Source organism: Triticum urartu, chromosome 5A, assembly GCF_056163025.1.
Source record: "Triticum urartu cultivar PI428250 chromosome 5A, HENAU_Tu73, whole genome shotgun sequence".
NCBI lineage: Eukaryota > Viridiplantae > Streptophyta > Magnoliopsida > Poales > Poaceae > Triticum > Triticum urartu.
In genome coordinates this window covers 131,293,086-131,364,169 of record NC_141877.1, presented here as the reverse complement: position 1 = coordinate 131,364,169, position 71,084 = coordinate 131,293,086, and the positions used below count along the sequence as shown (strand labels likewise).

Genomic DNA, 71,084 nt, shown 5'->3' with positions numbered 1-71,084 from the left:
GTCATACCAGCCGATGGGTGGTGGTTTATAGCTCGTTCAGCTGACGGTGGTCATTTGATGCTCATTTGCATGTACCAAATTGACTAAACCATTTCATCAAACCACATGCAGTACAATGTCTGGGGTGTTCGTGACATTGATGGCTATGGCTGCTTCGTGTTCGAGAAAGATCCTAGCTCCATTGGGCCATGCGTATTCAACTGGAGGCGAGTTTACAGCCTCGGCAACCACTACATGTTCCTCGGGCTCAATTATCCGGTCATCCAACCAATCATCGATCATATCACCGACGATGATTACTGTGCTATGCAACTTCCATTCGCCAGGGGGCACTGTGTTTACACATCATACCATGGGTTTCATGAATCGCCATATCCAGAGATTCGTCGACACAGCTTGTTGCCAGATAATATTCAGTGTGTGAAAGGCATCAAGCTTCCATGCGATGGATGGCTTTTGCAAACCCGACATGCGGCGATGTGGTTCATGCCAACAGCAAATATGCACAACTTAATTCGTACTGATATGTAGATTGAGCCATGTATTCTGCTGCTGTAGTACGACCCTCTTTTGTTGGATATTATGTACTGTTGTTAGTTTGAAGCAGTCCTCTGGTTTGAAGGATAGATACCTTTATAGGATCAAGTGCATCCTAACTCATCTGCGCAGGATGTACTGATAATGATGATGGAGATGTTGTGGAGTATATATATATATATATATATATATATATATCACTTAGGCTTCAAGTGCGTACTTGTTAGTTAAACCTATGGTTAAAATGTGACACTAAATATGACTAGTAAGTTGTACAGTAGCAGTACTAGTATACGTCGGTCAAATTAGTCATCATGTCCACACATTGAATTGACGTGACAACAGGCTACGGGTGAGGTGACACAAGAATCCCGGCGGCGTGTTCGGGTATTCTGGACTTCAGATTTGGAGTACCACTTATCTATCGAAATCTTTCATCGTTCACTTAAAACATTCGATTGATCATACATTGAGTACCATATAACTGGAATTAACCCATGCAAGTTGAAGAAGGATTGGCCGGTGCTGCCGGCTGGCGTCAAGTTCGATCCCACGGATCAGGAGCTGATCGAGCACCTTGAGGCCTAAGAAAGCATTTCTTCCAGCGCAATTCCAGGGTGTTCAAAAGGGGCACGTGGACGCGTCGCAAGATATAGTCGGAGTGCGGCATGCACGTGATCTGGCACAACACCGGCAATACCTTGCCGGTGATGGTCAACGGTCGGCAGACGGGCAGCAAAAAGGTTATAGTGATGCACACCAACAAGAATTTCGACCAGCAAAGGACCAACTAGGTGATGCACCAGTACCACCTCGGGGACCTAGAGCAAGAGAAGGAGTGGGAGCTGGTCCTCTGCAAGATTTTCTACCAGACGAACACTAGGGCCAGGACTAAAAATATTATAAGTTAGTTTGGTATTGGTACTTGTACTACCTTGTCGTCCGCAAATTGGTATTGTTGTTAACGATCTTTTGGTATGAACTTGGCATTTGCTTCCAACCATCATGCCGAGGGTTGACGTGGATATAAAGCTGAATCATTTCTTTCGAAACGAATTTTCAGGCACCTGGTTTTTATTTGATGGGTAGCATAAGCACCTGCCATTCAAATTCCCAGTTCTCCAAATTTTTTGAAACAAGTGCATGCTCTTATTATCACAATGAAAAAACAATATCCCTGCTGCATCCCAGTTATCAATCTGTATTTGCAGAATTCTCTCGTTTATTGAGCACGTATATTGTTTTTTCAGGTCGAGCAAGTTTCAACTGGGTTGTAGACTGCCCAGGCTTGATTTTGTTTTTAACAGGCCCAGCCCATGACGACAACGGGGCACAAAGATCCAGCAGGTATCTACGGGCCTCTGGCCCGCCAGCGTTAGTTATATTTTGTCTTACAACATCTGCAGGCACTTTTTTTACTGAATCAAACACACAGCCCAGTTCTATTTTCCTCTTGAAACGCATGTCCAACATCCGTTTTCTAATCTCTACCTATAGTTTTACTAGTTCATATACACATATCATTATACTGAAAATACATAAAATTCACTTTTCATATTTACATCCTTATTTTTGTTGTTGTTTTCCCTCCCAGCGCTGATTTTTTTACCACTGGTTTTCCCTTAAACCAACTCAATTGTCCCACGTCTTATTTGCTTACAAAAAACAAAACGATTTTTTTGGCAAATCAATAAGTTCTTAAAAAAATTTATCATTTCGGGATTACAAAAGTTCGGACGCCGCCGAAATATGCAAAATAAGGTTGAACTTTTTGATCGTGGTCCTAGGCAGAAAATGGGCTGTAATAAATTACTTAAGAATTAGCAAATGGGCTGCAAATTATTAAAAAAATAGCAAATGGGCTCTATGTTGTCTGCCACAGATTTGGAGGCTGACTTGTGGGCCTACTAAGTTCATGTGTACACAAGGTTTATCAAAAAAGAAACTTAGTCAACAATTGACTCTACTAGCGTCAGACCGTTAGATGTCAATCTAACGGCAATCGTGCTTCTTCAGTCTCTGATCTTCCTGCCCCAGCCACCCAAACCAGGGCCGTTGGAACCGCCTGCTCCCGCCTCCCGTGGCTGTCTGTGGTGCCTGGCAGGCCTCACGGCTCATCATATACTCGCATCTCTGGCATGTCTATCCCTCTACTCACCCACACCTCCTATTATTTTCCAGCGACGGCAGCCGAACCAGTCAACCCTCGTACTCTCCTCCGCATGGGCAGCCACTGTCATGTCTTCCCCGGCTCCGTGTCGTTCCCTTCATAGGCCTCGCCGTCGTCCACTGCCCTGGTGCTCTCGGCGCGGCGTGTCAACGTGGTCAACGAACGACATCCATCGGAAATGGACTGTACGTGGAGAGGCTGACAGCTGGGTCCACGGCCGCACACAAGGAAATGCCTCCTTATTATGCGCAAAATAATGATTCCTCCACCTGACATCTGGGACCAGCCGGAAGGGCCTCTGTATTTCGCGAAAAAATGTCCCCTCCGCTGACAGGTTGGACCCACCAACTATATCTTCGCACGCAAGGAAGTACCTCCTTATTGCGCACAAAAAATGAATACCCCCCTGCCAGCTGGGACCCACCACAGTGGGAGGCTGACTTGTGGTCCTACTAAGTTAACGGGGACGGAGGGCTTTGTCAAGTTAGTCAATATGAACGATTCTAGCTCCAGTGACCTTACAATGTCCATCCAACGGCCTTAGTGCTTCTTCAACCTCTGGTCTTCTTGCTCCAGCCGCCCAAAGCAGCGTCGGTCGTGCCGCCTGCTCCTGCCTCCCGTGGCCATCTATGCTGCCGCAGAGGCCTCACCGCCCCCATACTACTCCCACCGCTGGCCAGACCATCCCTCCACTCACCCACACCCCCTGTTATTCTGCGGCGACGGCAGCCTCACACCGCAGCCGAACCAGTGAACCCTCATACTCCTCTCCGCGTGGGCATCCACTTCCGCGTCTTCCCCGGCTCCGCGTAGTCCCCTTTTTGGTCCTCGTCGTCGTCCACCGTCTTGGTGCTCTCGGCGTGGCGTGTTCAATGCGGTCAACGACCGACTTCCATCGGAAGAGTGCTGTATGTGGAGAGGCTGACAGCTGGGTCCATGGTCACAACCCAGTTTTTTTGTGATTTGCCAAGTAAGTCGCTTTGTCAGGCCTATTGGGCTGTAAATCTTTCAAGACGAGGAGAGCTTCATTTGGCTGGCCGAGAAAATGGCCTATCAGTAATGAGAAATGGGATGTACATTTTTAAAACACATCAAACCGGCAATTAGTTTCAAATTTCTTTTTTTTCATTTCGAGATTTTAAATTGCATTGATTTTTATGCGTGGACAATTTGTTGGATTTTAAATTGATATACATTCATTTTTAAAATCAATTTGAATGTGACTCAAAATTTCGGGATTAAAAACAGTTTGGACCGCACCGAAATATGCAAAATTTTGTATAATTTTTTAACTCTGGCCTCAATATGGGCTGTAATGCTAACAAAAAGAATATGGGCTCCAAAAAAAACCTTAAGAATTAGCAAATGGGTTGTAAATTATTAGAAATAATGGCAGACGGGTTGTATGATGTTTTCCATAGATTTGAGGCTTTCCTAAAAAAGTTGACGCACAAGTAGTGACTGTTAGATGTCCATCCAATGGCCGTCGTGCTTCTTCAATCTCTGCTTTTCCTGCTCCAGCCGCTCAAACAAGCGTCGGCGGGACTGCCTGCTCCCTCCTCCCCGCGGCCGGCTGTGCTACTGCGCAGGCCTCACTGCCCCACTGTACTCCCATCGCTGGCCTAGCCATCCCTCTACTCACCCACACATGTTGTTATTCTCCGGCGATGGCAGACGAACCAGTAAACCCTCGTACATCGTACTCCCCTCCGCGTGGGAAACAACTGCTGAGTCTTCCCTACCTCTGTGTCGTTCCCTTCCTAGGCCTCGCCGTCGTCCACCGCCTTGGTGCTCTCGGGCGGCCTGGTCAACGTGGTCAACAACCGACATGCATCTGAAGTGGACTATACGTGGAGAGGCTGACAGCTGGGTCCACGGCCGCATGCAAGGAAATACCTCCTTATTACGCGCAAAATAATGATTCCTCCACCTGACATCTGGGACCCACCGAAAGGGCCTCTGTATTTCGCGAAAAAAATGTTACCGCCGCTGACAGCTTGGACCCACCAGCTATATCTTCGCACGCAAGGAAGTGCCTCCTTATTACGCACAAAAAAATGAATACTCCCCCTGCTAGCTGGGACCCAGTATAGTGGCAGGCTGACTTGTGGGCCTACTAAGTTGACGGGGACGGAGGGCTTTGTCAACTTAGTCAATATGCACATTCTAGCTCCACTAACTGTACGATGTCCATCCAACGGCCGTAGTGCTTCTTCAACCTCTGGTCTTTTTGCTCCAGCCGCCCAAACCAGCGTCGGTCGTGCCTCGTGCTCCTGCCTCCCGTGGCCGGCTGCGATGCAGCAGAGGCCTCACCGCCCCCTACTACTCCCACCGCTGGCCAGGCCATCCCTCTACTCACCCACACCCCTTGTTATTCTGCGGCGACGGCAGCCTCACACCGCAGCGAACCAGTGAACCCTCATACTCCTCTACGCGTGGGCATCCACTGCCGCGTCTTTCCTGGCTCCGCGTCATCCCCTTCCTAGGCCTCACTGTCGTCCACCGCCCTGGTGCTCTCGGCGCGGCATGGTCAACGTGGTCAAGGAACGACTTCCATCGGACGTGGACTGTACGTGTAGAGGCTGACAGCTGGGTCCACGGCCGCAGCAAGGAAGTGCCTCCTTATTACGCGCAAAATAAATATTCCTCTACATGACAGCGGGGACCCACCGGACGAGCCACCGTATTTCGCGAAAAAAAACGTTTCCCCCTGACTGCTGGGAGCCACCAGCTACATCTTCGCACGCAAGGAAGTGCGTCCGAAAAAAAAATGATTCGCCCCCCTGACTGCTGGGACCCACCAGCTACATCTTTGCACGCAAGGAAGTGCATGACGGTCGGGACCCACCTGGTCGAAGTGTACGTAGCATTGTCATTCTGGTCGCAAACGTGTACGTACATACTGGTCGATGTAGAGGCATGCACGTGTCGTAGCAGAGGCGCGCATGTAGCATGTACACATACGTACAGCGGCCAGGGTGCAAGAAATTAAATACGTCCACATACGTACATACGGACGGGGTCTCGAACGCCTACTCGCGCGTACGTACGGCCAGGGCTCGTGTACATGGCTGGGTCGGAATGGAGAAACGGCGTCGTTGTCGTGTTCATGGGGAGCCAACCGGCTGGGTCGGAACGGCATGCGTCGTCGTGTTCATCGGGAGGGCTTGGACGGAACAGCCGATGGAAACAAGGCCTGGCGTACCGCAGAACGGAGGAAACGGCCTTGTGTTTGACCGGCCACGTTCGAAATGGGATCCTGTTCATCGAGAGGGGTCTGGCGTACCACAAAACGGAGGAAACGGACCTCCTATGGTCGAAACAGGGGTCATGTTGATCGGGAGGGGTGTGGCGTACCGCAAAACGGAGGAAACAGACTTGTGTTGGAGCGCTACGGTCGAAACGGGGGTCCTGTTCATCGGGAGGGGTGTGGCGTACCGCAAAATGGGACTCCACGGGATACTGTTCATCTCCACCATCGACCCCCTCCAGCCTCCACGGGCTACTGTTCATCCACCGTCGACCTCCTCCAGCCTCCACCTGCGACTATTCATCCACGGGCTCCAGTTCATCCAGCCTCCACCGCGCGCTACTCCACCGGCTACTGTTTAACCAGCCCTCTCCACGGGCTCCTGTTCAACCACCCCTCCACGGGCTACTGTTCATCCAGCCCTCCACCGTCTACTGTTCATCCTGCCCTCCATGGCGTGGTCCTATTCATCCTACCCTCCACGGGGTCCTATTCATCTAGCCCCAACTGGCTCGATCGATCGGGGTCCTGTTCATCCAGAGGCAACACCACGGGGTCCTGTTCATCCACCCCCATCGGGAACTGTTCATCCAACCCCCCCCCCCCCATCACGCTCACTGTTCATCCAGAGGTAGCATCGATCGGCTTCGGTTGGCAGCAGTACCGAAGGAATCGCTCGACCGGGTTCAGTTAACAGCCATCGATCAATCGCTCGGGTTCAGTAATGCGTAGCCTGCAGTGCAATCGCTCGGGTTCAGTTAGAGCCCAACGCCTCACTCGGGTTCAGTTAGAGCCCAACGCCTCGCACCCACGCGCATGCGTGTATGAGAGAAACGCGCATCGCTCGGCCTCAACCACCCACCGTAACCGGGAACACCCCGATATTTTCCTCGCCCTCGCTTCTACCACGGTTTTTTCCGTCATGGACGGCCCAAAGAATGTCATGCAGCTGCGTCTCCGGCCGTCCCAGGACGAAAAGCCCATTTTCTGTCATGATTTTTTGTCATAGAATTAGTACCCCACCACATCTATGATGATACCGGGTTTTGTCACAATTATCGTCATAGAAGTGTCATAAGTATGACAGAAAAAAATCGTTCGGCCCAAAATGTCATGGATGTGTCTTTTTTTTTGTAGTGTCAACAAACATCATCAGAGACACCTGTAGAGCATCTTTATAATCACCCAATTATGTTGTGACGTTTGATAGCACACAAGGTGTTCCTCCCGTATTAGGGAGTTGCATAATCTCATAGTCAGAGGAACATGTATAAGTCATGAAGAAAGCAATAGAAATAAAACTAAATGATCATTATGCTAAGCTAACGAATGGGTCTTGTCCATCATATCATTCTCTAATGATGTGATCCCATTTATCAAATGACAACACATGTCTATGGTCTGGAAACTTTAACCATCTTTGATTAACGAGCTAGTCTTAGTAGAGGCATACTAGGGACAATCTGTTTGTCTATGTATTCACACATGTACTAAGTTTCCGGTTAATACAATTCTAGCATGAATAATAAACATTTATCATGATATAAGGAAATATAAATAACAACTTTATTATTGCCTCTAGGGAATATTTCCTTCAATGCCCCCCTTGCCACGAATTTGTAGTCTCCCTCCGAGAAGAAAGTAATAGCATAGAAATTCTTCCTGATCGGCTGAAACTCTACCCCTGTCCTGAGTTGCCAAATTTTTTTTCAAAGTGTTTTGACAGGGTTTTCGCACTAGGTCGTCGCTGCGATCTGTACAAGCTCATCAGTTTCCAGGTCTCCCGCACGCTCTCTTCCTCATCTTCCTCCTCGAAATCTACGGAGACAAAGGCCACATCATCCATATCCACCTCGCCATCGATTTGGGTCTATGCGTCCTCCGGGAGCCCAGCCTCAGATGTCGGCCCATCCCAGTCACCATCCTCTGAGACTTCGTCGTGCGGCTCAACCTTCTCTGATAGCTGCCTGACCGCAATGAGCCTACCTTCACCAAAGGGCTTCGGGTGGGCAGGAGTCTCATCGACTCCCCCATGATCACCCCCACCCTCAATGGCAGGCGCAACTCGCTCCATCGGAGTTCGAGATCGAGGTCGTGGTAGGGTGGGATCGGGTCCTGCATCGATTGGGAGTGCTGGCGGCGGACTTGATGTAGATTGATCGGATCCCTTTATTTGAAGACAACCCCTTGGGGTTCAAGTTTCCTTGAGCCGCACATTGTACGTTCCCCGGATTGGGCAGAGACGCATAGACACATATGAAAATGGAGTCGTAGTCCGGGGGGAAACCTCCCGGCAGTCTGGATCGCTTCCGTCGTGGTAGAGTTCTGGCGGCGCCCTGCGGTCGCCCATCGCCATAGAAACCCTAACCCTAGACAGCTCGTGCTATATTGATGGCCATTGACTTTGAAGTTCACTGCCTCTCCAACAGAAACCTTGAAAACAAATGAGATCTTTGTAAAACATTCAGTCATTATGAGATCCTAGCAATCCAAAATATTAATGCCAACTCCAAAGATAATTGGTGCCACAAATTTTATAATTATCGTTGCATCTTTACCTTTTCCTTTGAATTGTCCATGCAATGTTGTAGGACAATTATTCTAGTTCCAATGCATGCAATTGATGCTTCCAAGCATACCGGGAAAGCCCTTTCATGCACCCATATCAAGAAGTCTTGAAGTGTTCTCTTCATTTGGAGCTTTGAGATATTCTTCTCCAAATATCTGAATGATAGACTTCACAAATTTCTTCAAACTCTGTATGCAAGTGCTCTCGGCCATTCCAATGCAATCATCAATAGAATCAGCTGGCTAACCATATGCAAACATGCATACTGCCGCCACAACCTTCTTCAAAGCACAATGACCTTGTTAGCCAGCTATATTTCTTCTTTGCACAAAGTACGACAATGATCTTCCATGGTACACGTAATATGCAAGAACAAATCCCTCAACATTCGGAATGTTCCTCTAAGGTTCACATGACCGACTTGCTTGTTCCAAGGGACTAAAATGTGCCGAGGGGCTAAACTGACCGCCTCGGCTTCTTTTTTCCATCGTATCCACATATAAAGCAACCATAATTTCAGGTTTATCATCCTCATCCAACGTTGAGTCGTTGAAAAACAAATCAACGAGAGAGTTCATCTATAATGCAAGCACACACAATCTCAATGGGGATTATTTGAAACATTTAAAAGAATGGATGAGCAAATTCCTCCAATACCTTGGGGACGAAAGACGTGATGGTTGGTCTAGGAAGGTCCGGCGAGGCAGCACAGAGAAGGTTCGGCAACGAAGGTGTGCCAGTGTGAAGATGCAGGGGGGAACAAAGAGGGGGGAGTGTGGCGGTCGACGGTGCGAGGCGGAAAGCGAAAATGCATACGCCTTGGAATTTCAGTGGTTGCCACCCGCCATGTTTAGGGGAAGGGTTACAGGAAGGGCCATCATCCCTTGGATGGACGGGAAGTTGGGATGATCATACGGGATCCCCTATAAAAATTGGCGTTTACAGTACCTGTTGGAGCTTTTTTTCCCTCACCCTCAACCAGTTTTTTTACGGGAATGTGGATTTACTGGAGATGATCTTAGTAATAGTTAAAAAAGTGAGAAGATGGCTCCTCAACGATCCTCCCTCTACGCCCCCTCCAGATCCCATTCATGGGCTGCTCACCCAGAAGGCCTGCTACCACCAACCAGCCAGCCCCACCCATTGGATGCCCATTTCGGAACTGGACATCTAGATTGTTGGGAAATGTAGTAGAAAACAAAAAAATCACCCTACGATCAACCAGGAACACTATGAAGATGCAATAACAATTCTGATTAGATCGTTACCAACTTTGATTTGCAGCGGAAGAACACGAGTTTTGTAGATCGTACCTCGAGTCCCTCGAACCTTCGATGAATGATCCCTCAAACGAAAGACCGAAAGCACGACCTCTCTACAAATTGCAAGCGTACAATCTTCACGATCCGGTAGCGCTTCTCCGTCTAGAGCTAATTATCGCCGGAGAATTAGAGGGAGGAGATTAGAACCACACTGGGCTTCTAATTATGAGGATAAGAGGATCTAAGTCTAGCTCTAATTAGATCAACTAGGATCGACTAGAACTAAAACTAGAACTAGAGAACTAGATGACGCTCCAAAACTTGTGTGTTCAAAAGGTGCCAATACCTCTAGTATATATAGGTTGGAAGGGGGAAGGGGCTCCACACAAGGGGAGGACTCCTCCCTCCTTGTGCCGGCCCTAGGGGAACAAGGAGTCCTCCCCTTTGTCTAATTCGGCCTCCAAGAAGGCAAAAGGGGGCGCCTCCCCTATTAGGCCCTTGTGGCCCAATTCCCCTTCCACCACTTGACCTTTTAAGGACCGTTGGTATTTAATTAAATATAAAATCCTCCTAATTATTACTAAAGACTTTTATTATTAATTTAACATCTCTGGAAATATTTCTCACCTATATATTATTTATCGGTAATACCTGGTATTGCCCGATAAACTCTGAAACCCTTCCGGTGACCCCGAAACGCTTTCGGTTCCTCTCGAAACTATTTCAAATATTAGCGAAGCTATTTCACAAATATTTTCTCATTACTTCCATCCTAATAACACAGCAGATCATGATTACCTTAAGCTTGTGACCCTGTAGGTTCGGTAAAAGATAGACATGAACAAAACCCTTTCGTTCAATGACCGATAGCGGAACCGTGGACATCCATATCGATCCCAATGGGTACACAAATATCATTCGAGTGAACCTGTGATTATCATGTGCTATTCCCTTTGCTTCACGATACTTTACAAAACCCAAGATGAGATATATTGGTATCCTCTTGAGTCAAACACATGCTCACTATACCAGTCTCCTTGTTACCGGTTTTGTTCTTCTTTCTCATTGACATGTTCTGGCATCCCCGTGACATACTCACATGTATCTGGCTAGACGATGACGGATGTCGTCACACCTAGAGGGCCCTAATAATATCTCTCCATTGTCGGAGGAGCAAATTCCACTCTTGAGCTATCTAGTCCCTTGTCAAACTTTTCGATGAACCTGTAAGTTTTCCTTATGATGAATGTGTTACAGATGACGTTTGAGCAACCCCAATGTTCATCGTACGGTAAGAAGTCATTATGATACTCTCATGGTCTAAGGAACTATATCACACGTTAACACTCTATGTTATAACAATTGACTTCAGACGTTATTGTCTCAAAGTATAACAAACAAGTTTGGGTCGATTCAGTATGATCATTCTTCTAACGTCATACTCTCAACAAGTTTGGTTATTCTATGCTATAATTGCTATGATCATAGAATACACTATTCAGCCGCGCCATGGGGACCTGCCGGCGAGCACACCGTGGAGTGGCCGAGGGAGGAAGAAACCACGATGCCCGACCATGCAGATGAGAGGAGGCCTCGCAACCCGACCCTCACGCCTGGAGAGGAGATCCCCGCCGCTGCCAGCACCATAAGGGCTTTGCCTAGGGGCTCTTGGCGGTGGCGACGAGGAAAGTGGCGGCGGGGGGAGGGGACCCTAACCGTCAGTAGCGGCGTGCTCCCGGGTCGCCCACAGGGAGGGCGACGTGGGAGGGGTTTTTTTCTATATATTAGAGGTATTGGCACCTTTTTGACACACAATTTTTGGAGCTTCCTCTAGTCCTCTCGTTCTAGTTCTAGCCGATCCTAGTTAATCTAATTAGAGTTAGACCTAGATCCTCTAATCCTTATAATTAGAAGCCCGGTGTGGTTCTCCTCCCTCTAATCTCTGGCGATGATTAGTTCTGGATGGCAAAGCGCTGCCGGATCGTGAAGACCGTACGCTTGCAATCCATAGAGAGGACGTGCTCTCGGTCTTCCGTTCGAGGGATCGTCCATCAACGGTTCGAGGGACTCCAAGTATGATCTACACCGATTCGTCTTCTTCCGCCACAACCCGGAGTTGGTAACGATCCGATCCAAACCATTATTGCATCTTTATAGTGTTCTTGGTTGATGTAGAGCGGATTTTTTTGTTTTCTACTACGTTTCCCAACATATAGCACGCGCCGAACTCACCATCGGGATCCTGTACTGAGAGAGGCTTACAACCAGCCGGGGGTCTCAACTACCCATCGGAGAGGTAACGTCCGATGGCTCACAACCGGCTGGGGGAAACTATATACCTATCATGCACGACCGCGCCTACATACGCAACATTGGGCTCGTGTGTATTGGCAGGCTACAGGCGTGCAACCGGTGGAAGCATAACTGTGCCTTTTCATTTTTTGAGATGTGCTTCTGGTGAATGCACATGTTGTACTTATGACGAAAGCAATCTGTGCTTCTAGGAGAAGCAAATATGTGCTTGTGCTTTCCGTGGAAACACGGGTTGTGCATCTCATAAGAAACACATGATGTGCTTCTCACGGAACCAAATATGTGACTTAACGGGAAGCAATGTGCTTTTCCTGGAAGCACACACAATGATTTTCCTTTTTTCAGGAAGCACAACTTTGCTTCTCACAGAAGCATATGACGTGCCTCTTTGTGAAAAAACACTGTTTACCTTTAGATTTTAGATGGTTTTCTTTATTACTCCCCCTGTTAAAACCATCTAAAACCAAGCAGAAATTGGAAGTGAGAAAAAACCATCTAAAATCTAAAAACACATACAGAAAAAAAACTGAAATCCAGAAGAAGTTTCTAGCACACGACACGTGGCGACCATTTGAGGCGCTCCACACGAAGTGATCCTTACGGAAGACCCGCAAAAGGTAATCTTTTGTTAGTTGCTCCTAGCGTGCGCCGGTTGGTCTGGTAAGCTATGCAATGTTCGGCCTAATACTGGCCCAGCCCAGCCCCAGTTTACATCAACAACAAGAATAGTATGCTGGAGAATAGTCAGCAGCACAGGAACACATGGGAAGAAGATTGAACAGCTGTGGAAAGATAGCAGCCTGAGTGCTCCAAGAGTCCAACCATGTGATCTCCGGTCCAAGTTCATCAATTGCTATTTTATGAATCCCTTTGCTTGCTGTGAATTTTTCCTTTGCACCTACTCTATATAAATGAGCCCCTTGCTTGCTCTCACTCATCACCAGTCTTCACTCTTCAATAGTTTGAAACAACTTGCCAGCAGCGCCAGTGTGCAGCGATCCAGTGACCGACACGGACAAGAACAAGATGGTCGCCGGCTGTTTCATCACCGACGAGTGCGCCCTGGCGGTGTCGACGGAGCGGATGTGGAAGGCGGTCTTCTCCGGCGAGGACACGGCCGTCCTGCCCAAGGCCTGCGCGGGCTTCATCGACGCCGTGGACGTCGAGGGCGACGGCGGACCCGGCAGCGTCTCCACCATGACGCTCAGCCCGGCGGCAGCGGAGCTCGCCGGCTCGGGCGTGATGAGGAGCCGCCTGGTGGCGCGCGACAACGCGGCCCGGGTGATCAAGACGGAGCTGCTGGAGGGCAGCAAGGTGAGCGCCCAGCTCAAGTCGCAGGTGGCCGAGGTGAAGCTCGAGGCGGCCGGGGAGGGTGCTTGCGTGGCGAAGCTCAGGGTGGAGTACGAGAGGCTCGACGGCGGCGGCGCGCTGTCGGCGGAGGACCAGGCGACGCTCGCCGCGGGGTACCTCGACCTGCTCAAGATGGTCGAGGCTTACCTCGTCGCGCACCCCGCCGAGTACGCCTAATTAAACCAGCACGAGAAACATCAGAAATAAATCAATCTGCCTTTACAAGACAGAAAAATAAATCTACTATTGTGGCAAGTACATGCCTCTATTATGGTGAGTATATACCGGTGTTATTTGCTTCATGATCGACTTCGTGAGAATAATCGAGGGAGGATCTTTAGTACATACAAAAAATTGTTTGAGGTGTATATGAGTGTTTAATCCCTGTTTTAAGCTCGTATTTTGTGTGTAAGTTGCTTCAAGCATTAATAAAGATAAATATTTTAGCAGTTTGGTTTTATTTCTTGACAAAGGGTGTTCTTTATTACTCCCCTTGTTCATTTATATAAGACATTGGGACGGGTCTAGCTGGCGGCCGGGTACTACCTAGCGTTCACTAGCGGCCGGCCAAATAAATTAAGTGCCTGTCCCTTGGTCCTATGGACTAGACAATCGCGTATTAAAAAGGCAAAATTACTATAATCCAAAAGTGTTAAAAAGGACATTGTTAATTAATTATCCTGTGTGGTCTCTTCTCACGTGATGGATGCTTGCATGCCACTGCATTAATTTTTCTCATGTTCATTCCTTGTGCATCAATTTTTGGTTTTCAAAATTATAAAAGACATATCTTTTAAACCGCGCGTCGAAATTCAGATCCGTTTTCACTGTTGAAACCCTCGCGACGTGTTCTTCAAAAGTAGATCCCGCATGGGGATGTTTCAACGAAGTAGTCTTCCTGCCAACTAAACATCAATGTATGTGTAACTTGACTATATTGTCGCCCCAACTGAGCATATGTGTGTGCCAAATAGTCCTGCTAACTAAATATCAATGTGTGTGCAACTAGACTACATTACCGTGCCAACTGAGCATATGTGTGTGTCAATAGTCCTGCCAACTAAACACAATATGTGTGCAACTAAACTACATTGTCGCGCCAACTGAGCATGTGTGTGTGTAATTAGTCCTACCAACTAAATATCAATGTGTGTGCCACTAGACTACATTATCGCGCCAACTCTGAGCATATGTGTGTGCCAATAGTCCTGCCAACTAAATATCAAAGTTGTCATGATTGCTAGACTGCAATCTCATAGGAAGTTGAATCATGCAGGTCCGAAAATTCGTTTTGCAAAAACTTGCACGAAGTACTACTAAAGTTGCACACTACAGTATTAAAGTTGCACCATATAGCACCAAAGTTGGCATCAAAAAAATTTCATCGAAACATACTCATGTGGGATTTAGTTTCAAAGATCTCGTCGCAAGAGTTCGAGCAGTGAAAACGGATTTGAATTCCGACGCGCGGTTTGAAAGATATGACTTTTTAAAATTTAAAACTCTGAAATGAATATGCATGGATCTGTTCTGTTCGGAATGGAGTAATCAGTGTGAACGCATTTAATGCTAACAGCCACATGCACTAGAAGACAAAAAAATTAACAGCCACATGCATGCGAGACGCGGCCGCTCCATTCAACCAAATAGTGCGTATGCACTTTTTATATTTAGGAAAACATTGAAGACATTTTAGACAATATGCAAAGCAGTCCATTTTCAGTTAACTGAAACAACTTATAAAAGTGAACGGAGGGAGTAACTCTTTTTTTTTGAAAGATCTGGGGTGCACCGGCTTCATTGATTTAGAAGAGAGCAGGCGGAAAACATTGTGATCAAGTAATCGGTGTAGCGAGTTAGAGAAAAACATAAAGAGAAAGTGGAAAAACCCTCTCCTAGGCAGCTATCTCATGATTGAATCCCCGAACAGGGCCTCTAGACAAACGGCTCCTGCCAGCCTCCATTATTCTCGGCCGCTATGAATGGTGTGAATAACATCATTGCTTGATGGCAACTTGGCACGGAAGAAAGACGGTGCGAGTGAGCCGGGTAATTACAAACCGATCAGCCTAATTCACTCTGTGGCAAAATCATCTCCAAGGTCCACACAGAACAAACTTTGGGCGATCTATCACGACTAGATGTTGAAAAGATTCCTTCGTTGGATTTAATCCTTGTCCCCAAATAGTGCAAATATTATTGTCTGCGTAGCACTGCTAATTGTTGTGTGTGCAGTTCTACGCATGAGTTACACCTGGAGCAACGAGAGAGAGGACCCAACTCTTTGTAACATCGACAAATTCTTCTGCAATGCTCAGTGAGAGGATAGCCACCCAGATTTCATTCTTGCAGCCGCCTCCACCTCCTTCTCTGATCACTGTCCTCTGCTACTTACCAAGGCAATAGTTCCTTTCAGACCGACTCTTTTCAGATTCGAAAACTCCTAGCCTAAATTTCCTCACTTCTTTGAAACTATTCAGCACGTGTGGCAATGGCCAGTGAATCATGATTGCCCGTTCGTCAGAATCAAGAGGAGATTGGCTCGGGTGGCGGATGATCTAAAGATATGGAGCAGATCCACATTTGGCAAGATAAAGCTTCAGTTCCACGTCGCCAACGAAGTGATCCTCAAGCTCGACTCAGCGCAAGAATTCAGGCAAATCTCCGCCGCTGAATTTCACCTCAGAAAATAGCTCAAGCTCAAGGTGCTGGTTGTCTCTGCAATTGAAAGAACCAAGAAGAAACAGGATTCATGGATTGGCTGGTTGTGTGCTGGTGACGCCAACACAAAATTGTTTCATGCAAAGGTGAGAGCTGATACGTCCATTTTGCATCATGCTTTTATATCGATATTTATTGCATTATGGGCTGTTATTACACATTATGTCACAATACTTATGCCTATTCTCTCTTATTTTACAAGGTTTACATGAAGAGGAAGAATGCCGGCAGCTGGGATTCTGGGCTAGAAAAGAAGCAAATATTAGAGACCTATTCTGCACAGCTCCAAAAGTCCTAAAACTTCACGGAAGACGTTTTCAGAATATATAAAAAATACTCAACGGAAGAGATTCACCAAGGGGGCCACACCCTGCCCACGAGGGTGGGGGGCGCGCCCTACCCCCCTGGGCGCGCCCCCCTACCTCGTGGGCCCCCTGGAGGCCCTCCGGTGGCCATCTTATGCTATATGAAGTCTTTCGATGGGAAAAAAATCATAAGCCATCTTCTTGGATGAAACTCCGCCGCCACGAGGCGGAACCTTGGCGGAACCAATCTAGGGCTCTGACGGAGCTGTTCTGCCGGGGAAACTTCCCTCCCGGAGGGGGAAATCATCGCCATTGTCATCACCAATGCTCCTCTCATCGGGAGAGGGCAATCTCCATCAACATCTTCATCAGCACCATCTCCTCTCAAAACCTAGTTCATCTCTTGTATCCAATTCTTGTCTCCAAGTCCGGGATTGGTGCTAGTAGGTTGCTAGTAGTGTTAATTACTCCTTGTAGTTGATGCTAGTTGGTTTAATTGGTGGAAGATCATATGTTCAGATCCTATATGTATATTAATACCCCTTTGGTTATGAACATGTTTATGCTTTGTGAGTAGTTACTTTTGTTCCTGAGGACATGGGAGAAGTCTTGCTATTAGTAGTCATGTGAATTTGGTATTCGTTCGATATTTTGATGAGATGTATGTTGTCTCATATATTTTAAAGTGTTACCAACCGGTACTAAAGGTCCCCCATACCAGGGCGCGAGCTCACGCCACGTGGTGGCACTTTAGCGCCGGTTCGTGCCGAACCGGTACTAAAGGGGGGGCCTTTAGTGCCCACCAATTAGTGCCGGTTATGGAACCGGCACTAAAGGCCCTTACGAACCGGTTTTAAAGCTCCGTTTTCTACTAGTGAGAACTGCACATAAGGTATTGCAATCTGGTTTTTATTGGCCTACTCTCTTCAAGGATGCCCGTAAGTTTGTCTTATCTTGTGATGAATGTCAAATAATTGGTAATATTAGTAGACGTCAAGAAATGCCTATGAACTATTCACTCGTTATTGAACCATTTGATGTTTGGGGCTTTGACTATATGGGACCCTTTCCTTCCTCTAATGGATATACACATATTTTAGTTGATGTTGATTACGTTACTAAGTGGGTAGAAGTTATTCCAACTAGTAGTGCTGATCATAACACTTCTATTAAAATGCTTAAAGAAGTTATTTTTCCAAGATTTGGAGTCCCTAGATATTTAATGACTGATGGTGGTTCACATTTTATTCATGGTGCTTTCTGTAAAATGCTTGCTAAATATGATGTTAATCATAGAATTGCATCTCCTTATCATCCTCAGTCTAGTGGTCAAGTAGAATTGAGTAATAGAGAGCTCAAATTAATTTTGCAAAAGACTGTTAATAGATCTAGAAAAAATTAGTCCAAGAAACTTGATGATGCATTATGGGCCTATAGAACTGCATATAAAAATCCTATGGGTATGTCTCTGTATAAAATGGTTTATGGAAAAGCATGTCACTTACCTCTCGAACTAGAACACAAGGCATATTGGGCTATTAAAGAACTCAATTATGATTTCAAACTTGCCGGTGAGAAGAGGTTATTTGATATTAGCTCACTTGATGAATGGAGAACCCAAGCCTATGAAAATGCCAAGTTGTTTAAAGAAAAAGTTAAAAGATGGCATGACAAAAGGATACAAAAGCGTGAGTTTAATGTAGGTGATTATGTATTGCTATACAACTCTCGTTTAAGATTTTTTGCAGGAAAACTTCTCTCTAAATGGGAAGGTCCTTACGTTATCAAGGATGTCTATCGTTCCGGTGCCATAAAAATTAACAACTTCAAAGGCACAAATCCGAAGGTGGTGAACGGTCAAAGAATCAAACATTATATCTCAGGTAATCCCATAAATGTTGAAACCAATGTTATTGAAACCGTAACCCCGAAGGAATACATAAGGGACACTTTCCGGAACATTTCAGACTCCGAAAAGGAATAGGTATGTGGTATGGTAAGTAAACCGACTCCAAAACAGTTTTTAAGGCAATATTTCTCCGTTTTCAAATATTTAGAAAAATAGAAAAATAAGTAGCAGTCCGCGAAGGACACGAGGGCTCCACGAGGGTGGAGGGCGCGCCCTACCCTACTGGGCACGCCCCCCTACCTCGTGGGCACCTCGTGTGCTCTCCGGACTCCGTTTTCGTACACGACACGTATTTTGGTCGGTAAAAATTCATTATATAATCTCCCGGAGGTTTTGACTCCCGTATCACGCAAAAATCTCCTGTTTTTGTTTCGAGTTGTTTTTCTGACAGATCCATGTCGTCATGTCGTCTTCAAGCGCCCCAAGGACCAGTTCTTCGAGAAGGTCATCAACCCCTACCTCGCAGAAGTGTTGCAACACACTCAAACCATTGAGATGCGTGAGGGGTTGTTGCATATCCGCGATGCTGAGGGACCGAGGAAGACCGGAAGCACGGAGGCAAGGCTCGAGGCATTGGAGGAAGAAGTTTTCAAGTGTCCGGAGATGGTGGAGCGTGGACTCGATTCCAATCACATCATGATCACGGAGTTCACCAACAACCACAAGCTGGACGTCAAGGACATTGGGGAGGCAATCTTCAAGCTTCATGAGAAAAACGAGCACCTCCAAGCCCAGATCTATGACCTGCAAAATCAAAACTATGAGTATGAATATAGATTCAAGAGGATGAGTTTGGCTGCAGATTTGAGGTTCTAGGAGACTCGGTCATCCTTCTATGATGGTGAGCCTATGCCTTGGAAGAAGGATGACAAGCCTACGCCATCAACAAAATCACCACCGTCTCCACCAACAAAGAAGAATTGAGTATCTGGTATGGGCACTCCCCTTGGCAACTGCCAAGCTTGGGGGAGTGCCCCGGTATCGTATCACCATCACTTTTATCTTTACCATTTTTCTTAGTTCGATCCTTTTTGGTAATATCTTGATCTAGTAGAATAAAAGTTCTTAGTATGATCTAGTTCTGAGTTTTGCTTTATAATTCTTCTATGTGATCGAGTCCGTGAGCTATATAATAAAGATTAGTGTTGAGTCAAGGGCTTGATTATTTTTCCATGATCTTAAGTGAATAAAAGAAAAGAGAAAGAAATAAAAATAAACAAAGAGATCATGTGAGTCTTATGGAGAGTAATGAGCTCACATAGAAAAAGTATGATGAATAAAAGTTGTTGAGGGTTGACAAACATAGTTTTGGTCATCGTTGTAATTGATAGGAAGTAATAAAGAACGAGAGGTCTTCACATATAGATATACTATCTTGGACATCTTTTATGATTGTGAGCACTCATTAAAATATGACATGCTAAAAGAGTTGACGTTGGACAAGAAAGACAACGTAATGGGTTATGTTTTCTTACATCTGAGATAAATTATATTGTCATGGATCATCCAACATGATTGAGCTTGCCTTTCCCCCTCGTGCTAGCCAAATTCATCGCACCAAGTAGAGATACTACTTGTGCTTCTATATACCCTTAAACCAGTTTTGCCATCAGAGTCCACCATACCTACCTATGGATTGAGTAAGATCCTCTAAGTAAGTTGTCATCGGTGCAAGCAATAAAAATTGTTCTCTAAATATGTATGACTTATTAGTGTGGGAGAAAATAAACTTTATATGATCGTGTGATATGGAAGAAATAAAAGCGACAAACTGCATAATAAAGGTCCATATCACAAGTGGCAATATAAAGTGACGTTCTTTCGCATTAATATTTTGTGCATCCAACCATAAAAGCGCCTGGCAACCTCTGCTTCCCTCTGCAAAGGGCTTATCTTTTACTTTTATCTCCTACATTGCATAAGAGTCATGGTGATCTTCACCCTTCCTTTTTACATTTTATCCTTTGGCAAGCACAGTATGTTGGAAAGATCTTGATATATATGGCTAATTGGATGTGAGTTTTCATAAACTATTACTGTTGACATTACCCTTGAGGTAAAACGTTGGGAGGCAAAACTATAAGCCCCCATCTTTCTCTGTGTTCGATTAAAACTCCATACCCAGAAGTATTGCATGAGTGTCAGCAATTGTGAAAGACTATATGATAGTTGAGTATGTGGACTTGCTGAAAAGCTCTTATACATTGACTCTTTCCTATATTATGATAAATTGCAATTGCTCCAATGACTGAGATCATAGTTTGTTAGTTTTCATTAAAGTTTACTATTCATACTTGAAATTGTGATTGAATTATTACTCTAGCATAAGAAATCATATGACAAGAATTATATAAGTTGCTGTTCTAAGAATGATCATGATGCCCTCATGTCCGTATTTTATTTTTATCGACACCTCTATCTCTAAACATGTGGACATATTTTTTTGATTTTGGCTTTTCGCTTGAGGACAAGAGAGGTCTAAGCTTGGGGGAGTTGATACGTCCATTTTGCATCATGCTTTTATATCGATATTTATTGCATTATGGGATGTTATTACACACTATGTCACAATACTTATGCCTATTCTCTCTTATTTTACAAGGTTTACATGAAGAGGGAGAATGCCGGCAGCTGGAATTCTGGGCTGGAAAAGGAGCAAATATTAGAGACCTATTCTACATAGCTCCAAAAGTCCTGAAACTTCACGGAAGACGTTTTCAGAATATATAAAAAATACTCAGCGGAAGAGATTCACCAAGGGGGCCACACCCTGCCCACGAGGGTGGGGGCGCGCCCTACCCCCCTGGGCGCGCGCCCTACCTCGTGGGCCCCTTGGTGGCCCTCTGGTGGCCATCTTCTGCTATATGAAGTCTTTCGATGGGAAAAATCATAAGCCATCTTCTCGGACGAAACTCCGCCGCCACAAGGCGGAACCTTGGCGGAACCAATCTAGGGCTCTGGCGGAGCTGTTCTGCCGGGGAAACTTCCCTCCCGGAGGGGGAAATCATCGCCATCATCATCACCAACGCTCCTCTCATCGGGAGAGGGCAATCTCCATCAACATGTTCATCAGCACCATCTCCTCTCAAAACCCTAGTTCATCTCTTGTATCCAATTCTTGTCTCCAAGTCCGGGATTGGTGCTAGTAGGTTGCTAGTAGTGTTAATTACTCCTTGTAGTTGATGCTAGTTGGTTTAATTGGTGGAAGATCATATGTTCAGATCCTATATGCATATTAATACCCCTCTGATTATGAACATGTTTATGCTTTGTGAGTAGTTACTTTTGTTCCTGAGGACATGGGAGAAGTCTTGCTATTAGTAGTCATGTGAATTTGGTATTCGTTCGATATTTTGATGAGATGTATGTTGTCTCTCCTCTAGTGGTGTTATGTGAACGTCGACTACATGACACTTCACCATTGTTTGGGCCTAGAGGAAGGCATTGGGGAGTAATAAGTAGATGATGGGTTGCTAGAGTGATAGAAGCTTAAGCCCTAGTTTATGCGTTGCTTCGTAAGGGGCTGATTTGGATCCATATGTTTCATGCTATGTGTTGGGGATATAATTATTTATGTAAGCCGCCCAGGAGGGGCTGGGTTATGCAAAGAGAAGCCCATCTGAAGCCCAAGACCAAGATGTGAGGATGGCGGTTTAGTAAAGGGTATAAAGGCCCACAGACGATTTAGGGCCCATGGTGATAAACCGCCATGAGGGCGCGACTTGTATTGTAAGGTAGAAATAACTAGTCACCGAGCCGGGCACTGTTTATGAGCCGGCCGGGACTCTGTAAGCCGTAGGGCGTCGACCCGTGTATATAAGGGGACGACCCGTTGGCGGCTTAGGGACAGAAGAAACAAGAGATCGAGAATCGGGCATAGCGTATCTCGCTCCCTGGTCATCGAAACCTCAAGCAATTCCAACCCAACTAGACGTAGGCCTTCCTTCACCGTAAGGGGCTGAACTAGTATAAACCTCGCGTGTCCTTTGTCCCGATTAACCCCTTTAAGCTTCCTAGTTGCGATGGCTCCACGATCAAGTCCTTGCAAGAGGACATCTGCCGTGACAATTCCACGACAGTTGGCGCCCACCGTGGGGCCAGCGCATGGTGGATTTGAGTTCTTGAAGGGAAGCTTCTAAGGGCTCAAGGGGTACGCAGTTGGCCGGATGACCAAGAGTCGTCGCGGCAAGATCTACATCGACGTCGAAGGCTGGGGCCCCGACGCCGGCTCAATTGAGTACGGCTACCGGGTCCCCTTTGGCGGAATTCACGTCTTCATCGGCCGGATTGGTGAGCCGGGCCCTGAGCCGGACAGCTGCACCAACCTCGTCGAGACGGCTCAACGTGCGAAACCCGCCCGAGCTCAACCCGTCGTGAAGCATGCCTTTGTGGGTTGCATCCATGGAGGTGAACTTCCTGAAGGATCTGAAGGTGATGGTGAGCCGGCCGTCCTCTCTGACGGTGATTCATCCGCTGGCTCAACAGATTCGTTGTATCAAGTTCAAGATGGTGTGCTTGGGGGCTGTTCCGATGGCAGCACTATTCCGGACCTCTCAGAGTCGCCAAACTGGGCAGGAGTCTTCATGGCTGGTACTCAACCCGGCCAAAATTCTACGGCCTCAGTAGTGATAACGTCCGGGTTAGGAGCAGCCGGGGCAAGAGGCCCCGTGCGCTCACCGGCTTAGGTGCTGATGGATCTCATGGATAAGCTTACGGCTTTGTTAACTGTTACAGTCATCCCTGCGAACCAATCTGAGCATGAGGCAGAGGTGGCACAGGTTCGCGACGAGATCGCCCGGGTCAAGGAAACCTTAGCAGCTGAGGACGCTAGATTAGCAATAGAGCGGGCGGCTTTGGACGTACGGGCGCAGCAACTTCAGGCAGAGGCCTTGCAACTCATGTTGAGCTTAAACGCATCTAATGAGGTAATGAGGAGGAGACATCAGAAAACTCAGTCCCGTTTACCTCAGAATTATGATCCTCGGAATCTCTTTGCTACACCCGGGGCCGGCCCAAGTAACCCGCCAGGTGCGAATCAGCTTATTACATCCGGAGCGGGAGGTCCAGTCCAGCCTCAGGGGATGGCACCTCCTCACGGCAATATGGCACCGTCCAATTACGTACCAATACCACAGGGTCACTTCTCCAACCTCATGGAGAACTTAATCGCAGCATCAGCACGTTTGGCAGCTCTCCCAGTAAATGGGGATGATCCGACAGCGGTGGAAACCCGGAAGATCAGAGAACTTGTCCAAACAGCCCTGGCTCAGCAAGAGACCTACTCCTACAGCCGGGATAGGATTCACTCGACTCCTCCGCCCTGGTTAGCCCCGCCTCGTCAAAATCGGAGCCTGAGTTACAGTAGACACATGGAGTCAGAGGCCTTGTCGAGTAACGCTCAGCGCCGGAACCAGCCCGGCGGGTATAACCCGGTTCAGGATCGGATACGTCAGGAGGACGAGCGGGCGGCTCAGCTAGTGGCTTAGCTAGCAGCCCAACAGAACTCACTAGCTTACCCGACGACTTCCGTTGAGGCGGGAGTTGCTACCAGAACCGGAGGAGTTCCTTGTCTGGTACCGGCTCTACGTAATGTACGTCTGCCCAAGGATTTCAAGGGACCTCGGAAGGTGCCAAATTATACGGCCGATTTACAGCCTGGGGCGTGGATTGAAAGTTACGAGATGGCTATGGAGCTGCTGGAGGTTAGTGATGAAGCGATGGCTAAATATTTCACCATGATGTTGGACGGAACGGCCTGTTCTTGGTTAAAGGGTTTGCCACCCAACTCCATTAATTCATGGGCGGAGCTAAAGGCCCGTTTCATCCAGAACTTCAAGGATACTTGCAAGCAGTCTATGTCAATTGTGGATCTGACAAATTGTAAGTAGGAAGAAGGTGAATCTACGACTCATTGGGTGCGCCGGGTCAAAGATATAATACATTCGTCTGATAAGATGGATGCCGGCTTAGCAGTTCTCATGCTGGAGAAGAATTGCCGCTTTGAGCCTCTGAGACAGAAGTTGGGGCGCCTTAAGCGTGATTGCAACGATATGGGGACGCTGATGGCGGCTTTAGTCAAGTATGCCGATTCTGATAGTACCAAGGATCCCGCGTCTGATGATGAAAAGACGGGGAAGGGAAAGAAGAACGGTAATAGAAAGGGTCAGCAGCATAACCCGGCAAGTCAAGGAGGCAATAAGCGTAAGGCGGACGGTAACCCGGAATTTTTGGCCAATGCACAAGGTAACAATCAGAAGCGCAAAGGGAGGCCACCCCGGTTTGGTGGGTCAGGACCGTCTCTTGAGCAACTACTCAATGAGCCCTGCCCAAAACACAGCACCCGGGAACGACCAACGACTCATTTATGGAAGGATTGCACAATCATGAAAGCTTTCAAGAATTCTAATACGTTTGATGGCAATAAAGGCCCAAGCGGCGGCTTAGGAGCCGGCGGCTTTCATGGCCCGGGCGGTGGTTCAGGATCCGGTTTTCAGGGAAACCAAGGTGGTTATAATCAACAGCAGTCTGGTCAAGGAGGTCAGCAGCAGCAGCAGTCGGGTTGTGAGAGCCATCCAAAACAGTTAAACAGTGGGCAATATCACGTATTCACCACAAGTTTGTGCAAACGTGATCAGAAAGTTCATAAGAGGGCTGTGAATTCTTTTGAACCGGCTGTCCCTCGTTACTTGAGGTGGTCGGAACAGCCTATTGTCTGGAGCAGGGAGGATCACCCTCCCCGGGTTGATAATCCGGGTCAACTGGCCCTAGTGGTGGCACCGCAGGTTGGTGGGTATAAATTTACTAAGGTGCTCATGGATGGAGGTAGCAGCATCAACATCCTCTATTACGAGACCTTTCGGCGCATGGGCTTAACTGACAAGAATTTAAAGACTTCCAACACCGTCTTCCATGGAGTGGTGCCCGATAAGTCAGCGTATCCTGTGGGCAAGATTGAGCTAGAGGTGTCCTTCGGAGACGAGCATGATTCTAGGGCGGAAAAGTTAACTTTTGAAGTGGTCAAAATCAAGAGTCCATATCACGCTTTGTTCGGGCGGCCGGCCTATGCCAAGTTCATGGCACGGCCGTGTTATGTTTATCTACAGCTCAAGATGCTGGGTTACAAGGGTACCATCACTGTGCATGGAAGCCGAAAGGTGGCCCTAGAGTGTGAAGAAGGCGATGCGGCTTACGCCGAGTCTGTCTGTGCAGCAGAGGAGCTCAAATTTTATCAAGATAACGTTGACCCGGCGGATATGACTTCTCTCAAGAAGCCGACTACCGAGCATGACCCATCCATGAAGTTTAAATCGGCTGCAGAGACTAAGCTTGTTGATTTTACTCCGGGCGATTCATCTAAGCAATTCAGCATCAGTGCCAACTTGGATCCTAAATAGGAAAGCGCGCTCATCGAGTTCATCCGTGAGAACCGGGACATCTTTGCATGGAAACCTTCTGACATGCCAGGTGTACCGAGAGGACTCGCTGAGCACACTCTTAATATTGATCCGAAGTATAAGCTGGTCAGGTAGTTTCTGCGGTGATTCAATGAAGAGCGACGAAAAGCTATAGGAGAAGAGGTCGCCCGGCTCTTGGCGGCTGGGTTTATTGTCGAAGTCTTTCACCCGGAGTGGTTGGCTAACCCGGTACTCGTACTCAAGAAAAATGGCACCTGGCGGATGTGTGTGGATTACACGGACTTAAATAAGGCTTGTCCGGCTGATCCTTTTGCCCTCCCCCGTATTGATCAAATCATTGATGCTACGACAGGTTGTGCGCGTTTGAGCTTTTTGGATGCTTATTCTGGTTATCATCAGATCAAGATGGCAGTTAAGGACCAGGAGAAGACGGCTTTCATCACCCCGTTTGGAGCCTTCTGCTATGTGTCTATGCCTTTTGGGCTCAAGAGTGCCCAGGCAACTTATCAACGGTGTGTACAGAATTGTCTCCACAATCAGATTGGGCGCAATGTTCATGCCTATGTGGATGACATAGTAGTGAAATCCAGAGAGGCGGAAACCTTGATATCTGATCTCAGATAAACCTTCGACAATCTCCGGGTTTACAAAATGATGCTTAACCCGGAGAAGTGTGTATTTGGTGTGCCTGCAGGCAAGCTTTTGGGATTCCTGGTCTCAAACAGGGGCATCGAGGCTAATCCGGAGAAGATTAAGGCAATCACTTCTTTGGCTAAACCGGCATGTATTAATGATGTTCAGCGATTGGCGGGTCGTGTTGCCGCTTTAAGCCGGTTAGGTGAGAAGGCCCTACCGCTGTACCAATTAATGAAGAAGGCAGACACCTTTGTCTGGAGTGATGCTGCTAATGCTGCTTTTGATGATTTGAAGAGGCAGTTATCTGAGCCGCCAGTTCTTGCGGCTCCCATTGACAAAGAGCCTTTGCTGTTATATGTGGCTGCTAATTCATGAGCCGTCAGTGTGGCAATTGTGGTAGAGCGCAAGGAGGCTGGTAAGGAACATCCGGTTCAACGGCCGGTTTATTATGTCAGTGAGGTACTCATTGAGTCAAAACAAAGATATCCTCATTGGCAGAAACTTGTTTACAGGGTGTTCATGGCAAGCTGGAAGCTGAAGCAGTACTTCCAAGGTCACCCTATCACTATGGTATGTTCTGCCCCCTTGGGAGACATTATTCAGAACAGAGAGGCTACAGGACGAGTCGCCAAATGGGCCATCGAGCTCGGGCCTCATGGTCTGAAGTACGTACCGCGTACTGCCATTAAGTCTCAAGCTTTGGTGGATTTCATCAACGACTGGACAGAGCTACAGCCACCCGAGGAGAAGCCCGATAACACTTATTGGATTATTCACTTTGATGGGTCCAGACAGTTAGAAGGCTCGGGGGCTGGAGTTGTATTAACTTCCCCTCGAGGTGACAAATTTTGTTATGTGCTCCGGCTTATGTTTCCTTGCACTAACAATGCAGCTGAGTACGAGGCCCTGCTCCATGGTCTCCAGATGGCCAAAGAGATGAACTTGAGCCGGGTAAGATGCTTAGGAGACTCAGACCTTGTGGCTCAACAGGTGTTAGGCAAGTGGGACTCTAAAGATCCCCTCATGGCGGCTTACCGTCGTGAAGTCGATGCTGTGGCTGGATATTTCAAGGGTTACGTAGTGGAACACATTGATCGAAGAAAGAATGAGGCGGCTGATGCCTTAAGCCGGCTGGGGTCTCAGCGTAAGCTGGTGCCGCCTAACACCTTTCTTGATATTTTGCATAATCCTTCTGTTAAGTTACCTACAAAAGAAGATTTGGCAATACCAGACCTGGAGGCACAGCTGGTGGCGGCTATCCACATTATCCCGGATTGGACAGTGCCATATTTGGCTTACATGACTCGGGGAGAGTTGCCTGAAGACGAGACTTTGGCAAGACAGATCGTCCAGCGGTCTAAGTCCATGATAATTGTCAATGGCGAGTTACATCATTACAGCGTCACTGGCGCGATTCAACGTTGCGTGTCACCTGCAGAGGGTCAGGAGGTCCTTCGTGAGATTCATGAAGGTGATTGTGGTCATCACGCCGGCTCAAAATCTCTTGTGGCCAAAGCTTTCCGTCATGGGTTTTATTGGCTGACAGCTCATGCTGATGCAGAAGACCTGGTCAGTAAATGTGACGGATGTCAGAAATTCTCACGACGAGCCCATGTGCCGGCTCAAGAATTGAGGATGATTCCAATTACCTGGCCTTTTGCAGTCTGGGGGCTTGATATGGTCGGGCCTTTCAAAAGATCTAAGGATAAAAAGACTCACCTCTTGGTGGCGGTTGACAAGTTCACAAAGTGGGTGGAGGCGGAGCCAGTGAGTAAGTGTGATGCAGCCACAGCAGTCCAGTTTATGAAAAAGGTGATTTTTCGCTTTGGTTTTCCACACAGCATCATAACTGATAATGGTACTAACCTTTCCAAAGGAGCTATGGAAGAGTTCTGTCAACGAGAGCATATTCGGCTTGACGTTTCAGCTGTAGCTCACCCTCAATCAAATGGTCAAGCAGAACGAGCCAATCAAGAAATCTTGAAGGGTATCAAGTCCCGGCTCTTGGTCCCCTTACAGCGGACACCGGGTTGTTGGGTAGAGGAGTTACCTTCTGTACTCTGGAGCATCAATACTACACCTAATAGATCTACGGGTTACACGCCTTTCTTTATGGTGTATGGAGCAGAGGCGGTCCTACCAAGTGACATCCGTCATGATTCACCCCGTGTGGCGGCTTATGTTGAGGAAGACAATGAAAAAGCTCGGCAAGATGCACTTGACCTGTTGGATGAAGAGCGAGACTTGGCAATAGCCCGTTCGGCGATTTACCAACAAGACCTGCACCGCTACCACAGCCGCCGGGTTAAGTCCAGAACCTTTCAGGAAGGCGACTTAGTGCTCCGATTCATCCAGGATCAATCTAACATGCACAAGCTATCCCCTCCTTGGGAAGGACCCTTTGTGGTCAGCAAGAATCTGAACAATGGATCATACTACCTTATCGACGTTCGGGAACACAAAGACTCACGTAAGTCGGAGGAGGAGACCCGTCGGCCGTGGAATATCGCTCATCTTCGGCCTTATTATACTTGAGCCGTCGGCTCTAATGTGTATATACTTATACTATGTATATTATATAAAGCAATAAAGCAGGACCTCTATCCTTTTTTCCACTCCCAAAAAGGTTTATGTGTTTTCCTTGTCAGGTGGTGGCGATGACCAAGGAGAAGCGGATCATATCTGAATCCGGCTTTCCTTTGGTCCGGCTTATGATCATATCTGAATCTAGTCGTGATCACTTGGGGGCTTCCTGTTCAAACATAGGTCGTATTCGAACCAAAGAGAACATAGCTGTCGATACCCACTTGATCGGCATACTGCCAAACCCACTTGGGGGCTTCTTGATCATATCTGAATCATAGCTTAACTCCTTTTGGGTCTGACATGGATCATATTCGAATCAGCGTCATTAAACAACTCTTATCGTCACTTGGGGGCTTCCTGTTCAAACATAGGTCGTATTCGAACCAAAGAGAACATAGCTGTCGATACCCACTTGATCGGCATCGCCACAGCCACTGGGGGCTAACAGATCGTATCCGAATCTTAGCTCAACCCCTTTGGAACGGGTCACTGATCGTATTCGAATCAGAAACCCTTGAATTTTGTTCATCATATTTTACAAGTGCCAACATTAGATATCTTGTGACCCTCTTGAAGGTACAATGGAATACATTACAATCTTCCAGAATTAATATTAGTTACATCAGGTTGTTAAGAACCAGGTGAACTTGTATGTGCCAATTTTCAGGAGTTAAGTTTACCCTCAGAGGTTGGTTTATATAAGCTGGAAAAACAGCTGTAAGCACTACAGGGCAATGCAAGGTATTTCTAAAAAGGGCACAACAGATTCATATAAAGTATATAGTGACGGCAGCTTATGCAAGTACTAAAGGCTATAAGCATACGCAAAGTCATAGCAAAACTCAAGGTATTTTTTACTCTATTACAAGACTCTCCGAGTCTGAATGATGCGGCATTGTTTTTCTACAACTACATAAGCAGGTGGCGCCTGATAATCTACTCTTGGGGTTGATTTGAAGCCTCCGGGTTATCCTTCTCCGCCTCTCCGCCGGCTGCTTTGTCCTAGAAGGATGATGAGGCCCAGTCAATGCCACTCAAAGCCTCAAACTCAGCTTCATCATCTATTAAACCGGTTGGGTCGACTTCAGGAGCAAAGGTGTGCTTACGGGTTGGAGGGATCAAGCTGACGTTGTCATAATGCGGCGTGGGGATTCTCTGATTCTCCTTGTCATAACCCAGCTAACACTTGGAGAGGTCAGTGTCGTTCCCAATAAGAGTAGCCACCGGACGTATATCTTTCACACAGGCGGTGAAATCTTTATCATTAAACACGGTGCCATCTTCCTTTAAACTTGGATACCCAAGAGCAATATTAGTAGGGTCTAGTTCTAGAAGCCACGCCTTGGCCCGGCTCAATGCGGCTATAGCTCCGGCTCTTGCAGATGCTTGTCTTAACTCTTGGATCCGCTGAGGTAGCACAGCAAGCCGCTTCAGCACATCTTGCAGGAGATAGGGAACATCATTTGATAAAGACACAATGGCCAGGGCACGTTGTGACCCGGTGTAGAGTAGTTCCACCAGAGTATAAACCGCCTTCAGCTTGATCACCATGTTCTGCTTGAGATTTGTGCTCCTGGGGCCTGGGTTATTAAGCATAAGGTGAGTCAGAGGAAACAACCAAAATGGTCATTCAAGGAGTTTTGCAGTGTTTAAGATTTGAGTAAGTCACTCACCAAAGATTGCGGAGACCATTCGAGATATCTGGCGCTTTAAGTCGGACAGTTCGGCCGTTGCTTCTGCCAGCGATGCCTCTGCTGTCTCGGCCTGGGTCACCAGTGCGGCCTTTTCATCAGCCCAAATTTTCTTCTCCAATTCAAAATTTTGCTTCAGCTTCTCTTGCTCAGAGACGCTGAATTCAAATTTGGAGTTATCCTTTTGAGTTTCAGTCTCCTGGGCTGCCACGCGGTTCTTCAGGTCAACAATTTCTGATTCAAATTGACTTATCATGACCTGCATTGCACCAGATAACACTCAAGATTATGGTAAATAGTGTTAAGTCCCAAGCACTTTGCAAGCAAAGGTATTTGGCACTTGGGGGCTAATGTATCCTGAAGAATTTTCAATTACTACTCCGGTTCATGGAAATTAAAGTCCCAAACACTTTGCAAGCAAAGATGTTTAGCACTTGGGGGCTAATGTGTATCGCAAGTGTTACCGGGTTAAAAGTCTTTTTCCTAAGCCGGATAAGCAGTGCTAGGCAATTTTCAAAAGTCTACAGCATATTTACTTATAAGCAATAGACTTGGGGGCTGGTACAGTAAGTATGGTTAAAGAAAGCTAGCATAAGTCATACCTCAGATTTCTGCTGTATCTGCTTCACCATGTCAATTTCCAGGTCACGGCTGCTATGTACTTGATTGATATAGCCGGAGACGATCTCTCCGATACTCAAATGAGTATAGTCAGTGACGTCCAGCTTGGCCTTTCGGCGTTCTACCAACTCCTCTTTAGAGCACTTGGCAAGTATAGATGGCTGTGCCGGTTCAACAAACTGAGTTTTGAGGATCTCAACTTCTGGATCACTTGCTTTGGCGGGGCTAGGAGCCTCCGGGTTACCAGACTTGTTGAAGATTTGCTCCGTAGGCGGGTCAGAGGAAGATATAGGAGCGTCATGAGATGTTTGAGGCGGCGGCTCGTGAGCAGGGGCATCAGGAGCAGTTGTGCCCAGCTCTGGTTCAGTCACAACCGGCTCTTGGGGCGGCTTATTCTTTTTTGCCCTTTTGCTGGGCTTTACTTGCACACTGCGGAAAAAGTAGACAGGTTAAATACGAAAAGTATGAGTAAAATAAAGGCATAAGGTACAACAAGTTTATATTACCCGGGAGCAGTTTTGAAGGCTGGCATGTTGGACTGCATAGACTCACCGGAGGAAGGTGAAATATCCTGATAATTGGAGTCAGAAGAATTGAGAGGATAATGAATGAAACCCGCCAAAGGAAAAAGAAGGTGTGAATCGGAGGTAACCTCAGCCTGGCGTTTCCTGGTCACATCAAGTAAGCCGGAGGAGAGTTCCGCGTCTTTGCTGGTCCGGGTCTGCCTCCGGCTCTCATAAATCTGTCGCTTCAAAAGAAAGTCAGGATCTTGGTAAGCCAAAGGATGTGAAAATCTTACTTTCCGGGTTACTCTTCGAATTTTCTGACGCGGCTGAAGCTCGGAGTCGGAGGAGATTATAATTACCTCTTCCTCGACGGGTTGGCTGTTGCCCGTGTCTTCCTGAAAGAAGGTTAGTATCAGTAAGGTAGTGATAAAGGAGAAAGGGAAATTCAAAGGTTACCTCTTCCTCATTATCATCAGTATCATCAAGCTGAAACAGCTCAGAGGCTCTTGGCTTCCTCTTCCTTGAGGTGGTGGGCTTGGTGGTTTTCTTTTCGGCTCTCTTGGCCGCCCTGGCTTTCTTGGCTGCCTCATGATCATATTGGGTTTTCCAGAAGTTATCATTTTCCTGTAAAAGGTTATAACGGGTTATGCGTAAGAATACAGCCTAACATGATAAAAAAAGAGATAATAATAACCCGACGACTGAAAAACTTACTGCAGGGGCCGGGTTCTTCTGGCAAAAAGGTAGTAAGCCGAAGGCGTTACTATTCACTGTGCCCTCCTTCAACAAGGACTGAGTTGTAGCTTCCACTACGTCATCTGGTAAGTCGTCAGGGCTATGACGCTGAGGGTCATCTTTCTCGCCTGAATAATTACACATTAAGCCGGGGCGGCGGCTTAACGGAATTATTCTCCAAGCAACCCAGACTCAGACTAGGTCAATGCCATCTAAGCCATTCCCTAAAAGAGCTTTTATCTTCTTGATTTTGGGGGTGAGTGGCAGACGTTCAGTAGCTGTCAACTTATCCGGCAGCAGGTGAGTAGGTTCAAGGCGCAATGCACGGAAGCTGGGCAGCGGGTTTTCACCAGCCGGAGAAGTGTCCTGGCAGTAGAACCACGTTTGGTTCCAGTCCTTTGGATGACTCGGCAGTTCAGCATAAGGGAAAAGGCAGTCTCTTCGTCGCTGAATCGAGATGCCACCAAGTTCTAGACTGGGTCCGTTGGCGCGTTCATTCTGCCGGTTTAAATAGAACAACTCCCTGAACAAAAGTAGGCTGGGTTCTTCTCCAAGGTAGACCTCACAGAAAACTTGAAAGTTGCAGATATTTGACACCGAATTGGGCCCGATGTCTTGAGGTCTTAAGTCAAAGAAGTGCAAAACGTCTCTAGAGAATTTTGAACCAGGAGGAGCAAATCCCCGGCTCATGTGATCGGTGAAAATGATCACCTCCCCTTCCTTGGGTTGAGGTTTCTCTTCAGACAGGTCAGGAGCGCGATAAGACATGACATCCTTCTTGGGCAGATGGCCAGACTTTACAAACTCGGACAGTTTGCTCTCTGTAACAATGGATGGGACCCAGTTGCAGGTAATCGGAGGCTTAACAGCTTTGGGTGCCACTGGGTAAATTGAAGCCTACAACAAGATAAAGGAAATTTTCCGGTTCATTATAACCCGGAGAATAAGCATTATTGGGTTATCTGAGATGGCAGCTTAAGAAGGGGCCTAATGACATACAGGTAACTATGTGATAATGATTAGCAGCTGCAGGTACTAAAGATGATTAAGGTTTTCTTAAGTCGCCATAAGCAAGCGGTGCTGACAACCGGTATTATTTTAAACCGATCACATGAATTATTATGGCTAAAGCAGAGTCAACAGATGCGGTTTTTTGGTTAAGTGTGGAACAAACAGGTTTCACAAGTTGCAATCATTATTTTGGATCAAACAAGGTTCTGAGAAAGAAAATATTTCTAGACCTAAAAACAGTACAGAGAAGTTCATATACTCGTGGAGGGTTTCCAAAACAAGGGAAATGAGATCTGTTCTTATACAGGATAAGCATGAATATTTTCCGCAGCAGTTCTATGTTGTTTCTATAATCTAAACAAAGGCATTGGAGGTGAAATTAATGGAGGTCTGCGTCGGGCGGTGATGAACACCGACGAACTCAAGACGATTTCAAGACAGATCTGAGAAAGGGGAAAAGAGGAACTCACAGATGCGGAAGAGCTGCGGAGGATCGCCGTCGTTTTCTGGTCGGAATCAGGGTGATGCAGCGGCCTGAGTCGGTGAAGACGAGGAGTTCGATGGCGGCGGCGGCGGAGCTTGAGCAGCAAAGGAAGAAGTGTGAGGAGGAAGACGACTGAAGGAAATGGAGAAGGCCTAGGTCGCATCTATTTATAAGGAGGGGCCGACCAAGACGGTGCAAGAAACAAGGAAGCCAAAGCATCATTATCCAGCGGCCCCGGCGCCTCGATTCTCGGGATGGTTAGTAAAGGCAAAGATTCGTTGGAGGATATGACAGATTAAAATATGAATTTTATTGAAGATGACGTCACAGAAATTTGACCCGGATCTGGATGATGACGTCACGGCGGGTTAGAATTTCCGCGCAAAATAGAAGACTAAGGGCTAGTTTATAAGGTTTTTAAAGATTGACATGAACCGGTTCAAATCAATCTGGGACCTAATGTTGGGGATATAATTATTTACGTAAGCTGCCCAGGAGGGGCCGGGTTACGCAAAGAGAAGCCCATCTGAAGCCCAAGACCAAGATGTGAGGATGGCGGTTCAGTAAAGGGTCTAAAGGCCCACAGACGATTTAGGGCCCATGGTGATAAACCGCCATGAGGGCGCGACTTGTATTGTAAGGTAGAAATAACTAGTCACCGAGCCGGACACTGTTTATGAGCCGGCCGGGACTCTGTAAGCCGTAGGGCGTCGACCCGTGTATATAAGGGGATGACCCGCTGGCGGCTTAGGGACAGAAGAAACAAGAGATCGAGAACCGGGCATAGCGTATCTCGCTCCCTGGTCATCGAAACCTCAAGCAATTCCAACCCAACTAGACGTAGGCCTTCCTTCACCGTAAGGGGCTGAACTAGTATAAACCTCGCGTGTCCTTTGTCCCGATTAACCCCTTTAAGCTTCCTAGTTGCGATGGCTCCACGATCAAGTCCTTGCAAGAGGACATTTGCCGTGACAATTCCACGACACTATGGTTAGATTTACCTTAATACTTTTGTTGTAGTTGTGGATGCTTGCAATAGAGGTTAATCATAAGTGGGATGCTTGTCCAAGTAAGGGCAGTACCCAAGCACCGGTCCACGCATATACCAAATTATCAAAGTACCGAACGCGAATCATATGAGCGTGATGAAAACTAGCTTGACGATATTCCCATGTGTCCTCGGGAGCGCTTTTCTCTATATAAGAGTTTGTCCAGGCTTGTCCTTTGCTACAAAAATGATTGGGCCACCTTGCTGCACTTTATTTACTTTTGTTACTTGTTGCTCGTTACAAATTATCCTATCACAAAACTATTTGTTACCACTTATTTCAGTACTTGCAGAGAATACCTTGCTGGAAACCGCTTATCATTTCCTTCTGCTCCTCGTTGGGTTCGACACTCTTACTTATCGAAATGACTATGATAGATCCCCTATACTTGTGGGTCATCAAGAGCCCAACGGAGGAAAAACTTCATCCACTCGTTGAGAGTGGACAACAGAGAGGTCTCCGATCATGCAGAGAAAGAAAAGGCCATGTATGAGCACTTTGCCACTGGGATTGGTCAGCGGGAACGCAGGGAGAAATCACTCAACTGGGACGCTCTCAATATCCCAGTGATTGATGATCATGGCCTTTTGTCACCCTTCTACATAGCTGAAGTTTGGGCTACGATCGTCGCCTCCCCCTCCGAAAAAGCGCTGGGCCGAGATGGTTTCACAGGACAAATCTACAAATCCTGCTGGCCAATCATCCAAGAGGAGATCATGGCTGTGTTTCATAAATTCTATCAGCTTGCAGGGCAGAATTTCTGTGAGATCAACAAGGCGCTCATCACCCTTCTACCTAAGAAAGATGGTGCGAGCGAGCCGGGTCATTACAAACCGATCAGCCTAATTCACTCTGTGGCGAAATCATCTCCAAGGTCCTCTCGACCAGACTGGCTGCTGCTCTGAACAACATCATCTCTCTAGCGCAGAATGCATTTCAGAAGGGTAAATGCATTCACGATAGCTATCTATACGTGCAAAGTTGTGTCAAAATGTTGCATCGTCAGAAGAAAAGTGCCTTGTTTTTCAAGCTGGACACTGCCAAAGCATTCGACTCCGTCTCCTGGGAATATATGCTCGATCTCATGCAGCATATGGGCTTTCCTTCGAAATGGAGGGATTGGATGGCATTGTTATTTTACTCTGCTTCTTCGTCATGCCTATTGAATGGAATCTCTGGGCCCTCCTTCGAGCATGGCAAAGGGTTGAGACAAGGCGACTCCCTCCCCCCCTTGCTCTTCACCATGGCGATTGACCTGCTTCATCGCCTGTTGGAGGTTGCTAGTGCTCGTGGTGTGCTTGCCCCCCTACCAGGGTGCGGAATGAGCTTGAGGATTAGTCTTTATGCTGATGATGCAGTTATCTTTGCAAATCCAGTCAAGGAGGAGGTGGACAACTTGCTCAACTTACTCATCTCCTTCGGGCAAGCAACATGATTGAAGCTAAATCAAGACAAATCAACGGTCGTCCCAATAAATTGCGAGAATGTGCCATTGTCGGATGTGTTGTAGGAGTTCAAGGGGTAGACGACTGCTTTTCCGACAACGTATCTGGGTCTGCCCATCTCCCCAAGAAGACTGTGTTTAGTTCAATTCCAACTCATCATTGATCATATCCGAGCTCGCCTTGCTGGATGGAAGGGCAAATTGATGAATCTGGCAGGCGCGCATGTATGGGCGCTGGTGCATGCAGTTCTCTCTGCGCTACCCACCTTCGCCCTCACGGTGCTCCGGGTGTCGAAGATGATTCTAAAAGAGATCAATAAGACATGTCGCCATTTCCTTTGGGCACAGGAGGACTCGCTGGCCGGTGGTAAATGCAAATTGGCATGGAATTCAGTCTGTCCGCCGATAGACAAGGGGGGCTGGTCATCCCAGACTTGTAGCGCTTCAGCACTGCTCTTAGTCTCCACTGGTTTTGGCTGTCCTGGCAGCTGCCGCAGCTGCCGCAACGGCCGTGGATGGCATTCCCTCTCTCTACTAATCCTAGAGATCAAGAGTTGTTTGCCGAGGCCATCGAGATCACCATCGGCAACGGTCAGTCAACGAGTTTTTGGAAGTGCTCCTGGCTTGGACCGGCCCCCCTCTGCTCTGTTTTCCCGACCCTCTTCAACCACACCAGAAGAAAGAACAGAATGGTGGTATCGGTCCTAGTTAATGACGAATGGATTTGAGACATACAACACGACAACACCTTCGAGATCGCCAACGACTTTCTGCAGCTTCGGCAAAAAATTCAGACTTCGGATGTTGTGATTTCAGCTCAAACTCCGGATCAAATCAGATGGATGGCCGGAGGCAGCAACTCCTATACTGCCCGCTCTGCATAGCACTACCAATTCAACCAAGCCCCGCTTGCAGTTGGGTTCAAATCAATCATCTGGAAAGCTTGGGCTCCTGGTAATGTAATTTTTTTTGCTTGGTTGCTGCACCGCAACAGACCGTGGGCTTTCACCCTAAAGATCATGTTAAAACAAGCTCCAAACAACGCCTTGAACAAGGTAACGATGAAGAGAACGTCGTCATTGTCTGATATGACCAACTAGGGCCAGGCCTAGGGTTTCTCCTCGGAGCTCGAGACCAGATACTTCAAAAGCACCATCAAATCAAGTACGCATGTGTTGTCACCTCCACTTTTCGTGAACCAAGCATATGCACGGTCATAACATGAGATTCCATGCAAGTTGACGACCATGCTCGCAAAAGCAGGCAAAATCGAGTTGCGACAAGAGTTGTACGCCATTCACGGGGAGAAAGGTCACCGATACGACCAAAATCCCACATTCAGGACACTCTGGCAGTCTCGCACCATCCTCCTAGGTCCTAGGTGGCGGATCCGGCTTGCCTGCTCCCTTTTCATGCTCCTATCCGTGCTCCCACTTCATCCTACGGTTGTCTTTTTTCTTCTTTTCTTTCGAATCTAATCATCTCCTTCCCCCTCCCCCCTGATTTTAAGGGGGTGGGACCGGGTCTTATTTTGTTCCAATTAAATCAAGCCACGTACGTGGGAGCACAGATGGGCACACGCCGGGGGAGCAGGCAAGTCTCGTCCCTAGGTGGCAGCTCTGTATTAGACAACAACATCACAGCATGGCAGACTGGTCAACATAGTAAATTGTTCGTGTGAAAGTTGCTTCAAGCATTAATAAAAGATAAATATTCAAGCAATTTGGTTTTGTGACACCTTCTGAGTTTTTTATACACCGCAGTGTGCCAAATTCAGGCAAGACATTGTTTGTATACACCGCAGGGTGTCAAATTCATAAGTGAACAAAGTTGCTCACATCCGCTCTGCGTGAATATGGTCATATCCTGATTGGCTTGGCCAAAGTTGTTCACAATGGCTCTGAATCACTCTGAGAATTCACAAGTGACCAAAGTTGTTCACAATGGCTCTGAATCACCGGAAATGTGACAAGAGTATTATGGTTCAACAATACCTGAACTCCAAGTATTTCTAGCTCACTGACACAGATGAATAACAATGTCATGACACTGACAGTACACCCCCAATCACAGTATACAGTTACAATAGTTAGAACAACATGTCTTAATATCTTGATAAATCAGCAGTTGAGCTCAGCTGCCTAGGAATCCACCATCAAACAGCTACTAACAATAACTGAACTCCATGAAGCAAGTGCTCCTTCATGCGAGCTTCTTCAGATGAACTTGGTAACTGCCACCACTACGGGAAGCTGAAGCCGCCGATGCCCGGCCTGGCACCGGCAGGCGGGCTGATGTAGACCCAGAGCAGCGACACGATCATGCAGATGAGGCCGGACCAGACGAAGACGATGGTGGGCACGCGGCCGCGGCGCCCCAGGAGCCCCTTGGCGAAGGGGTAGAGGTGGCACAGCACCCAGAAGCTGAAGAAGGCGCCGCCCAGCAGCTTGCTCCACTGCGGGAACTCGCTGTACAGCGTCCTCGCCGTCCCCACCGCCAGCGCCACCGCGTTCAGCATCATGATGGTCACGGGGGGCACCATCAGGAAGCTCCACCGCACCTCGTACAGCTCCGCGAACGTGTCCTCCTCGCCGTCGTCCGCGCCGCCGGGCTTGGACGTGAGCGTGAAGGAGATGTCCACGCCGGCGATCACCTTGAGGAGGCCCTGCAGCACTGCCGCCGGGTGCGCGCTGGTGCCCCCGATCACCCAGAACTGCTCGTTGCGCCACCACTCGTGCAGCGTGATCCCGGACCACTTGATCTCCAGCAGCGCCAGCAGGCACAGCGTGATGGTGATGATGAGCAGGAAGACGAGGAACGTGGCGCTCAGGTGCTGCACGATGAACTTGCCGGTGAAGAGGGAGACGGCGGGGAGCACGCAGTAGACGATGAGGAACATGGAGGTGAACGGGTACATGCCCACGTTGAAGTAGGCCACGCGCTGCAGCAGCTTCATCCGCCGGGTGGCGAACAATGCGTTGTTGCGGGAGAAGAAGATCTCCACGGACCCCGTCGCCCACCGGAGCACCTGGTGGAGCCGGTCGGTGAGGTTGATGGGCGCGGTGCCTCGGAACGCGTCGCGGCGGGTCACGCAGTACACCGACCGCCAGCCGCGGTTGTGCATCCGGTACCCGGTCACCACGTCCTCCGTCACCGACCCGTAGATCCACCCGATGCGCCGCCCCCACTCTGTCTTCTCCTCGTAGAAGCACGAGATCACGCTGATGGCCTCGCCGACGGTGGCCGCGTCGAGCGGCTCGCGGGGCACGGCGAGAGCACCGGCTGGACGGCCCTGGTGCACCCCCGGCATGTCCTGCAGGAGCCTCCCCTGGTACTCTGCCACGGGGATCGACGACACGAACGTGGCCGAGCTGCCGAACCGCTTCGGCATCAGCGCCGATGACTCGATGTCGCCGAGCTGGTTGTGGTCGTCGTCCTCGATCGGCGGCAGCATAGACTCGTGCTCGCTCTCCCTGTCCGTCTTCTTCCCCATGGTGGGCTTCCTCAGGAACAGCTTGATCTTCTTCCTCCCGAGCCAGCCGTGGTGCTCGGTGGCGCGCGGCGGGCTGAACCCATACAGAGCGGTGCGGCGGAAGATGCAGCCCGTGCCGACGTACATGGGGCCCTGCAGCCCGTCCATGGCGCGCATGGCGACGTCGAAGAAGACGAGGTTGTGGTTGGCGTACCGGTCGTTGGGGTCGATGCCCTCGAACCGCTGCGGGAACTGCACGTAGCAGACGCGGTCGCCGCCGCGGTCGAGCATGTAGCACATCCCTTCGCGGAGCGCCGCCGAGTTGTGCACGTAGTGGTCGCAGTCCAGGTTGAGGATGAAGGGCCCGTTCGACATGATGGCGCTCGTCCTGACCAGCGCGTTCATGGCGCCGGCCTTCTTGTTGTGGTCGTACCCGGGCCTCTTCTCGCGCGAAACGTACACCAGCATCGGCAGCCGGATGTCCACGCCCGTCGTGTCGATCAGCGCACCGGACTCTGCCGGCTCACCGCCAAGGACTGGCTCCGACGTCGGTGGCGCAAGCATTGCCTGCGCGTTCATCAATTAATTGGAGAAGATACATGAGCATTTCGAATCGATTGAACAAGCATTTTGAAAGGATTTGTGTCAGCTGCAACAAGTATGGATTTGATCGATAAATCACCTGAATGATGCCAGCGTGGTCGCCGCGCGCGTGATCCGTCGCACCGGTGAGCCAAGTGCCGGGCCACTGGGAGCCGTCAGACATCCATGTCGCCTTCACTGCCCCAGTCTCTGCCAACGGAGCTGCTCCCAGCGCACCACCGGCAGCCACGGCCTCCTCTTGCAGGCGCCTTCTTGCTCGCAGCTCCTCGCCGGCATTGTACGCGTCGGAGCGCCGGCGGATGGCCTCCGTCAGCGAGTTGACCCGCACCTTGAACTCGTCGTACTCCCGCTTCACCTTCCTCCTCTCGCGGACGAAGTCCAGCCGCACCTTGTTCTTGAGGAAATCCCGCTTCTGGCCGAAGTATGACTCCGGGCAGCGCGGCTCGACGCCGTGCTTCCGGCAGAACGGCACCCACGTGCGCGCGAAGCTGGCGGTCTCGGCGAGCGCTTCGAAGGTGAGGAGCGCGCCGCCGTCGTCGGAGAGGTAGCAGGCGAGCTTCTCGACCGGGTAGTCGGCGGCGAGGATGGAGAGGATGGTGTTTGCGGTGACAAGCGGCGGCTCCTTCTCCGGGTCAGCGGTGGAGACGAAAACGTCGATGCCGGGGAGGTCGGAGCGGCCCTTGGGGTTGCGGGCGGTGGGCAACTCGAAGCGGTCGGCGAGGACGTCGAGGTCGCAGGAGCGGTTGACGGGGCAGAGCTTGGGGAGGCTGTCGAGCAGCCATGAGAAGGCGAACCACACCTCGCACGTCACCGACAGCGCCCACAGCCACATGGCGTCCGGATTGGGGTGCCGGATGCGCCACGCCAGGAAGAACCCCAGCGCCACCAGCCGGATCGCGATCAGCATCCTGCACAGAGCAGAGGAAGAAGCGACAAGTTAAGCAGCTGCAAGCGTGCGAGTGCGAGGGAGCCAAAATCAATTGTTTTTACAGGAAGAATTGGTACCTGTATGGGCTGAGGATGGCCTGAGAGACGCTGGTCTTCCTCGTCAGTGGCCGGCGGCAGCGGGCACCGAAGTTGGGCGGCTCCTCGATGCCGACGAATCCGGTGGTGGCTCCAGCGGTGCTGCCGCCGCCGTGCTCGTTCTTGGGCCATAGGGCGTTGCCGTACCCGTAGGTGCCCTTGGTCTCGAAGAGCCACCGGGCGTGGTCGAAGTCGGCCGGCTTGCCGCCGCCGTTGCCGTTGCAGCTGGGCATGGGCATCTTGATGGAGTGAACCATGGAGAAGCGCTTGGACACGGATGTCATGGGCATCTGGTCCCTCTCCTCCGACGAGGAGATGGCGTCGTCGTCGTCCTCGTCGACGGAGTCGTCGGTGTCGCTGCCCGCGGAGTACGCCTCCTTGCAGCCCGGGCAGTTGCCGGTGGCCGCGACGCAGTCCATGTAGCACTCCTCGCAGATCATGAAGCCGCAGTCACAGGGCGGGTGGCCGCCGCGGCCGGCGTTGAGGAACGCCGGCATGTCGCAGCCGCGCATCTTGCAGGACATGTTGACGGAGGCGGCCGGCCGGGCGCCGTCGGCGGAGTTGCTGAGCACGTGGGCGCGCGTGGCGCAGTTGAGGCCGCCGGTGAAGATGGTGCCGGAGACGTAGCTCCTCTGCGGCAGCACCTCCCCCTCCTCCTCGGCCGCGGGCGCGTCCGTGGACGCGGACGCCGTGTTCCTGTCCGGCGTGGGCGGGATGTGCACGGTGTAGTGCACGAACTCGGCGCTCGCGTCGGCGCCGTCCCTCGACGCGTACCGGCTCCCCCCGCTCCGGCGCACCGGCGAGACCTGCAGCGTGGCGGTGGAGGAGCCGATGGAGTGCCTGGGCACGGGGCTGGTGAGCCCGGACCCCCTCCTCACGACCCCATCCCCGGGGCTCCCGCCGCCAGCACCATTCCCTCTCTTCGGCGACACGGTCACCGTCACCGGCGAGCTCGCCGGCAACGACAGCCGCCGCGACATCCCTCCACCGAATCACCTCCGCCTCCTCCAAATCAGCTCAAAATGCCAAACGATCAAAGAAGCAGGAAGCCCAGCTCAAGAACCAGCAGCAAGCAGGGCGCTGAGCAGCTCAAGCCGATTCCTCGCGCTCAAAGAAAGGGGAAAGAAGGGTGGTCGAAATTATAGCGAGATCTCAGAATCTGAAGGTGGGGCGGTGGAGAGGAAGGATTGAGCAATCGATTGGGGCCTCGGGGACCGGGAGGAGGATCTGAGCGATGGCAGAGGTGGTCGCCGGCGGGGCGTTATTTATTCCCCTCGATTCCGTCTCCGGTTTCGAAAACGGCGAGCCCAACGGTCGGGTCGGGGTGTGAGTCGGCTCTGACGTGCGAGCGCTTCGAGTGGGGCAACGGTCGGTGGGAGCCAGCCGTGGGATGCCGGATCGGACGGCTGAGGTTTGATTCGGCTGGGCGGGGCGAGAGCATGAGGAGGGGACGGAAAGGGAGGTAGCCGTTTGGCCGGGAGTGAACCACGTGGGCCATGGGAGAGGGACCTGCCACCGGCTTCCTGGGGTTGATCTCGTGATTGGGTTTTCCATTTCTTTCCTTCGACGGTGGTAAAGATTTTGGAATTTTTTTCTTTGTCTTATCCAGCTTAGTAACTTTTTTTATTACCTGAGATGAGATGGGATCCATTGGTGCAAGTTTCACTCTCGTTTTCTTCAATGTACCATCATTGATCTGCCGGGGTAGTACATGTCACATGTGCATGCTGCCCATAATTTACGATCGTTGTGTGTTAGAGGGTGCTTACACAGACTGAGACGAACTACAACCCCGCGCCCCAAACTGACCGAGCCGACGACACCACCCACTCAAAGCCCGGTCACAAAATCATGATACAGTTTGATCTCTTCAAATCGATCGCAGTCGTCTAAATTGACCGGCACCCCTCAAACCAAGCCTAAATTCAAAATGGGTATGTGGAGGCACGCACATACTCAGACACGTCTATCGTGTCGGATCGGTTCACCCTAACCAATCTTGACCTCGCATTTATCCCAATCCAGACGAACCCTAGACCGGAGTCAAAGCTCATTGTCCACTTCATTTCTCTTCGTCTCCTCCTCTCTCCATCTCGTTCCCTTACAATCCATGGTGGGCGGCAGCGGCAGCACAACGTCCGGTGATGGATCCGGCACCAACGACGATTGGGAGTCGCTGATGCAAAACATGGAGCCGGACCAGGTGGAGAAGCTCGCCCTCCACCTTGTGTTGTGCCAATCACGGCTGGACCAGAGTGCCATCGGAAGCTCTTACGCCGTGACATCTCCCGTTGTCTGACACTGTAGTACAGAGGATGGGATTTTTTGTCCAAAAGGACCCCCTGCCGAACGCTATTGACAAAAAAGACTACCTACGGATAAAATTGTCAAAAAAGACCCCCTCTCTAGTGGCGGCAAGCGTGGCAGGTGACACGTGTCACCTGCCGCCACACCACGAGGCGGCGGGCCCTGCCGCCACCGCAGGAGGCGGCCGCGCGGTGCACAACGGGTTCTTGCACAGTGCAGTAGCTGGGACGGAACGGGCCAGGAACGGTGGGCCCGGCCGCCACTAGGTGAGGCGGCGAGCTCTGCCGCTGTCGCTCCCCATCCGACAGCCTCAGTTGCGCGCTGGCCGAGGCGTGGGCCAGGCCGCCATCGGAGGAGGCGGCATCTTTCTTCACGCCCGACGCATTTTCCTGTTGCAGATGGCGCTGATTCCCGTGTGCAACAGCGACGCTGACGGCGGTGATTCCCACGAGCGGGAAAATGCACGCTGATGCTTCTTTCGCCCAAGAATCAGTCCTGCTTTAGCTTCTTTTGCCTCAGCGGATAGGACCGCACTGTGAGAATCGCTCTGGCTATTGCTTGAGCGGATGCGACGGCATCAGTCACTCGCTGCGGGAATCCAATACTGCGGGAAGCTGTTGTGCCGACACTACAGGGATCCTAAAATTTACCGCTTAATTTTCTCGCCATTATTTATCGTCTGGGCTTATAAAAGGAGACACCGAGGCTCTCATCCAGCCATCCTTGAAATCGCCACTGCGCAAAGTGTGTAACACATTTTTTCAGTCGGTATGAGTTTGCCTTGCTCGGATCAAAGCATTAGGCCGAGGAAAATGAAGAATGCAAGTTTGCCTCCGGGGGTGGCAGTCCTGCGGTGTTGGTGTGGCGATCTTTGCAAGGTGAAGGAGGTTACGGATTTTTCAGATTGGTTGGGCATAAAGTTTTTCATGTGCGCCAATTATGAGGAAGATCCACCCATAGCTATTTCAGAGTACGACAAGCCTCCGGTATGCTTTAACCATCACAAATAGATATTGTTGGTATTTTGATAGATTCTTTAATAACATTCTGGTTTTTCGTTGTAGTCTCCTCCGCCTCTGTGCATGTACTATCGTTGGATTGACACGGAGATGCCGGCTTGGGCAGTGACCGAGATTCGTGAAAGAAGTCGCCGTGCGTGGAATAGTTTCTATGCGGAAGAGCGACGCGAGAAGGCGGAAGCTGAGGAGAAAGCAGAGCAAGAGAGAGAGTTAAAAGAATACTATGTGGAGCAACACCGGTTTTTTCAGGATTTAGGAAAGAAAAACAGGGAAGAGGCTCGTCGCATGGAGGAGCAGGAACGACAGCGAAAGGAGGCTCGTGAGGCGGAGAGGCAGAGAAAGAAAGAAAGGGCTCGTCAGGCCAAGGCAGCAGAAGAAGGTGGCGATGGAAAAGGAAAATATCCACGTTGGACTCAGTAGATTCCTGTGGTAGTATTTTAAATTTCGCAATCATTTGTATCTTTATTTCTGCAGTTTAATGTAGCTTCATTTCAGTAGTTAAATGTAGCTTTATTGAAATTCTACGATGTATCTTATTTTCAGTTGTACCTTGTCGTGTTGTATCTTATTTTCAGTTGTACCTTGTCGTGATGAAAAAAATATATAGTTTTAGAATAAAGTAGTGGCATTTTCTTTCCCTCCACTAATTATCGAACATCGTGCAACAACTATAAAATAAAATTAAGATAGAACATAATGCCTTACAATAAGAGAGTACAAACTAATAATGCAAGTACATCTGAATTAAACGGTACAATGGGTCGCGCACGTGCATAGATGAATCACCCTACTTTACGACGACCACCTGGCCTTTCCTTACGACCGGAAGGCGACAAGCGATTACGTGGCCGGGTCACACGAAGACCGCGGCCGTACTCCAATTTGGCTTCATGTGTCTGCGAGTCCTGTGTAGGTGGTGGAGTCGCGAATCCTTGTTGCGAACCTGAAGCGTAATTGTAGGCGTATGGTTGTGACTCCGCGGGGATAAAAGATGGGCCAATAACGTCCCCTCCGAAAAACTCTGTAACTAATGATGTAACCGGGTCGCCAAGATCATGTGATGTTCCCCGGAGGCCTGTGTTGACGCCATGATCATGTGATGCTCCCCGGAGGCCTGTGTTGACGCCGCATTGGGTGTTCTCATCGCCCCAATTAACATCAGGTGTGTCCTGCACATAGAAACATTTTAAACAAACTGTTAGAGGATAATATATGATATCATTGTAAATGCATTGAAATGTAAACATGACTACCTAAGCATATCCCTCTCCTATACTGTCTGGCCATTGTACGTGGTGCTGGTTTAAAGCTGGTACACGAGTCTCCTCGGGCATGGGGATCCCTCGCGTGGAGAGATACGGCTGAGATCCCTCACCTTGGGTGTATGCATCATATCCTGTGTACGCATATGGGTTAGGGGAAAGAAACTGCTCAGGCATCGAATCCAAGCCCGTGCCATGCCCCTGAGATGTCTGCCCCTGACGTAGCTGCATCGAAGAAGAGCGATGCAGTGGCAGAGATGAGTCATGTCGTGGCAATGTCGTTCTAGTACTCGGACCCTCCCCCCATTGCTCATGGCTCGTACGCGCCTCGCTCGGTCTGGACGACTGCGCCGCACTCAGTCTGGACGACTGCGCCGCACTCGGTCTGGCTGACCTCGCTACCGGCATGTATGCTCCAGTGACAACGTCGTCGCCTCTACCGCATCTGAACTTGAATTGTTGCAAAAGTTTCTGGAATGTCTTGCGATATGGGCCCTGGGCCGGCATGCTATCCGTAGCCATCTGCCCTACTTCGTTGACATTTTCAAGCTGAACAATATTTGGATGTTATTTAGTTCAAATGATTATGAAATGATGGACCTAAAAAAGTTACAAGTGATTACCATCTGGTCACGATAGTAAGCTGTATGCAGCTCAACATGTCTCCGCGCCTGCTCCTCTTGTGTGAGATGTGTTGGTATATTAGCTGGCTGACTGGCCAGGCTAGCACGTGTGTTCATGCAGTACCACTACTTGTACGCTTGATTTGTACTTCCATCGTACGGTCTACAAAATTAAATAATTACATAAACCGTTGTGATGAAAGCAAAGCATCTTCACGCATCGTATGATCATCGTAAAAAAATAATGTACATAAAATATACCTAAGTTGATGCACTATATCTGCTAGCGCTTTATTTTCCCACTTGTGTACCCATTCAATGTTCTCTTCCCTCCAATCGTATAAACTCCAACCCCTGCCCATATTGGTTAGCCTGCAAATTATGTAACAAAGTGTGAGTTTAGTAAATTAAAAATGACACTAACTATTTAGGGATGTCACATCTTACTTATGTGTTTCCTCGTCGATACGTCTGGGAAAAGGTGGTGGAATTTCTTGATAGAGACCGAACTGTCTCATTACACGCTCTGGGTTGTAAGGCTCAACACACCACAGAAACAATAAGTTGCAGCGAGTCAGCCAGAATGCACTATCGGTCAACATGCCTGGTGTGAAGTGTCGAGCATCAAAGACCATTTTTAGCTGGTCCTAAGTCCACGGGTTCCATGTGACTTCTGCCTCATCAAGTATCTCAAACTGCTGGTGGTACATAGGGTAACAATTTTTCGCAATATCTGGAGACCAACGTTTCCGTGCCTTTGTCCACCTGGTGGCCATAGTTGCGCAAGCACCCTCGCTAAAGTCGTATGGGTATATGGGTTGTACTATACAAGGTCATCCTATAGGGAGGTATTCCCAGGACCACAACTGTAGAAACTCATAGGCGACACAAAGTAATAGAGCTTTTTGTGCGAAAGAGGTTTTTTGCGTGGCATCACACAATCCTCTGTATGTATGAGATAGCATGGCAGAACCGAAGCTGTATTTTGGCTGCTCGGGTAAAGGTTCATCTACCATATTCTCTGCAATGTAGATGAGACCAGGGACAACAACGTCCCCATGTGAATTTGGAAATAGATTCCCGAGGAGCCACAACAAATACGCAAACAGATGTCTTTTTCTCGTCTCCTCATTGGCGAAGCTAGAAAAATTAAGAAAGTTATCACGAAGCCAGACGAGTGGGATGCCCCGAGGGTTACCAGAACATTGTGATTCTGGCATTTCCATCCCAAGACGGGCTGCTATATCTAATGCCCAAGATGGAGACACTCGTGGAGAGACTACCGGCTCACCTCTAATTGGTAGAGCAGTGATCATAGAAACATCTTTTAGTGTAGGTGTAAGCTCCCCAAAATGAAAGTGAAAGGTGTGGGTTTCAGGTCTCCACCGGTCAACGAGGGATGTCAAAAGGGATGGGTCCGAACGTACTTGGTAGTTGCATGATGTGAGCCTAGCAAAACCTTGTAGTCCATAAGCGTCAAGGTGAACAAGGAATTGATTGTGTATTGGCCATGTTTTCTTTATGGTTCGAAGTCTGAAAGGCCGATAATCATGCTTACTATTTGGTTTCAAAAATAGGTGGCAACGGTGGCCGGCGTCATGGGGCCCCTGCAAAAGCACTGGCACTTCACCCATAACCTGCACACAAACATACAAATATAAATTACGAGGAAGACAGAAATATAAATGCAAATCAAAATTAACTTAAAAAATACAAAGAGATACGATTTACATTAATTATCTAAAGTTAACATCAGGAGTACAATAATACAAAGAGAATCAATTTAAATTTAATATAAGTACACATAACGGGTAGAAATATAAATAGACATGGCGAGTACATATATATCAACATCATGCGTTGTTGTTGGCTCGATACGGGCAGTCTTTGCGTGAATGTCCAGGACACCTGCAAACGCGGCATCGCCTTAGTTCTCCCATCTGGCTATGGTCCATGTCATTGCGATGATGCCTAGACTGACGTCGTCCCTTTGTGGTTCTCATCAAGTCGGTGTTCGGAACCCATTTCGGCCCATCTGGCCACAACATTTTGTAGTTCATATCAATGCCCCAAGCCCAGAACTCACCGTTCCAAGTGTTGTACAGATTGTACATGTTGAAGTACGACGATATGTATTGCTCGACGCTGATTTTTTGAACAGCAGCCGCCCGGAGCACATGACTACAAGGGTAGCCCTCAAGCTTGGGCTTGTTACAAGTGCACTCACAGGAGGTTGAGCCAAGGGTGACATCTTGCTTTTTTGATCCTCTGTGGTGACCCTTAACGTACTTGGCTCGCACATTGACCTCCCAGTTATTCCTAAGTGCGTCCACTTTCCTGCAGCCATGACTTTGGGACTTCTTTGCTTTCTCGTCCAGATGTCTTTGCATCTTTTCGGACCATGGCTTGTTCAATTCAACTTGTGCTTTGGCGACGGTGACCCTGTCTGCAAAGTATGACAGGGTCCGGTTCCAAGTTTCTTCAATTAGGGCTGTGATAGGCAGTGCTCGCACCCCTTTAAGAACACCATTGTACACCTTTGACATGTTGCTGGTCATTATTCCATACCGAGCCACGGTGTCATGAGCCTGCGCCCACTTCTCCAAATGAGGGCAATTCTCGGTGATCCACTGGCTCAAATTTATGGCCGTCCTACGACCCCTCTGGTCTTCTCTCTGCGGCAAGGCCGCGCGGTCGATCTCACCATTGATACCTGCCCATATCGCATTCATTTTGGCTTCAGTTTTTTGCATGCACATCCTCTTGAATAACTTGAACCAATCCTTGTTTTTGAATTTGGAGTAAAAGTTTGCTGCCAAATGCCTCATGCACCACCTTCCCTCTAGATCGGGCCAGCCCCACTCTTCTTCCGATGCCTTAATTATTTCAAGAGCGCTTAATAATCCAGTGTTGCGATCAGAAATGATGCAAACACCTTTACGCTCTTTCACGACACCAATCTTCACGCAGCTCAGGAACCACAACCAGCTATCTTTGTTCTCGCTCTCGACCAATGCATATGCAATAGGAAGAAGCTGATTATTTGCATCCGCTGCAATCGCCACCAATAGTGTGCCCTTGTACTTTCCAGTGAGAAAGGTACCATCAACAGATAATACCGGGCGGCAGTGCCTGAAGGCTTGTATAGTCTGGGCGAATGCCCAGAATAAGCGGTCCAGGATTAGCTCACCCGGGTTCATTGGGTTTGGACGTTCTCTCCGCCAAACTTGAGTCCCCCTATTAGCACTTGCTATTTGATGAAGCATTCTAGGGGCATAAGAATATGCCTCCTCATAGGTACCATATAAGTTCTTGAATATATTTTCCTTCGCACGCCTAGCCTTGTTGTAGCTAACAGGGAATCCAATTAGATCCTCTGCATCTTTTTGCAGAGCCCTAACACTAATGTTGAGACTTCCCTGCACAATTGTTTCCATCGTCTGTGCCACAAATTTTGCTGTCACATTGCAGTGATCTGAAAGAGTCCCAGTTTGCTCACAGGTATGCTCCACTATTTTTGTGATATGCCATGACTGACATACCCCAGGCTTCAGTCTAGCGAGAACTCTTCTGCGGCAACCTTTCGCGGTGTGGATGCATATGACCTTCAACTCCTTTTTATCAGACTGCTTCACTCTATGCTGACGGTGGATGCCGATTGCATAGCTACCCATTGCCTGGTAAGCAGACTTCTTATCTGGGAAAACTTGCCCAACCTCCAGGCTTCCCGCTCCTAGGCCAGAAGCAGAGTGAAATTCGTTGGTGATGCTCATATCCTGTAAAAACCCAGGTTGCAGTGCCGCCGCGACTGCCCTTTGAGGAGGAATATCTTCTTCTCCGCTTGACTTCGAAGACGCAGAAGAATGATCATCATCATCTAGCGCCTCCGGTAATCCCTCCACGTGTTCGCTCATGTCAACTGCCGCCGACCAATATCCTGTGTCATACACAGGCTGGCCGCCCGTCGGTTCCGATGGGCCGATGCTAGGGGCTGATGTGATGGCTAACTCGACCTCACCACCCCTGCTACTGCATCCAGCAACATCAGTGACTGAAATGAACTCCACATACACCATCGGCTGACCATACATTGAGTTATTGGGATTGCTTGCAAACCTCATGTACGACCCCCACGACCGATCACCTGTGACAGGCCGCAAACCCCAACGGGCAACTGTCCCATCATTTCCTCCGTCAACGACGAAGGCCTCCATTGTCATTTTTTTTCCTGCATCACTGGGCCAAACATCGCTCGGATGCACCTTCTAACAGCTGCGTAACCCACGTTGACCATGTCTCTCACCACAACTGTAGTCGACTCGCACAAGGACACATCCACCCCGAATGGACCGTCGCGTAAGACGTTCCCATAGTACACTACTAAATTTTCCATAGTACCTAACCAACATACATGTTTACATTTCAAATAATTAGTAACTGAATATTTAGTAACGATGACAACATTTACATATCTTACGACTAAAATAATAACCGTATTTTCGTTATAATTATTCAGTTTGTTTTTAGAATCATTTGCTTAGACTTTAAGGGGTTGTTTGGTTAACGGGTATTTAAACATCTATTTTTCTCAAACTTGTCTACGAGCGTAACAAACTTAAACTCTGTTTGCTTTTCTCTAACTACCCCAAAAATATCCTAAAATAGTTCTCGTAACATGCAAAAACATAGCTTCTGGAGAAACGACTATTAGTAAAATATGGTTTTCTACATAATTTTCTTACAGCAGGTTATGGCAAAACTGAGGGTAAGTACTCGCTATCCAAACAACCACTAAACATAATATTACGATAATAACATTTTAATATCATATGAGTAAAATATCTAATTTCTTCCGGCATGATATAATGTTTTTCATATCATACGATAAAATTCATTTATTTACAAATAATAATATTTGCAGCGGCATGACAGTACATCAATATAAAAAATATTAACAAAATTACGGCGTCATTTTATACCTTAGGTTCAATATGGATGTGCTTGCAAATGCAATTAAGCGTCCAAATAGTTCGAATAAATATCCGTCACCAGTAATATATGAACGGAGTCAACCTATTATCACATGAACATCAATATTAAACACGGATTTTTCTTTCTGCTATCAAAAGTATGAAAATAGCACTTGCATGTATGTGGTCATCATCTCAAAAGGGATAGCGAAGATGATAACACAATTTCTTCAATCACGTCATCTCCTCCTTGTTTGCTACTAAGATGAATTATTTTACCTAATTACATATATCATTAAGTACATTACCACCTAATCTTAACATATAAAATTTAGATTATTGTGACATAACAAAGTAGACCTACGGTTTCCTAACCATAGACTTATTAATAAACATACCACATGAAATAGCATACCACATGTAATGAACATATAATTTTTTTTCTTAATTACCGTATTAAGAGCTTCTCGCATGTCAATACAAATGTACGCAACTAACATTGATACAACATCTTCAACCTACTCTTATCAAAAAAATAGTTTAAATGTTGTATCCGTCGTTTGAATTTTTTCCTAACCTCTAAGCACTAACATCACATAGCTAATGATGAGCTAAATGACTAACTAATTACCACCGTGCATCACAAAAAAATCTATGTATTGCAAAGCTCATACCTTGATCTCCCCCTTCGTACTTCACTTAGCACGGCAAATCCTACTCCAGAAACTCAAAATGACTTCTCCAAGTGCTGAAATAATGCCTAAAACAACATAGAGTACACACTTAGGAACTAATCAAACAGAACAAAAACATCATGCATGCAAACAAAACCAACAAAAATGGATAGATCTTACCTTAATCTATCTTTTCTTCAACTTCACCATCTTCAAAAACCAACTCTAAATCGGCCAAAATCACGAGTGAAAGTGGCTACCAAGTATTTCCTTCTGTGTATTCTTGTAGACTTAGACAGAGCAGAGAGGCAGTGAAGGCAATGAGAGATATTCGAGAGAGTGTATGCGCACCCGCGGTTGTGCGTATATAAAGAGGAGGAGCATTATATTGTCGGCAGAACGAGGTACACTCACCCACCGCAGCCTCGGATTCTAGCATCGCGGTGTCTCATCACACACAGCAACTACACCGCTCTCGGGTGTCGGCAAGAAGCGGAAATCACGCAGGCAGGCTGCGGGAATCAGATTCCAATTTACAAAGCATCTGCGGAAATCACGCGCTGCAGCAGGCCGTCGAAATTAGCGCCGTCAGGTCGCTGTCATAGAAATCAGCGCCGTCAAGGGCTGTCGGGCCGCATGCGCGCTGCCGCCTCACCCGGTGGCGACCGGGCCCGCGCCTCGCATTCCGTGAAGATGCTGCTGTCGGCCTGGGCGCGGCATGGGCAGCAGCGGCCGCCTCAGTCAGTGGCGGCGTGGCCCACCTGGCCTCGCCCGTTACGTCGCACTATGCCGAATCCGTTGTGCACCGCGCGGCCGCCTCCTGCGGTGGCGGCAGGGCCCGCCGCCTCCTGGCGTGGCGGCAGGTGCCACGTGTCGCCTGCCGCGCCTGCCGCCACTAGTGTGGGGGTCCTTTTTGACAATTTTATCTGCAGATAGTCCTTTTTGACAATAGCGTTTGGCAGGGGGTCCTTTTGGACAAAAAATCCAGAGGACGGTGCTGGAGCGTCGTGTCCGCACAGCTCCGCACCCCTCTCTGCCTTCTCTACCTTCTTCGGACAAAGTCTCCGGACATCGCTGGGTCCTCGTGTCGGCGCTGGCATCAGCGAGGACGCGGATTCCCGAATCCGAGGCGCGAGCGACAGGCGATGGCTGCCGCCGGGCTTGCGGGCACGCCTGCGGATCCGAAGGACCAGCTCCTCGCGACAGTCCTCCGTTGCTCCCCCACATCTCCGTAGACCAACGTGCGGCGGCTCCCCTGCAAAAATGCCAAAGCCCTCTGGCTCGCCGTCGAATAGTTGGAGCGCGAGGATATGGCAGATGCGACAGCCAAAGCGACAGTCGCCCGACTGGCGAAGGCACATGAATAATGTTCCACCGTTCAAAATTTTGCGTTGATAATCGTTCTGATGGTTTACTAGTGATTAGTCTTCCAACCTACGTGGTGGCTACTGTAATGGACAACTGAAAAAAATTATTATTAATTAATATGTTAGGTGTTTAAAAAAGAGTAAGTGAAAAAATTGTTATCTAACCACTTTAGAATTTGTTTAATCATAGAATCCATAAATTCTAGCCGATGGATTGAGACATTGAGGGTTTCAGTAAGAGCATCTTCAACATATCGCCCAAAAACTTCCCCTACAACTGGCTATAGGCGCTCTACCAACAAATTTATTGGCAATCACAGGTGTACTACCATAGCAGGTCATTAATAAACTCACCTCAGATATACTCTCGAGGTGTCGGGTCAACATGCCGGTGAGCCAAATTATTATTATTATTATTTTCTTTCCTCTCTCCGCTCCACATTCTCTCTCATGGCAGGGTGGTGGCGTTAGAGTGGCGATGCAGGCAATTGGGCCGTAGGGAGGCACGTTAGTGATACCGATGATCCAACCGACGAGCGTGCCAGCGGTGACCGTGGTAGGCAGGCGCTAGCGGCAACGACAGTTGGCATGGGGCTGTGGAGGGGAGGCATGGGCTGACAGTCGGGGCGGCGACAAAGGCGACGGCGGGATGGACGATGGTGGCAGTGCGGCAGGTGATGGTGGCAGCATGGTGGGATTCGACGGTGGCTCGATGCCATGGCGATTATAGGGTGGGTAGCGACTCTTCCATAGGGTGACTTGAGGTGTTTTTTTCGAGCAACCGGCAGGAGCTCTGCCTTTTCATTAAGAAGAACAGAATTGACCAATTTATAAGAAAACCTGGCCGAAAACCGATACATCTGCGATACACGCACACGCCAGCCCCGAGGCTGCGCACCACTCGAGTCGATGACACTGTCACCCAAGTGACCAGAGACGATACCCTACAACAGAACACTAGGCTCCGGAGCCGCCGCTCCAACATCCACACTGGCCCCGAGGCCGCGCACCAGTCTAGTAGATGGCTCCGCCGCCCTAGAGGCCAAAGCCAACACCCTACGCACACGAGATCTCCGGTGCCGCCGCACCGATTGCCACTCCGGCCCCGAGGCCGTGAACCACCTAGTCGATGACCATGTCGCCCTGGCGACCAAAGCCAACCACCACACATAGGAGATACCCGGAGCCGCCGCTCCGACTTCCACGCCGGCCCCGAGGCCGCACACTCGCCTAGCCGACGGCGAAGTTGCAAAGCCACAGAGCCACCGTCAACAGATGAATGACCGGACCTCCAAAGGCGTCATCCCCCAAGAGGGAAGCGACGAGGAACGCCGCCGACATCCACTTCGGCCAAGGCCGAAGTTTGGGTTTTCACCCGAAGAGCCCGTGGCTAAGATGACGAGGGAGGTGAAGGGGCTCCACGACGCCGTCTCCAACAAGGGAACGACGTCCTAGGACGCCGTTAACGCCGGCATCGACCGAGGTCGAGCTAGGCTTTCACCCGGAGCTCAGCAAACCCACCTTCACCACAGCCAATCACCACCGACGGCGGCCAAGCACTCTACACCGCTCGTCACCGCCAACCACCTCTTACACGGCTAGCAAAACCACCACGGCACCACGCGCCGTCATGGCAGCCCCGCACCCACCGCCAAGAGCGCCGCCGCCGTGCCGCCATCCTCCCTCCTCGCTGCCGCAGCCAACGCGCCACAGCACCGCCCGCAGCCCGCCGAACTCGAGGCTAACCACCACGCACCAGATCTGGGGCAGCCTCGCCCGGATCCGCAGCCCGGACGCCGTCGGGTTTTCTTGTGATCAACAATTTTTTTTTGTGAAAAGGGGATCTGCGGGACCACATATTTTGGTTCAACTCAACCTATACAATTTTCTTAACCAAATATTGGAGAAATAAGATTTACTGGAGCACATTTCTTTTTCAACTCGTCATATACCACATTCTTTTTTTTTGCAAAAGGAGACGTGCTGGAGATGCTCCGAGGCACCGGAAGTGCTGTGTAGTTTTAAAGAAAAAACAAGAGATATGCTTCTCTACCTCAAAAAAAAAAAGATACACTTCTCTCTCTAAAAGGAAAAAAAAATGAGCAAGCAATCATTTACTTTAGCCGCCGATTGGTAGTGCCGGAACTGAATCGCTATTTTCAGAAGCTGGGCCCTGCCGTCGGTATCCCTTGCGAATATGCTCTGAATGTCAACTTCGTTGGCAGGCCGAGTTGACTGTCATTCCAGCCGTTGGAGCGTGTACGCAGAACTCAGCAGTTGAAAACAAAATTGAATTTTTTTTCCGCCAACGGTTCGTATTCGTACGCTTGAGATGGATTTGACAGAGTTTTCCTACACGGCCATCCATGTACTGATGTCTTTATTAGTACCTATGTAAAGCAATATAAGAGTAGTGACCTAAACACTCTTATAAATTTCTTCTCGGAGGGAGCATGTAATATTAATATGTCAACCCTTCGTTGTGTTACATTTGGATCCGGCAACTATTGGACACCTCAAAAATCTTTCAGGCGAACCAACCTGTAGTTGGATAGTTAGAGGGACTGTGGTATCTCAGCCCACCAGGGATTCAAATCCTAGTGCTCACATTTATTTCTGAAATTATTTCAGGATTTCCGGCGATGCGCATTCAGTGGAAAGAGACGTTTCCGTCGACGACGAGGTGCCTATGGTGACTTCGTAAATTTCAAGATGATATACTGGCTCAGTCTTTCAAAGGTGCTCATAGGGGTAGGGTGTGCGTGTGTGCGTTCATAAGAATTGTTAAAATGGAGAGATGGATTTGGTGAAATAGTTGTTCGTTGTATTGCTTCAGCCTCGTGGGCATATATATAGAAGTACATGATCATCTTGGAGTACTTGGTAGAATAATATCCTACGCTATCCTAGTTTTCCTAACAATCACGATACTCAACACCCCCCCGCAGTCATAACGGTAGCGACGCAGATGGTGAGACTGGAGAAGAATCCGAAAATAAGCCGATGGACAACCCCCCCCCCCCCCCCCACAGTCGTGACTGTCGAGCATCGCGGAAGTCGTGGCTGGAGTGGAAACCGATGAGGTTGCTTAAACAAGGCGGTAGCCCTTTGTGCCGTTTGTCGATGTAGCCGAGAGCGTAGGTGGTGTAGCTGTAGTCGAGGTAGCTGTGCGAAGAACGCCGTGGTCGGTGTCGAGTCGGGGGGCCGGTGTTGAGGAGGACGCCGTGGACCAGAAATAAGAGCGGTGGCGGCGGCTAGGTCAGAAGCGCGGCGGCGGTGCTCGAAGTAGGCGAGGAAGAACACGACAGCATGACGAAGACTGGCACGAACGGTGGCGTTCCCGCACCAGGAGGCGGCACGGCGCATACCAGTTGAAGTCGACGCGCGTGGATGGCGGTGGACTGCGGGCCGCAGCATTACGACCCGAAAGAGGAGGGGGGCGCAACAGCGGCGGGCAGGTCGGGGCGACGACGGGAAAGACCTCAGGACGGTTGTAGAGATCGCGTGCCACGCTCGCTACGGCCCGACGGGGCGACGCAACGGCAACGCGAGGGTCGGTGCAGCCTCAGGGACGACCTGAAGCGGACGGCCTCAGTGCGGCGGTTGACCGCGGGTCGCGGCACTACAGCCCGAAAGGGTGATGCAACGGCAGCACGTGATGTGGTGCAACCACGGGAGCAGCCTCAGGGCGACGACGAGGACCACGTGCCGCGGTGCTACGACCCGAAGGGGCAATGCAGCAGCGGCGCGGATGGTGGCGCCATAGGGAAAACCACGAGGCGACGGTGCTGCGGCCCGATGAGACGACGCAGCGACACCCCGTTGCTCGATCAAAAAAGCACGCGTACTTAACAATCTTAAGAAAATATTTATATACGGCAGCTACGCAGATCGGATCGGCCTGTGACGTGCAGATGGTCACATGTGCATGCACAGAAGCATTGCATGGATCATCGTGGTGCGGTGAGCCAGAGTAAATGGCTGGCAACACCAACACATGCCACGTGTAGGCACAACCACACAATACGCCCACGCGGGGAGCGTTAGGCTGGTCATAGTGGGGAGCAACTTAGATTGGTGTCATGTATATGACACTAGTCTAAGTTACTATTTTCATAATGCAAAGTAACATAATAATAGTATCATAAATGACTTCATTTATTAGCTTGTAGACTCATCTTGTCTTAGAAAGCGCTATGTTACAGTAACATATTATGTTACCACCTCTCAATAATTACTCGCCACATAAGCAGAATTTTCTTAAAGTGTGCTATGTTACTAGCTAAGTTACTCCCACTATGACTAGCCTTAGTGCCCGCGGGCCATGCAGCGCGGGACGGCTGGCGTCGGCTAGCAGTGGACACGCGATGAGACACCGATGCGTGAAGTTGGGGCGTCACTGTGCAGGAACCGATCTGGATGTCAAAGTACAAGCGTACAATGGTCGACGGACGGCGGCGGGCGACGCAAACCGATCTTACTTCGGAAAACCAAAAAAAACCGCCGATCAATACGACCGGCGAGAGAGAAAGAGAGAAAATCCGGATCAAAGGATCGGGAAAAAGACTCTCTGGGGCAGCCGGTCACCACGACCGGCGGATGAACCCTAGGTACATGCGATGCGGCCCCCGGTGGTGATCATGGAGATCGACTGCCCCGGGGGCGGCGCGATGCGGAAGCGTCGGCGGCTAGGGTTAGGATCGAGGTAAGACTGATACCATGTTAGAAGGGAAAGACGAATTTGATGATATATATATATATATATATATATATAAGGAGTACATGATCATCTTGGAGTACAAGACAAGGTAGAATAATATCCTACGCTATCTTAGCTTTTCTAATAATCACAATACTCAACAAGGATGAGTATATGCGCGTATATATGAGCGCTTGCGTGTGTACTGTGTTGAAAAAAACCTTTCAGAAACTTCCTTGTCCTCCGTGAATCAAATCGATCAAAATACGTTAAATCATAGTGTATTGCCAGCCACCTGCACCCTCCAGACGCGCGCGCACACACACACACCGCGCATCCATCGTAACTACGATACATGTTAAATTATCCCGCGGTGAACATATGTTACCAAAAGAGGGACATTTTAGTTTTAGAAAAAAGCAGAGATCATTAATGTTTTAGTACATTGATTGATTTTGTAGGGATATAATGTGTAAAAATCAAATTTGAGCTACATGCACACGTGACAGTGCACCTAAATGGATTCACTGGGTGCATGTTTACTCCTCGTGCAAGAAATTTCAAACATTGAGAATCTTGATTTTTAGATTCTAGTACATCCAAAACTTATTTAAAATTCAAAAAACTTATCATGTTGTCATATGGACACCAATAAAATGGCATTGTACTATTTTTATCAAATTTGAGACCAGTTTTGATGTAATCTTTATCTTCTTACGAACATGAGATTATTAATAATTGGGAACCAATATCACGAACAAATTATTTATTCGAACCTTGAGCATTAGATCAAGAATGGATACGTGTCATGCTTTGGTTAAGTAATGAAGCGGCAGCATGAATCATCAAAATAGAAAAGAAATATGTGCCGCCACGCGACCCGTGTGCCATGCGAGCATGGGTGAGTTGATGGGACGCATGCCAGCAGTCCACCGCGTAGGCAGACCAGGAGGCGTGCTCGCTGCGCAGTGTCATCAGGAGGCGTGCGACTAGCTGTGTGAAATGACGGTAGGCATGCCAGCAGTCCGGTGCGTAGGCTCACTGGGAGGCGAGCTAGCGGTTTGACCGTCACCCGCCTCTCTCCCACTACTCCATATTAATGGCGTGCCCAAGCGGCCGCACCCTCCATCCTCACCACACACATAATCCTCTTTTTCCATTGCATCCTCGATGCCACTCTCAGTCCTCAAAGCCGTCAGTGTATGAGGATGCCACCGAAGCGCCCCATCGGAGGGAGTGGCGACGCTGGGCTGCTGAAGCATCAGAGCACACGTGGAGATGGAGACAGAGGTTGCCGTCACTGCCGGCGAGGTATCGCTGCACCCTAGCTAACATCATCGACGGCGTCGTGCTTCCACAGCCGGAGCCGCATGTCCTCACCGACTTGGGTGACGACTCGGGCGATGACTCCGGCGACGACTCCGATGACGACGAACAACCGGTTAGTCATCTATACCTATTTATGTGTCAAATACATCCTACGGTTTCTCTGGTTACTCCTGTCTCCCCTTTTTGGGAATACAAATCCTATGGTTATGTGCTCCCAATCCATGAAATCTGAGTAAGTTTCGTTAGATCCGTGTAGTGTATTGATTGTTTGAATGGTACAAGTGATAAGTGATTAGTTGTTTCATCTGTGCAAATGATTTCTGCTAGTAATCCGACTAGGGTTAGTGTTCGTGCTAATAATTCCTAGCCAGGACTTGATAATTGATTTTGAATGACCTACATATATGTTTGTGCCATTATTTTCTTCAAGATTGGTCTGTATATAGACGATTGTGCTTAAAATCGAACCATAATCTCTGTATATGTATAAAAAAAATAGCCATAAATTCCTAATCCTACTTCACGGCATGTAAACATTGATTTGATGCCAAAATTTGGCAACTGCCAAATGTTCGCTAGAGATTAGTTTGTAAATATTAATTTGATGCCACATTTTCTTAACTATTTGTATAGGTGCTATCTGACGATGTCGACAGAGAGGATGAAGATGGCCAGAGGAGGTACAAGAGGCAAATCCTCAGGGAACTTTATGCGGGAATGCATAACAGGCGTATTAGGACCTGGGATGGTGACTATCGATGCCCATTTTGCAACCAAAAGCTTCATGGCGCGTATCAAAGTGTTCTGCCGCATGCAAGAGGACGAGCCGTTGGCTCCTTCAAGCAGAAGTATTCTCGCAGGGTGGCGCACGTCGCGTACGCCGAGTACTTGGAGAAGCTTCATGATCGTGCCGACAAATGAGATGAGATGTGGGATCAAACTATGTATGCTTGTGTATGCTTAATGACGGTAGAACTATGTACTTATGGTTTAACTATGCTTGTTCACGCTTATTATCTATGTCTGAGTATGTTTTATCTATATTTACTTATGTCTAAATATGGGATATGAATGCAATTAGTTCGGTTGATGGAATCTACCTTTGTCCTGGTTTATTGGTCCCCCTTTGTAATTTGTATTAAATTTTGACCAAAGATTTAAGGGTTTTCTTTCATTCATAGAGTGTACAGTCCACAGACACATCAGGACTTTGCGGCCTCGGCCAGACATCCATTGAGTTCCATCTCACCGTACTAGATGACTTGAAAATGCGCGCGGTATGTTCAATCTCACCCTAAATTGGTTCACATGGCCTACTTTCCTGAAGATATACTATATATTGCTGCATTTGGATAAAAGGTGCCACATGCAGCATATAAGTTAAAGGGGATTTTTTCCTCTTCTTTCTATATTAGGAAAATTAATGATATATTGTTCTTTCGATTACTCTCATATTTCCATGACATCATGGTTACCCTACTTGTTTAATTATAGATTTTTGTCCTTTAATTTCAACTGTTGTACAGTTCTTTCACTTTCGCCCATATTTGCATGTTACCACTTTCTTTAACATTTCCTACCATTTTCTGCAGTGCGTCCCTTGCTATGCAACAGAATCTGCAGTACACAATCTTTTCCTTTACATAAATCAAGACTGCAGGGATGTCATACTGAACACAAACCATGGATTTACAATCGTTGCTTCTATGAGACTTGATGAATGTGGTCACTCCTATTTTGTCAAGGGCCTTTAGATAAGAATTTCTAAGTTTTATGTACTGAAAGCTGGCACTAAAATTGCACTGCACATAAAAGACCCTGGTCATGAGATATATACTAACTTCCCCGACGATATCATTCGTTCAGACTTTGTTCAAAGTGAGTGTTCTTTTCAAGTATCTGCATGTTGACTTACCCAGCAATATCAAATGAATTATCTAGTATTTAAGCAAAGAATTGTTATTCCACTATCTTACTCTATTCCTACCTACTAACTTCTAGTTATCAATACACTTTTCTATTGCCCTGTTTTAACTAAATATTCCTTATACTCCCACTTCTATCAGAAAGCGCCGTTGATGAGGAGACTTCGGAGGTGGAGAACGGGGCTTCCAACAAGCGGAGGCGGGTCGAGCAAGAACTGCAAGCGACTCCAGCAGGCCTAGACTTCATCAGCAGCCTCCCCAATGATATGTTGATAGTCATCATCTCCCTCCTCCCAATCAAATATGGGGAGCGAACAACTGTCCTTTCCTGGCGGTGGCACCCCCTATGGAAATCCACCCCTCTCGACCTCATCGACACCCACGAGTTCTGCCATGGTGATACGTCTCCAACATATCTATACTTTTTAATTGCTCCATGCTATTATATTATCTATTTTGGATTTTAATGGGATTTATTTTACACTTTTATATCATTTTTGGGACTAACCTACTAATCGGAGGCCTAGTCCAAATTGCTGTTTTTTTTGCCTATTTTAGGGTTTCAAAGACAAGGAATATCAAATGGAGTCCAAATGGAATGAAACCTTCGGGAAAGTGATTTTTCTCAACAAACATGATCCAGGAGACTTGGAGTGGGCGTCAAGAAACAACGGAGGAAGCCACGAGGCAGGGGGCGCGCCTACCCCCTGGGCGCGCCCTCCACCCTCGTGGGCCCCCCGTTGCTCCACCGACATACTTCTTCCTCCTATATAAGTCCACGTACCCCCAAACATCCAGGAGCACCACGAAAACCTAATTCCACTGCCGCAACCTTTTGTACCCGAGAGATCCCATCTTGGGGCCTTTTCCGGAGCTCCACCGGAGGGGGCATTGATCACGGAGGGCCTCTACATCAACTCCATGGCCTCTCCGGTGATGTGTGAGTAGTTTAGTTCAGACCTACGGGTCCATAGTTATTAGCTAGATGGCTTCTTCTCTCTCTTTGGATCTCAATACAAAGTTCTCCTCGATCTTCTTGGAGATCTATTCGATGTAATCCTCTTTTGTGGCGTGTTTGTCGAGATCCGATGAATTGTGGGTTTATGATCCAGATTATCTATGAACAATATTTGATTCTCCTCTGAATTCTTTTATGTATGATTGGTTTATCTTTGCAAGTCTCTTCGAATTATCAGTTTGGTTTGGCCTACTAGATTGATCTTTCTTGCAATGGGAGAAGTGCTTAGCTTTGGGTTCAATCTTGCGGTGTTCGATCCCAGTGACAGAAAGGGAACCAACACGTATTGTATTTTTGCCATTGAGGATAAAAAGATGGGGTTTATATCATATTGCATGAGTTTATCCCTCTACATCATGTCATCTTCCTTAAAGCATTACTCTGTTCTTATGAACTTAATACTCTAGATGCATGCTGGATAGCGGTCGATGTGTGGAGTAATAGTAGTAGATGAAGAATCATTTCGGTCTGCTTGTCTCGGACGTGATGCCTATATATATGATCATGCCTAGATATTCTCATAACTATGCTCAATTCTATCAATTGCCCAACAGTAATTCGTTTACCCACCGTAATACTTATGCTCTTGAGAGAAGCCACTAGTGAAACCTATGGCCCCCGGGTCTATCTTCCATCATATTAATCTTCCAATACTTAGTTATTTCCTTTGCCATTTATTTTACTTTGCATCTTTATTTTTCTTTATCATAAAAATACCAAAATATTATCTTATCATATCTATCAGATCTCACTCTCGTAAGTGACCATGAAGGGATTGGCAACCCCTTTATCGCGTTGGTTGCGAGGTTCTTATTTGTTTGTGTAGGTGCGTGGGACTCGAGCGTGATCTCCTACTGGATTGATACCTTGGTTCTCAAAAACTGAAGTAAATACTTAAGCTACTTTATTGCATCACCCTTTCCTCTTCAAGGGAAAACCAACGCATTGCTCAAGAGGTAGCAAGAAGGATTTTTGGCGCCGTTGCCGGGGAGATTCGTGCCAAGTCAAGTCAAGCACAAGTCAAGACATACCAAGTACCCATCACAAACTCTTATCCCTCGCATTACATTATTTGCCATTTGCCTCTCGTTTTCCTCTCCCCCACTTCACCCTTACCGTTTTATTCGCCCTCTTTTCCTCTCTCCCTCTCTTTCTGTTCCCCTTCTCTTTTTCTATTTGCCTTTTTGCCCGTTTCCTGTTTGCTTGTGTGTTGGATCGCTTGCTTTGTCATTATGGCTAGTCCTTTATCTACTCCTTTGTCTCCCGAGAATGAAGTTCTTAATTTTAAACAAAGGGAGGGAGAAAATCTAAAAGATGCTTGGTACAGAATTTGCAATGCACAAAATAGATCTACTAGGAAGCAATCTACTTCCTTTCTTCTTCGCAATTTTTATGTTGGCATCCTTGGAATAGATATATTCTTTATACCATTACCGGAGGGAATTTCTCGGGTAGCCATACTTTTGATTCTTATAATGCTATGATAGATCTGTTTGGCCCACCACCTCTTTTGGTTAATGGAACTATTTTAACTTTGGAACATGTGATGCAACGACTTGAAATTATTGAAAATAAAGTTGCCACCGTAGAGTTAATTGAAAATTTGGATAGAAAGATCCATAACCAAATTACCCAATGTGGATCTAAGGTAGGAGTTGCTCTTAAAAGTTTTAAAGAAAAGGGACCTATGGTTAATGAAAAGATAGATCAAGATTCCACTAGGATTGATAAAATTGAGGATATTATTACCAATCTTGGCTCTGTCTTTTCTTCCGTGAAAAACACTCCTCCTAATGCTAAGATTGCCAAATTGATGTATGTTCCTAAAAATAAGGGTGAAACTTCTAGTAAGGAAAATGCGGACCTCAAATCCATAAGTGTTCACCACAACTTTCTCACTATCCTTAAGGAACCTTTTGCTACAGATGATTTTCTTGATTTCGTACCTAGGAGTTTGATAATTAATAAAAAGAAAGAAACTCCTAAGGGTTATGGGTGTCTTATTGAAGAATTGCCTACCACAGATGGCAATACCTAAATCTATCTTCGCTTTTATGCCTAGCTAGGGGCGTTAAACGATAGCGCTTGTTGGGAGGCAACCCAATTTTATTTTTATTCCTTGCTTTTTGCTCCTGTTTAGTAATATATAATTTATCTAGCCTCTGTTTTGGTTGTGTTTTTGTGTTTAATTAGTGTTTGTGCCAAGTAGAACCATTGGGAAGACTTGGGGAAAGTCTTTCTGATCTTGCTGTAAAAAATAGAAACTTTAGCGCTCACGAGAATTGCTGCCATTTTTATTTGGATAGTGATATTTAGTTAATTCTTTTTTGCATATGATTAATAAATAAATTAATCACGTCCAGAAATTTATTTTAGAATTTTTGGGGTTCCAGAAGTTAACTTTAGCTACAGATTACTACAGACTGTTCTGTTTTTGACAGATTCTGTTTTTCGTGTGTTGTTTGCTTATTTTGATGAAGCTATGGCTAGTAAAAGAGTTTATAAACCATAGAGAAGTTGGAATACAGTAGGTTTAACACCAATATAAATCAATAATGAGTTCATTACAGTACCTTGAAGCGGTGTTTTGTTTTCTTTCGCTAATGGAGCTCACGAGATTTTCTATTTTGAGTTTCGTGTTGTGAAGTTTTTAAGTTTTGGGTAAAGATTTGATGGATTATGGAACAAGGAGTGGCAAGAGCCTAAGCTTGGGGATGCCCATGGCACCCCAAGGTAAACTTCAAGGACACCAAAAAGCCTAAGCTTGGGGATGCCCCGGAAGGCATCCCCTCTTTCGTCTTCGTCTATCGGTAACTTTACTTGGAGCTATATTTTTATTCACCACATGATATGTGTTTTGCTTGGAGCGTCTTGTATGATTTGAGTCTTTGCTTTTTAGTTTACCACAATCATCCTTGTTGTACACACCTTTTGAGAGAGACTCACATGATTGGGAATTTATTAGAATACTCTATGTGCTTCACTTATATCTTTTGAGCTATATAGTTTTTGCTCTAGTGCTTCACTTATATCTTTTAGAGCACGGCGGTGGTTTTATTTTATAGAAATAATTGTTCTCTCATGCTTCACTTATATTATTTTGAGAGTCCTTTAGAAAAACATGGCAATAATAAAAACTTTCATACAAGTGCCTTGAATACTATGAGAAGTTTGATACTTGATAATTGTTTTGAGATACGGAGATGGTGATATTAGAGTCATGCTAGTTGAGTAATTGTGAATCTGAGAAATACTTGTGTTAAAGTTTGTGATTCCCGTAGCATGCACGTATGGTGAACCATTATGTGATGAAGTCAGAGCATGATTTATTTATTGATTGTCTTCCTTATGAGTGGCGGTCGGGGACGAGCGATGGTCTTTCCCTACCAACCTATCCCCCTAGGAGCATGCGCGTAATACTTTGCTTTGATAAATTGTAGATTTTTGCAATAAGTATGTGAGTTCTTTATGACTAATGTTGAGTCCATGGATTATACGCACTCTCACCCTTCCACCATTGCTAGCCTCTCTAGTATCGCGCAACTTTCGCCGGTACCATAAACCCACCATATACCTTCCTCAAAACAGCCACCATACCTACCTATTATGGCATTTCCGTAGCCATTCTGAGATATATTGCCATGCAACTTTCCATCGTTCCGTTATTATGACACGCTTCATCATTGTCATATTGCTTGCATGATCATGTAGTTGACATCGTATTTGTGGCAAAGCCACCGTTCATAATTTTCATACATGTCACTCATGCATCATTGCACATCCCAGTACATCGCTGGAGGCATTCACATAGAGTCATATCTTGTTCTAAGTATCGAGTTGTAATTTTTGAGTTGTAAGTAAATAAAGTGTGATGACCATCATTATTAGAGCATTGTCCCAGTGAGGAAAGGATGATGGAGACTATGATTCCCCCACAAGTCGGGATGAGACTCCGAACAAAAAAGAAAAGAAAAGAAAAGAGGCCAAAAAAAAGAAGGCCCAAAGAAAAAAAAGAAAAGAGAGAAGGGACAATGTTACTATCCTTTTTCCACACTTGTGCTTCAAAGTAGCACCATGATATTCATGATAGAGAGTCTCCTATGATATCACTTTCATATACTAGTGGGAATTTTTCATTATAGAACTTGGCTTGTATATTCCAATGATGAGCTTCCTCAAAATGCCCTAGGTCTACATGAGCAAGCGAGTTGGATGCACACCCACTTAGTTTATTTTGTTGAGCTTTCATATACTTATAGCTCTAGTGCATCCGTTGCATGGCAATCCCTACTCACTCACATTGATATCTATTAATGGGCATCTCCATAGCCCGTTGATACGCCTAGTTGATGTGAGACTATCTTCTCCCTTTTGTCTTCTCCATAACCACCATTCTATTCCACATATAGTGCTATATCCATGGCTAATGCTCATATATTGCGTGAAGATTGAAAAAGTTTGAGAACATCAAAAGTATGAACAATTGCTTGGCTTGTCATCGGGGTTGTGCATGATTTAAATATTTTTTGTGGTGAAGATAGAGCATAGCCAGACTACATGATTTTGTAGGGATAACTTTCTTTGGCCATGTTATTTTCAGAAGACATAATTGCTTAGTTAGTACGCTTGAAGTATTATTATTTTTATGTCAATATTAAACTTTTTTCTTGAATCTTATGGATCTGAACATTCATGCCACAATAAAGAAAAATTACATTGAGAAATATGTTAGAAAGCATTCCACATCAAAAATTCTTCTTTTATCATTTACCTACTCGAGGACGAGCAGGAATTAGGCTTGCGGATGCTTGATACGTCTCCAACGTATCTATAATTTTTGATTGCTCCATGCTATTATATTATCTATTTTGGATGTTAATGGGCTTTATTTTACACTTTTATATCATTTTTGGGACTAACCTACTAATCGGAGGCCCAACCCAAATTGCTGTTTTTTTTGCCTATTTTAGGATTTCGAAGAAAAGGAATATCAAACGGAGTTCAAACGGAATGAAACCTTCGAGAATGTGATTTTCTCAACAAACGTGATCCAGGAGACTTGGATTAGGCATCAAGAAACAACGGAGGAAGCCACGAGGCAGGGGGCGCGCCCTCCACCCTCGTGGGCCCCCATTGCTCCACCGACGTACTTCTTCCTCCTATATAAGTCCACGTACGCCCAAACATCCAGGAGCACCATGAAAACCTAATTCCACCGCCGCAACCTTTTGTACCCGAGAGATCCCATCTTGGGGCCTTTTCCGAAGCTCCACCAGAGGGGGCATTGATCACGGAGGGCCTCTACATCAACTCCATGGCCTCTCCGGTGATGTGTGAGTAGTTTAGTTCAGACCTACGGGTCCATAGTTATTAGCTAGATGGCTTCTTCTCTCTCTTTGGATCTCAATACAAAGTTCTCCTTGATCTTCTTGGAGATCTATTCGATGTAATCTTCTTTTGCGGTGTGTTTGTTGAGATCCGATGAATTGTGGGTTTATGATCCAGATTATCTATGAACAATATTTGATTCTCCTCTGAATTCTTTTATGTATTATTGGTTTATCTTTGCAAGTCTCTTCGAATTATCAGTTTGGTTTGGCCTACTAGATTGATCTTTCTTGCAATGGGAGAAGTGCTTAGCTTTGGGTTCAATCTTGCGGTGTTCGATCCCAGTGACAGAAAGGGAACCGACACGTATTGTATTGTTGCCATTGAGGATAAAAAGATGGGGTTTATATCATATTGCATGAGTTTATCCCTCTACATCATGTCATCTTCCTTAAAGCATTACTCTGTTCTTATGAACTTAATACTCTAGATGCATGCTGGATAGCGGTCGATGTGTGGAGTAATAGTAGTAGATGAAGAATCATTTCGGTCTGCTTGTCTCGGACGTGATGCCTATATATATGATCATGCCTAGATATTCTCATAACTATGCTCAATTCTATCAATTGCCCAACAGTAATTAGTTTACCCACCGTAATACTTATGCTCTTGAGAGAAGCCACTAGTGAAACCTATGGCCCCCGGGTCTATCTTCCATCATATTAATTTCCCAATACTTAGGTATTTCCTTTGCCATTTATTTTACTTTGCATATTTATTTCTCTTTATCATTAAAATACCAAAAATATTATCTTATCATATCCGACTCTCGTAAGTGACCGTCAAGGGATTGACAACCCCTTTATTGCGTTGGTTGCGAGGTTCTTATTTGTTTGTGTAGGTGCGTGGGACTTGAGCGTGATCTCCTACTGGATTGATACATTGGTTCTCAAAAACTGAGGGAAATACTTACGCTACTTTACTGCATCACCCTTTCCTCTTCAAGGGAAAACCAACGCAGTGCTCAAGAGGTAGCACATGGCTATCGCAAAAGCTTGGATGGGTTCTCCTAGATCCTCGGCAGTCAACCTGGCCCAACTAGTGGCCTTAGCACGGGCAAGTTCCGTTCCAATGGAAAGGACCGAGCCAAGCTTAACGACTGGTTCTGATCCCCCGCCCTAGATCAGCTCGAGGAGCTCACTTTTGATGATGGGCATATGCACTCGCTACCAACGTCCACGCTCCGCCTCGCGCCCACGCTGCGCATCACTCTTATTCTACCACGAGTGAAGCACCTCAAGCTTTTCGCCGTCTGCCTCCCAAACGGTGACATGGAGCGCCTGCTCCATGGCTGTACTACGCTCGAGTACCTTCGTCTTCAGGCGATCAATGGGTTGAGTAGCTTCCACATCACCTCCATGACTCTTCGGACTATTTATGTGTGGTCCTGGTGCTGCAAGAAGACATCACAAGATGTGTACCACGGTATGGTCATTGAGGACGCACCTTCACTTGAGAGATTGCTTGTAGTTGATCAAGAAGGTCCAACAAGAATCAATGTCATTGTTGCACTGAAATTGACAGTGGTGGGCTACTCGTCTGACAAATACTTCGAACTTGTTATTGGATCCACACCCGTTCAGGTACAACAACCACCTTCTACCTTTCCTTCTAGAAATTAACATTTTTTCTAATTTTTTATATGTATGTTCGTCTGTCATCTAGAAAATGATTCCGACAAGCTTGACCCCGTAACTGCACACAGTGAAGGTCTTGCCACTAGAATATGTTGGCCCCAACCTGGACCAAGTTGTCAGTTCGTGAGATGCTTTCCGTGCCTGGAGAAGCTATATATCGAGGTGATGTTCCTTTCCTATTAAATGTTAACCATAAGGGAGTTCAATTTGTGACACATTTTTTCAAGTTTACAATGACAATGTACTATGATTTCTGAAGGATTTTTGGAGGATTTCAGTACATACATGTTTTCCCCCCATATTGGTTGCTTGATCCATATGGTTACTATCCATAAGCATTTCTCCTTTGGATTCATATGTACTAGTTTTCTTAGGGAACTTTTCATCCACTCCAACCTCTTGTGAACAAGGCTACATTTTTCTAGATTGTAATCAAATGCCCATGTTAATCATGTCGGACCGAAGATGGCACGTTAGTGCATTTAACAAATCCTGCAAGCCAAATAGGCCTGTAGTAGTGTTCAAAACTGCATTTAGGCACTAACACGTTTTCTTATCTTGCAGATAAGATTAGGCCTGGTGGTGGATAATGTGATACAACATAACAATCACATCGAATGCCTAGATCTGCATCTCTCAAAAATTACTTTAAACTCCTACCGAGGGACCTTACCAGAGATTATATTCGCATGGTTCTTTGTTGTCAGAGCAAGGGTGCTGAAGGTAATGAGGTTTGCCCTACATTTATATTGCAAAAATGAATGGTTTGTTGATTAGTGCTGGTGGCTGCGCTAGAATGGAATATGATTCGAAAATGCTGAATTTCATTTTGGAACTTCAGATGACAGAGTAATCGGAAGTCATCCTGTCAACCCCATACATTACTTCTCAATGGCTGACTAATACGTCCATTTTGCATCATGTTTCCTTACTTTTATTTATGATGTTTTTATGCATAATAATGCTTTTTGGAGTAATTCTAATGCCTTTTCTGTCATAATTTGTAAGGTACACACAAAGAGGGAGAATTCCGGCAACTGGAAATCTGGACCTGGAAAAGCTACATTAGGCTACCTATTCTGCACAACTCCAAACAAGCTGAAACTTCACGCAGAATTTTTATGGAATATATGATGAATATTGGAGCAAATAAGCACCATAGGGGCCCACCAGGTGGGCACAACCCACCTGGGCGCGCCAGGGA

General features: G+C 47.5%; 5 protein-coding genes across 5 annotated transcripts; 2 read left to right on the top strand and 3 right to left on the bottom strand.

Annotated features, from left to right (window-relative positions):
• Positions 1-13,026: 13,026 nt before the first annotated feature.
• LOC125555758 (pathogenesis-related protein STH-21-like) lies at positions 13,027-13,900 on the top strand. The gene has a single exon (XM_048718612.2). It carries the CDS (start codon positions 13,128-13,130, stop codon positions 13,626-13,628), a length of 501 nt encoding a protein of 166 aa, XP_048574569.1. The 5' UTR covers positions 13,027-13,127; the 3' UTR covers positions 13,629-13,900.
• Positions 13,901-38,487: 24,587 nt separating this feature from the next.
• Positions 38,488-42,935, bottom strand: LOC125508155 (cellulose synthase-like protein D4). Its single transcript, XM_048672760.2, has 3 exons — positions 41,645-42,935; positions 40,719-41,547; positions 38,488-40,603 (listed from the first exon to the last, which is right to left on the bottom strand). The coding sequence occupies exons 1-3, from the start codon at positions 42,640-42,642 to the stop codon at positions 38,807-38,809; spliced, it is 3,624 nt and encodes a 1,207-aa protein (XP_048528717.1). The 5' UTR covers positions 42,643-42,935; the 3' UTR covers positions 38,488-38,806.
• Positions 42,936-44,739: 1,804 nt separating this feature from the next.
• Positions 44,740-45,459, top strand: LOC147970571 (uncharacterized). The gene is made up of 2 exons (XM_087522671.1): positions 44,740-44,955; positions 45,034-45,459. The coding sequence occupies exons 1-2, from the start codon at positions 44,740-44,742 to the stop codon at positions 45,406-45,408; spliced, it is 591 nt and encodes a 196-aa protein (XP_087378797.1). The 3' UTR covers positions 45,409-45,459.
• A 311-nt stretch (positions 45,460-45,770) lies between these two features.
• On the bottom strand, positions 45,771-46,990 carry LOC147970570 (uncharacterized). The gene is made up of 3 exons (XM_087523494.1): positions 46,874-46,990; positions 46,281-46,799; positions 45,771-46,157 (listed from the first exon to the last, which is right to left on the bottom strand). Exons 1-3 carry the CDS (start codon positions 46,988-46,990, stop codon positions 45,771-45,773), a joined length of 1,023 nt encoding a protein of 340 aa, XP_087379620.1.
• Positions 46,991-48,726: 1,736 nt separating this feature from the next.
• Positions 48,727-51,131, bottom strand: LOC147970569 (uncharacterized). The gene is made up of 2 exons (XM_087522670.1): positions 49,411-51,131; positions 48,727-49,179 (listed from the first exon to the last, which is right to left on the bottom strand). Exons 1-2 carry the CDS (start codon positions 51,091-51,093, stop codon positions 48,727-48,729), a joined length of 2,136 nt encoding a protein of 711 aa, XP_087378796.1. The 5' UTR covers positions 51,094-51,131.
• Between the last annotated feature and the right edge of the window lie 19,953 nt (positions 51,132-71,084).

What these genes read in the sequence shown, in the direction of transcription:
- LOC125508155 (XM_048672760.2), bottom strand. Translation starts at nt 42,642, where the DNA reads ATGTCGCGGCGGCTGTCGTTGCCGGCGAGCTCGCCGGTGACGGTGACC. An exon ending in GCCATCCTCAGCCCATACAG is followed by an intron (nt 41,548 to 41,644) that starts GTACCAATTCTT and finishes TGCTCTGTGCAG; the next exon opens with GATGCTGATCGCGATCCGGC. An exon ending in ACCACGCTGGCATCATTCAG is followed by an intron (nt 40,604 to 40,718) that starts GTGATTTATCGA and finishes ATGAACGCGCAG; the next exon opens with GCAATGCTTGCGCCACCGAC.
- LOC147970570 (XM_087523494.1), bottom strand. Translation starts at nt 46,990, where the DNA reads ATGAACACACGTGCTAGCCTGGCCAGTCAGCCAGCTAATATACCAACA. An exon ending in CTTACTATCGTGACCAGATG is followed by an intron (nt 46,800 to 46,873) that starts GTAATCACTTGT and finishes AATATTGTTCAG; the next exon opens with CTTGAAAATGTCAACGAAGT. An exon ending in CAGCTTTAAACCAGCACCAC is followed by an intron (nt 46,158 to 46,280) that starts GTACAATGGCCA and finishes TTCTATGTGCAG; the next exon opens with GACACACCTGATGTTAATTG.
- LOC147970569 (XM_087522670.1), bottom strand. Translation starts at nt 51,093, where the DNA reads ATGACAATGGAGGCCTTCGTCGTTGACGGAGGAAATGATGGGACAGTT. An exon ending in TGACCAGCAACATGTCAAAG is followed by an intron (nt 49,180 to 49,410) that starts GTGTACAATGGT and finishes AATAACTGGGAG; the next exon opens with GTCAATGTGCGAGCCAAGTA.
- LOC125555758 (XM_048718612.2), top strand. Translation starts at nt 13,128, where the DNA reads ATGGTCGCCGGCTGTTTCATCACCGACGAGTGCGCCCTGGCGGTGTCG.
- LOC147970571 (XM_087522671.1), top strand. Translation starts at nt 44,740, where the DNA reads ATGAGTTTGCCTTGCTCGGATCAAAGCATTAGGCCGAGGAAAATGAAG. An exon ending in CAGAGTACGACAAGCCTCCG is followed by an intron (nt 44,956 to 45,033) that starts GTATGCTTTAAC and finishes TTTTCGTTGTAG; the next exon opens with TCTCCTCCGCCTCTGTGCAT.